Source organism: Pholis gunnellus (assembly GCF_910591455.1).
Source record: "Pholis gunnellus genome assembly, chromosome: 15".
NCBI lineage: Eukaryota > Metazoa > Chordata > Actinopteri > Perciformes > Pholidae > Pholis > Pholis gunnellus.
In genome coordinates, this window is record NC_136542.1 from 11359580 (window position 1) to 11417017 (window position 57438).

General features: G+C 40.5%; 2 protein-coding genes across 2 annotated transcripts in view; one reads left to right on the plus strand and one right to left on the minus strand.

Annotated features, from left to right (window-relative positions):
* Positions 1–2994: 2994 nt before the first annotated feature.
* Positions 2995–46064, plus strand: ltk (leukocyte receptor tyrosine kinase; the record flags this gene model as incomplete). Its single annotated transcript, XM_079174241.1, has 29 exons — positions 2995–3046; positions 19278–19364; positions 20626–20775; positions 21098–21326; positions 22961–23100; positions 23823–23960; positions 25194–25343; positions 25748–25848; positions 25966–26126; positions 26495–26589; positions 27882–27953; positions 28357–28531; positions 29671–29821; positions 29959–30087; positions 30503–30659; positions 32750–32935; positions 33358–33456; positions 36054–36218; positions 36383–36493; positions 40499–40685; positions 40818–40908; positions 41358–41422; positions 42187–42316; positions 42413–42510; positions 42888–42980; positions 43247–43348; positions 44391–44525; positions 44796–44886; positions 45024–46064. The coding sequence occupies 29 exons, from the start codon at positions 2995–2997 to the stop codon at positions 46062–46064; spliced, it is 4581 nt and encodes a 1526-aa protein (XP_079030367.1).
* Positions 46065–48888: 2824 nt separating this feature from the next.
* itpka (inositol-trisphosphate 3-kinase A) overlaps positions 48889–57438 on the minus strand; it is a 9122-nt gene continuing 572 nt past the window's right edge. The window contains exons 1-7 of the mRNA XM_079175145.1: positions 57402–57438; positions 52476–52572; positions 51967–52180; positions 50725–50929; positions 50210–50311; positions 49684–49755; positions 48889–49346 (exon numbers count right to left, since the gene is read on the minus strand). The exon at positions 57402–57438 is cut by the window's right edge and continues 572 nt beyond it. Coding sequence (XP_079031271.1) covers positions 49071–49346; positions 49684–49755; positions 50210–50311; positions 50725–50929; positions 51967–52180; positions 52476–52572; positions 57402–57438 — 1003 coding nt within the window. The 3' untranslated portion in view covers positions 48889–49070. The remainder of the gene's footprint in view (positions 49347–49683; positions 49756–50209; positions 50312–50724; positions 50930–51966; positions 52181–52475; positions 52573–57401) is intronic.

Consider the following 57438-nt stretch of genomic DNA (forward strand, 5'->3'; position numbering starts at 1 on the left):
AAAATCATGAACTGCTGCTCTCTGTCACTTGGTGGCGTATAAGTAACTGTTGTTTGTGGTGTCTGCCTCATGCCCTCTCTGCACTACTTCTACTTCAGCTTGTGATTTCCTGTGTCAGAGAAACGTATGAAGCATACAGGTGTGAAGCTTTGTGGCTGCATTGCCTTCTGGTCTATTGAGCCATGAAAAACTTGTGGTGGATATCATTTGAAATCTATTCTGTCTTTTCTTTTTCTCCTTGGAAACGTTTTTCATTCACGTCAGTGTAAATGTAACTTTCGAATGGTTGCAACTTCACTGGCAGCAGTTTGTCTTTCCCTTCTCCAAAAATAATTATCATTATTTGGCATAAGTGGACAAAAGAACTAGAAGTACAAACACTATTTTGATCTCAACTTATTTCTTTTTTTTTTTTTTAGATGCAGCCCTCTTCTGACGCCATTTTCTTGTATTCTCCTCAGAAATCTTGTGATTGATTTGTGTGTTTCTGACAGTAAAACATCGATGAGCAGAGATGGCTGTGTGTTTGTTAGTTTTGGACAGCTTTCACATTCTTGACAAGATGACGTGGAGACACTGCATGCTGAAAGGAAACCACACAGGCTGTCTTGTAATTCGAACTTGGGTAATTCTTCTTCACAACTTCAGATGTAGCAGCGGGGTAATTTGAGGTGATCCACCGGTCAGATTTGGCTGAGGTTTTGGCCGCCGGTTTAGAGACCTCTGGTGAATTTCAGACAGACGTCAAAATCATTGGTTTGCCCTTATGGAGCTCTATGAGTATTGTAGCTGACCATGCCCATCCCATTATGACTACAGTGTACCCATCTTATTAACTACTTCTGACAGGATAATGCGCCATGTCATAAAGCCTAGATCATCTCAAACTGTTTTCTTGAACATGTCAATGAGTTCACTGTACTCACATGGCTTCCACAGTCACCAGATCTCAATCCATTAGAGCAACTTTGGGATGTTTCTGGAACGGGAGATATGGGATATATCTAAAACAATCTCCCCTTCACATAAGTGGATTTCATAAAGAAAATGTCTTCACAGAAATGTCAGAGGTTATTCAAGACAGCAGCAGGAAGCTGGTTCGTGTGCACACCAACGGAAACGACATTTGCTCTGCTTGTAACTCAGCATTTTTGTTATTTGTTTGCATGTTAAATTAAGCAGTAGCTTGGTTGGAGCACTTAAGTCTGTAATGCTCTGCATAGCGTGTCTCTCTCTCTCTCTCTTTCTCTCTCTCTCTCTCTCTCTCTCTGTGTGTGTGTGTGTGTGTGTGTGTGTGTGTGTGATCACAGTGGAGACAGGTGTGCCAGAGCAGAGCCTACCAGCTATTAGCTCATTGCCTTTTTACCGCCGCCTCAAACCTGTTTCTTCTCTCCCTGCATTCCCATCTGCTCTGCTCTGGTTCTCGTGTCCGGCATCCTGTTGGACTCGTCTCCCTGCTCTGGATCCCCACCCGACTCACTCTCCTTTGGAGCGTAGCTTAGTTTTCCCCTGTGGATTTCTGGCTATGCGAGACGAATCTTTACATGAAAAGTCTTAAAACCCTTTTAATGGGCAGAACACATGGTATGACGTGCATTTGAATGAGCCTGTAGCACCTGTTTTCTCTTCTATCAGTTTTGTCCATTGCTCAACAAAATAAAACCTCCCTGCTCTGTAAAAAAAAGAGGATGAGCCTCCAAAACCAAGAATATGTGCTTTCATAACCACATGGACATAGACCTTGAAAGAAGAAGGTGCTATCCTTCACAGCCACCCTCACTTTTACTGCAAATCTGCAGTGAGAAGCGATCTGAATGATGAGTGACAAACATGTTACTCAAACTGTCACTGATTGACAGGTTCACAGATGCAGAGGTACTCTTCAGTGTGCTGAGGAAACTAGCCGTGAATAATTGAAGTTACAAAGGTTTATTTAAAGCAGCCATTGTATTAATTGAAAAACAAGACAAACACTTAGAATGTTGTATCGGCATCAATTGTAGCACAGCAATGAAGAGAATATATTCAAATATGATGTTTAGAGAGATGTGGAACAATTACCACTTGTTTTTGCACACTGGTCACTTTTTTAATACTTTACGCTTGCCTTCCTACTTTAGAACGATAAGAGACAAAGAGGCTAATTTATATCTTTTGTGAATTGTTGACAATTTGAGATGAGTTACATTTTTTTCAGAAAGTACACCTTGTCAAGATTCAGTGCTGAATGTATCTGCTCCTACTAAAAACAAAAAAAAGCATCTGAAATTCAGCTTGATGTTGATTCACACATTTGCTTATAAAACAGGAAGTCAGCATTGTACAAACGCTGCCATTTATTACACGGTTGAAAATGATTAGGAGGGCATGGTATGATTTAGTAAAATATATCTGCATCAACATAGGTTTAAACATCATAGACATCATAGACGTATATATAATACTAACTATGCTACTTTTACTTGATTGGGCTAAATTATCTTAATAATTCTTCCACTGCGGCAAATCTCTTTAATCTGTGCTCTTTGCTTTAATGATTAAAACGTGATTCTATCTTTATGGACGACACACAGGCAGCTGGAGCACAAAGAGATAAAACTATTTTTGGAAGCAAAAACTGATGAAAAAAAGTGAGAGAGAAAATAGATGTCTTAAGGACCAGGAATATTGGAGAGAGAGAGGGGGGGAGAGAGAGGGAGAGAGAGAGAGAGAGAGAGAGAGAGAGAGAGAGGGGGGGGGGGGGGGAGAGAGAGAGAGAGAGAGAGCGATGGGGGTTTGTCGTCACTGGGAGCTGCAGCAGCATCAGCATCACCGGAATGAGTAACGGTGCGCAACTTGGAGAAACAACTAGACTGTCCGGAGGAGCGCGCGTGTGTTTGTGTGTGTGTGCGTTTACTGTGTGCTTCACGAGCCTGTTTGTGAACGTATTCATGAGGACGTAAAGGAGCCATAAACTACACGGGACTCGGACTCTCTGTGGACCTCTGTGGAGCCATGGATTATATTAAAAACTACAATACTTATCTCTCCATCTTCATTTTGATTGGTAAGTAGGCTGGCTGCCGTAATTCACTTTTACCTCAATTTAACGTTTTTATAAACCCAGACGAAGTTAAACAATAAAACGTTCCGATAGTAAGTCATTTATTAGCAACTGTATTGTTTCTCAATTATTAAATGAATCGATTTTACCACAATATGCAGGTTTCTATTCAAATGTAGCGCAAATCCTCAGAAATGTATGAGCCTTTATTCCATCAGGTTTCCATCCACTACTACAACGCTTACATTAGTGAGATCGTAGAGATGCGCTAGGTGGCGCTAATTCTCCGAGTGCAACTATACAACTGCAGAAGAAGATGTAACGAGGCGATAACTCTAACTTTCCCAACTCAGCCATGTGTTAAAACATATTGGAGATTTCTTCTTTTTTTTTTTTTTTTTACAATTTGCGGGATTTCTTCTCACATTTTGTACGCGCAAATTGAAACCCGCCGCTGCTCCATAGGAGGTCGCTCCAGTTGAGAGGTGTCACCAGTTAGTAATCTGTTGACGTTTCATTTCATCTCTGAGTGCCTATGAGTATACAGCAACACTCTCTCTCTCTCTCTCTCTCTCTCTCTCTCTCTCTCTCTCTCTCTCTCTCTCTCTTTCCCTCATTTCCACGCACACATACATAAGGTGTGTTTTAGCATCAGTCCAGGTGTCATATTCTCTTGAGGCACACTTGAGGGAATTTGATTTAGATTCATTTACACTGCAGCACGACTACAAGACTTGGCAAGAAGCCGGCTCTGCAACTGCTCTTATAACAGTTAGTGCGGTTTGCAGGGGCAGAATATTGTATAGTGTTCCCTTTAGTCTTTTATAGAAACAAATAAATAGAGGAAACTATAACCGCCTCTTCAAAGGTTAAGGTAGCATGAAGCAGGTTAATGGTCAGATGTCATTTTGTTAACTTTTTCACCATAACTCATAGCCTTACTGAAAAAAACGCACACGTATAAACACTTTAAATGTATATATATATATATATATATATATATATATATATATATATATATATATATATATATATATATATATATATATATATATATATATATATATGTTTTTCAGGTTCTTTGAAATCCCCCATCAGTCTTTATTTTTGAAAAATTGTTTGTATCAAATCCAAATGACATTGTTTACCGAAAGACAGTATTTATTTGTGCTCCTTGCTTAGCAGATCCTACCACGCTTAATGTCATATGAATGAAGACAGTGTTTACGACCAGCAGAGGCATGTCATGTGGGCAAAGAAATTATTATGAGCTCATTTGGATTCACCAGATCTGTCTTATTCTTATCACTGTGACTTCGTCTTGCTGTAAATGTAAATGTTCCCATGGAGCACATAAATTCACTTCTTGCATGTCAAGGCCTGTTTTGGATCACCTGGTTATCCATTGCCCCCATGGTCTTGTATCTGCTGGATATGTACTTCATGCCAGAGGCTTTTTCCCCATAGATTTGCAGTGAATTCCTTTCCTTACTTCACAGATCTTCAGCAACATCACCTTTCATTTTGTAGAAGCCAGAGGAGGAGTGTGTATCTTGGCTTCTCCTCTCTTTGGCTTCAGCAGCCACAGGCTGCACCAGTTAAGTGGCTCTGACTGCAGTAAATCCCAGTGAAAACGTTAGGTTACTTGTGTAACCCCGGTTCTCTGAGTAGCAGGAGCGAGTGCCTCACATTGGGAAAGCCTATGGTGTGACTTCTTTAGCAGCCCCGATCGCATTTTGTCATCCAGAATTGGCTGAAAGAGTTGGGGCAGTTTGAGGCCCTCCCCTTATAAAAGGTCGTTCAAACTAGCTCAGATCTTCCCTGCTTAGAATCAAGAATATGTTGGGCTGCTGGGGGATTCTGAAAGTGGTTGGTGGGAAGTGTTTCCGGGGCGGGGGGTGAGCTTCCATCAGGGCTCCACCGGGGACATGTTACGTATTGCTCTCCATTCCCTCACAGTCAAGCAACGAGCTCCCTGCTCCAGAATGCGTCTCTCACTGGCAGGTTTCGGGGCCGAGACACATCACTCAAATCTAGTGAGTGTCCCAGCTCGATATGTTATTTCTGCAAGGGCAGGTTTGCGTTTGTGTTTTCTCATCTGCTTGAGTGGGGACATAAGCGACAGCCGTGGTCACCAGCAGGGATTATACTGTGTGTGGTATTGCTAACCCGACGTCTCTACGGTATTAGCGGGAGAAGACTGTGCGTGCGTAGTGTCAAACATTTCTATAGTCATGTTTAGGAACTTGCTGCACTTTATGGTTAATATTATGCTAAATATTGAACAGATTGACTGTGATTTGAAGCATGAGACAGATTTTTACTGTGTAAATATTAATCCAAAACCAATTTCCTGACCTTCCACATTCCTATGATTTACTGGCATTACAATAATACACGATAATGGTCAAAATGATAAATGATCACGATTATAAGATGACGATTATTACTCTCTCAACTGCAGCTACAACATTCCACTGTAGGGTCACGTAAAGTTCGTACTCTTTTTGCATGGTGAAGAGAAATACATAAATGTATGCCTGATGTTGTACAGTAGGAACACTGGAGGTATTAATGCCGTTTCAGACTCTGTTCACTGTTCCCGTTCTCTCCTCTTAACAGCTTTGGTGCAGGGGGAGCACAGCGAAATTGCAGCTATGCCATTAGTTATTAGGAGAAAGTGCTTATTTTCACACTGACTACATTTCAATCAGGAGAGACTTGTTTTATAGTTTAACAATGATTTATTACACATGCAAATATGAAAAGTGCAGTCTTTGGCGATTGGACTCCATCCCGAAGTACTATCACCGAGGGTAGGGATACTGAGGTCCAATAGGCCTAATCCCCCCTGGAGTCCAGACACTGGTGGTGGTGGTGAAGGGAGTTGCTGCAATCGGATGATGAATCAGGAGCATGATTGTGATGCTGACTGGAGGTGACTGGGGTGGAGGAGGGTCGCGTCTGCTTAGCTGAAATGACAACTGACAGCAGCAGAGAGAACACTTTTAAAGTTGACAGCAACGATATGATTGACTTAAGGAAACTGTGCCGAATCTGGTTGGTTGCTTAAAAGTGAACGCCCCCAATCAGCTGATAGAGTAATTCCAAGGAGAGGAGAGACAGAGATTACGAGTGAGTGTCTTCCTGACTGAACTTGCGCTTGAGCTTCATTTACATGCAAAATATATACCGGTTTTCACCTTTACTCAGGAAATACAATACTCCTTTTAAGCTGCTTACATAATGACACTAATATTCCTGTTTACATGTAGCCGTGCATGCTCCGATTATTGTAAACGGTGGCTGACTTGTTCGCCTGTGTGACCACAGACTCCCTCACATATCCAAAAACCTGTTGAAAATCCACGTTTTTTCATAGTGTTTATAAGTAGATGAGTTTTTCCTTCTGGACAGAAATGTGGGCTTTTCTTTTGGGCATGCATCTCTACCCCAGCCTTGCAAACTGTTGGTTTGTGTCAAGCACAGAGCTGGCTGTAAACGGGCAGGAGGCCGTGAGTTGCAAATTGTATTAAATACCCCAATTATGATGCATATTCTTAATGCGCTGTATGCTGTCCAAAGAAATGCTACATTCAGAATAAAGAGTCATTTGGAATATCTGAATGAATGCTGTTTACATGACCCGTATCACATTCAGAATATTAGTGTGCGTAATACAAACGTAATCATTGACTCGTGCCTTTCCTTTATTTCTTCCAATTAGCCCGGAAGCCAAAAAATTTCCCCAAAAATGAGGGTTGGAAATAATGCTGTTGTTCAATCCCACCATGTGATTCTGTGTGTGCTATCTACCCTTTCAGTTACCCTGTTTTCTGTTGCTAAAAATGTAAACGAATTGCACTTAGATTTCAGTTGAGGCTTTTTGACTGACTTCAGCTTTTATTGTTATTGAAGATATTGGCTGACTCCAACACAGACTTACATAAATGGATTTGGGGTTACTTCAGTACTCAACTACTAATTCATACTGAAACCAGCAAGGCTTTTAGTTAATGACTGTGGAGGTATATGACTGCAATGAAAATGTGCACTTCTTGGGCTTAGGTATAGTTACTGAAGGTGTTTTTGTTTTGATTGTTGATTGAACATCAGTGACTCTCGAACAGCATTCAGCGATGTGTGTGTGTCTGTGTGTGTGTGTGTGTGTATATGTGTATGTGTGTGTCTGTGTGTGTGTGCAGCGTTAAAGAAAACTAATCATCTGTGTTTATTTTTCACCTCTCAGACCTAGATGAATGTTAAAAAAAAGACAAGTCTGATCTGTACTTAATCAACAGAGTTTGAATCTCATTAGTGCGAGCAGTCAGAGTCTGCTCATCACTTGAGTGATTCCAGTGTAGACCTTCAGAGTTCACGCTTTGATATACATATATATATATATATTTCTATATATATATAGTATTTCTAGACAAACACAAACTCAGCTCCAACATTAACGTGCTGCTTAATGTCATTTAAGTCAGATTAATCCTGTTGGTTGAATTTAGGTAAATGTGTCCTGATATTAAGAGGCACAACTTGGTCTTTTTTCCACACAAAACGTTAAAGGTTGACCCATAAGGAGCTGGGTTAATACTTAGATTGATTAGTCTGAGTTTTCGACATGGCTGGGAATTAGGCGCTTATTCACTAGACGATGTCAGGAGTCAGAAGTCTTACTGGTCTGAAGAGGATCCCTCAGTTCAGCCTTTCCTCAGAGGTGCAAACTTTTGCATCTGTATATATTTAGTTTTGCTATCCAAAGGCTTTTAGAATGGACTCAATCTTTTGAGACAGTTTTTATTTTCTCTAAACCCCCTTTGTGTTGATTGTTTCCACCTTCTGAGCGGTAATGCAAAGAGTCAGAGAGAGTGTTTCCTCCTTGTAATAAATTTGCTGGATCAGATGTTCATGTCTGTTGCTCAAGTGTAGTTAAAGTGTAATCATCGGTATCCACATTCTGCAAAAAAAAAAAAAAAAGAGCGACAACAGATCAAAGCTGTGCTTCAGGGGCCTCACTCTGCTGCTTGAATAACACAGATGAGCAATCAGCTGTGCGTGTCTCACGTTCAGGGGCAGTGCTTAAGCTGTAAATCAGGAGGTGCCGGAACACAGGGAGACTGCTGATCCGGCGGATCGGGGAAAAAAAAAAAAAGTAACGGAAAGCATCGATACCACATTGCTGAAACTAAGAACGGCATAATAAATAATGCTATATGCAGCGCACTATGAGAAAATATTGTTGCATCTTCTGACACATTAATGGAGCCAAGTAAACACAAGAAAGGATAATTGACGATACTCATTTCACTGCACAGGACAAACACCCACTAGCTGTGGGGACTACAGTGATATTGTAGGCCTGTACTGTAGGCTATTAGGGCTGGACCTGAATATTTGACTGTAACAGAATCCTTAAAAAGAAATCAAACTGAAATCAGCCTAATCAGCCAGTCAAATAATATTTTTCTCGTGGTCAATGAGCAACACGTAGAGATAAAACATGACATCCGGCTGATCATTGGCAAGAGTGAATGGTCGGTTAGTTGAATGTCTTTTCTTGATTGTAGCTTTAAATCATGGATATTTGTGCATACCCACTCCTGTCTGCTCATTCAGCAGCAGACACAAATCCTGTTGTTGACTCTAGAAAGAGACGTTGCTGTTGAGTTTTTCAAATTAATCTTCCCCCGAAAGCACCAGATTTAATAAGCTCCAGACACAGAGAGGACCACAATTATCTGATAAAGCTGCAACTGTAACATGATGACTCGCAGTGGAATACTAAACAATACAGTTAGAATGCCGTGAAGTTTTTGGGGAGAATGTAAAATATGATAAAGCTTAGATTGTGCCAGTGTGCCAAATTAGTTCTTCAAATCTGTGTTTTCATCTGGTGAAATGAAACTGTATTGTAAACCTTTTTAAGAATAGACAAGCGATGTTTCCTCTGATTTATTCAACAACAAACGCTAAGAGAATCTGTGTCAGAGAGGAAGCAGTCAGAGAGATAATACTGGTACTTATCTTTGTTAAAAGGCAGTCATTATGTGAGAAAATGTGTGAGGAAAGTATGTCATCCTTATTACCACTCGTTTATTTATGTTAAACCGGCAGCCTAACGGTGACATTCCTCACAGTTCAGACATTGATAAACCCTTTACAGATGCTAAAGGATTATATAAACACCCTTGATCGATGTGCTGATTAAAAAAACCAAAAATATTGTTATATAGTTAATAGTATAGCAGCTATTTTGACCATCTGTTAAACATTTTGTCTTTTTTGAAGCAAAAATATTAAAAATAAGGTTTTGGACTTTTGGTCAGACGAAAAACAAGCATCACCTCAGGCCCTGAGAAATTACTTTTAATTAATAATTAGCTTTCGTTGCAACATTGTTTTGACTTTTATTACTAAATAAAACTGTAATCGGCCGATTTAACAATATTGAAAATAATTGTTGCAGTCGCTGCTAGTGATTCGTGAGTCAGGGATGTTTAATACCCTCTGACCCAGCATGAGAGCCAATCCACACGGCCCAACCTGCAAAAATACGAGTTAATCAACCACTCGAACCCGACCTGCAAACCGCCAACTTGATGCATTATAGTCGAACGATTGGACTGAGAAGGGCTAAGCGCCGCTATGGGTGTGTGTTTGAGAGACAGAGAGAAGGTGGACTGAAAGTTATTGATAACTTACCTGGAACGTTGCTTTGTAACTTTTTGACCCTCCCACCCAAACCTGTGATATTTTCTGCCTAAGCTAACCCGAACCCGCGGTGCTGCTGGTTGTGGCTTGACCCACACATTACTAGTTGCTGCCATCCTAATATCAATTTATTTGATATATCAACAAATGCTAAAATGTATGCAGCTGTCCTCCACTATGTATCTTTCTTTACAATAAACGGAGTTGATGAAGTTTGGTTTTAGAGATGGAAACGCTTCACGTTTCACAGGCCACAAACTCTCATCTGGTGAAAAAACACTTTGGAGTGACTGTAATTCGTTGAATGAAAACAGGCGGCTGTGAGAGGAAGCAGGAGAACAAACCAGAACAACAGTGTCGATGTTATGGACTCAAGGTCACATCTTAATTTATCACGAGACTCTCATGTTTTGCTGCATTGTGGTCAACTAGGTTACTAGGTTACCAATCTGAATCGAATTATGTGTCTGTGGTGGATAATAAACAGGCAACAACCAAAACTACAACAAAGTAGGCTGCTATAATTCTTTGCATCTGTCGATCAAGGAAAATATAGTCATATAGCACATTTTTGCTCAAATAGGCAAACAACAATTGTTTTTAATGTTTTTTTCCGGGAAGCGTTCATGTTTTTAATTTCCTCCATTTAGCTAGAAACACTGTGAAAAAGTTTAGGTCTTAAATGAACATCTGCTGGCCAATGATTTAAGTCCATAAGAGCACAGTGAGTGAGTCATATGGGACACTGGTTCTGGTTTAGTCACAGTGACTAAAAGACGGATTATAAGTGAAGTGTTTGCACACTTTTCATAGACACTGCTGCTGCTAGATCTCTGTGAAGGACACTTTGTGGTTAGAGATAAGGAGGACGGCTTCAGTTCCCTCGGTTTCCTATCTCCTCAGGATGTTAACCAGACAGATGGTAAAGTTAATGAAGTGCTAATTAGTACATTATAAAAGCTTTCTGTAAATAAACTTAAAACTTAAAAGTAACATTTACACTGTGTCTGGAGAATTTGAAGCCTTGGAGAACATATAACATTACAAATATTTATCATATGAGCTTTCTAGCTGCTCCACAATGTTTACCGTCTAGTTGCTAACTTTACCTGAATGCCATTTGATACTGGTCAGGTAGCCTGCTGGGATTTAAAGGGACAGTTCATCCCAAAACAAAAAAGTTCATATTTTTCCTCAAACCTGTAGTGCTTCATTTTATTTTTTAATCAATCTAGATAGTTTTGGTGTGAGTTGCCTTGTTTTGGAGACATCGGACGTAGAAATGTCACTCAATAATCAACAGAACTTGTTACGAGCAGTTTCTTGTCGTAACTAAATAGTAAAATAGTTCCTCAATAGTCCCATTATAATCAAAAGAAGGCAGACATCTCTACGGCCGATAACTGATATCATAGCCAGGCGAGCTGTTTCCAGTCTTTGTGCTAAACTTAGTTAGCCAGCTTCAGGATGTAGCTTGATATTTATCATAGAGATATGGGAGATATGCTACTTCCACTAAAGGTCCAGTCAGACAACATTCACTGTCATTCTTTGTTTTATAGGTTCCTATGAGGACAACTTTTTAAGTGGTTGAAAAATCAAAAGCAACATTTCTTTTAAGCGAGGACAGTCATTCTGTGGCTGTTCCAAGAAGATGATTTAAAACTTGCTGTGTCAAACCCAGAATTGGTCTTTATTGTTAACTGGAGAGATTTTATCTAACCTCTGTTTTACTCCAATATTAGCACGAGATTATGTTGTTGATTCATTACATAGCATCATAAAATAATGTGAACTGGTCCTTGCCTTCAATGAGCTGTCTATCAATGTGAGAGTGATGCCAGATACCAGTCCTGATTCTGTCACGGGGCATGGTGGAGGACTCAAGCGCAGACCAGGCAGAGTAGCGTGTAGAAGTTGTTTTAATGAACAATTCAAATCCAACAGCAGACTTACAGGCACAATGGGGCATCCACGGAAGAGACAAGGGAAGAGGGGAGGAAATCCAGCAGGACAGAAAACAGGGCAGGCAGACAGGGAAACCAGTAACAGGACAAGCCGAACGGGTGGGTAGACATTGCAAGAATCTGGCAAGGAGTGACTGAGGGGCAGGAGTTTATGTAGGGGGAAGAACAGGTGAGAAGAGTTGTGCTGATGAGGGGGAAGTGCTTGATTAGTGATCAGAGGCAGGTGAAGGGAATAAGCTGAGGGAGTGACTGACAGGTAGAGTGAGGAGGGTAGACAAACACAGAACACAGAGGCAAAGCCTAATCGTGACAGATTCCAGTTTGAATCTGTTTTGTTTGTCATTTTATTTGGATTGTGGTCCTGGACATTTAACTGTAGCAATAGGAGAATCTATGCATGTATGGACAGTGACCGTGTCTTGTAACTCTAGTTGAACCAGTAAAGGTTGACGCAGTAAAGGTTGACGCAGTAAAGGTTTGACCCTCCACTGCGTGACATTTACAAAGACACTGTTGTGACTCCATACAAGACTGTACCACACATGAAAAATCCATTGCAAAAACACATAACATTAATGGAATGAAAGCTTTTCACCATCAACATCAAGCTTTTAGTCTCATCAAAATCACATGTTCTGTTTCCATGTCGGCTACCGTGTCCCAAGTCACCTTGGATTAAAATGCTTATTGGCTTACGTGAATGCTGCATTTTATCTTCATATTCATAACTGTATGTCGGAGAAAACAGACATGGTGTGTCTGGGTATCTTTGTTGATAAAGGACCCTCTGAGAAGAAACTGAATACCGGTGCGATATATCGGCTAATTGAAGCCGAGATGCAACCAATTAAATTATAAATTGAGTTATGGCACTTAATTCTTTTGGAAATACCGAAAGCCTGACTCTCTGCACATGAATGTGTCTTCAGACGTGCGTCTGGATGCAGACCGAGATGGGTCTCAGTCAAGATGTGCATATTTTGTCGTGGACATAGTTCTAGTTATCATCAAATGTCTGATATAATGGAGCTTCTTCTCTCGAAGGGAATGAAGATCAGGTTACTTAGACACAGAGCTGAAGGGCTGAGTGGATATGAAGAAGTATCTTTAATTTCCTTTTGCACAAAAGAACTCCCACTCTGCTCATCGGCTCGGCGTGATAACTGAAAGGGCAGAGCGGTTTAGTGTGACTGCCTGGTGCAGTATCCATTTGTGAAACAGAGATGAAGATATTTCCATGCTGCTTATTCATTTCAAGTACCTAATAAAGGGGCCTATATCTGTGAAGATCTGTGCAATGTTGCATAAATGTGAAGAACGTATTTTGATTCCCATCTGAAAATCTATTTTTAAGTCGTACACGGCAGTGTGAGAACAGTGTTTTGAAATGTCCAGCAAGAAGACACATTTGTATTTTCCTTGAATGGTGTAACTTGCTTTTCTACTGAGTTTCTTCAGCTCCTCCATTTATCACCATCACTTCATAACCTTTTTTTGTATTTAGGAGCTGAATGAGATCCAGAGAACTGAATCGTTCACTTTGTTCAGTTTTAAAGTTGTTGCATACTTTGAGATACTGTTACAGACTTTCAAAACTTAAAAGAATATGATTAATTATAGAAATGTAACTTCATAACAGTATGTTAAGTAGTTAAAATAGCTTTACATTTGCAATATTAAAATGTGAGGTCATTTTGCAAAAGGAATACTTTTACCTTTGATAGTCTAAGTTCATTTGGCTGCTGATACTTCCTGAGTAATATTTTGGATGCAGGACTTTTACTTGTTATTGAGTAAGAATTAGGTAAGATTTCAATACCTCCTCCTCCAATGCAAAGACCTCTAGCGACTGTGAAACTTGTTATTGATGGCTGGGAGACAAAGCATGTGACTTGGGCGCGGTAGATCCACCAATCATTTACAGTTTTCTACTCTCTACCGTTTATCTACTTTTGTAATGGTCATATTTAACGGGTTGGAAGCCGCTGAAAGAAAGATGGAAAAAAAACATAAAACTTCAGCTTTTTCCATTTCACTCATTCATCGAGGACAGCGGTGGTATGGGCTCACCATCATAGTGGTTTCCTCAAGAGCCGTTCAGTTTGGAGTTCTTTTTTAATTTTATAAAGTTATGGGCTTTGCTAAACTACATAATAGAGTCAGTGAGGTAAGACATATCACATTGTACATGCAACAGAAAAGGTTTAAACACACAGGTGGTCTGAAGGTTCAATAAAAAGCCAAATGATTAAATAACTGAACATAATGCTTAAGAGTTGTGTTTGCGTCGATTGTCAGTTCTAATGAAGGCTTTCAGTAATTGTTCCAGAGTTTCCACATTTCCAAAAATGAGTGTTTGCTGCTCTTGGACCGGCCTCTGAGTGCAGACAAGAGTTCAAATGTGTGTTTGCAGTTTGGGACAGGCAGTTGAGAGATGTAATGTGGAATGCAAGACAATGTTTAAAGCCAAGGTTTGAGGCTTTGTTAAGCTTTGAATGGTTACACATAGCATTTGAAAAAATAAATCATGAACTGAATGGAATTGTGTTTTTACAGTTAAAGCTCCCTGATGTAAATTGTTTCTGACACCAGTATAAACAAGCTGTTCGCTTCAGGAAGAAAGTTTATTTGTAAAATGCAAAACTTACCGCAGATTGGATCGAGATACATCAACATGGGCTATAGGTCCGATACTGCCTCATGTAGTTGGATCGTGTATTGGGTACCATTATTTTGATAAATAACAATTCAGTATTTTTATATCTATCTATTTATTTGTTACATTTAGTTTTACAAAGTTAGGAAAGTAATGTTTAAGTCAAGCCTGATTTGAATTAATACATTTTCCTTTTTTTTGTGTGCAAACATGAGTATATTAGTTATCTTCCAGGAGCCGATCTGTTTATGTAACCCACATGGGGTCCCGACCTCAAGATTGAGAAACCCGGTTGTAAGGCCAGAGGGTGCACAGCACACGAACAAATGACTGATGTTCTATGGTTTGTAAGCCCATCATCCACCCTAACAGCATCTTTGGATAAATGCAGCGCACCACAGTGTAATTAGGAAACCAGTTATTAATATCTAAACATCATTTCAAAGGCTATACTTGACTAATTCCTCGTAATTCTAACTTATCTTCAAAGTAGTACAGTTTGTGACATAAGCAGAATAAAAATGCACAAATGGAAAAACAGCTCAAGGGTATGACTGTCTTGTTTTCTCTTGTTTTTGTCTTATTTTGTCATATTTAATCCAATAAGAACGGACTCATTAAAAACAAATGACTTGCAGTATGCATATGCAGTTTTATAATTCAATTAGATCATTTTGAACATCATTGATCCCACAGAGGAAATTTAATTTAGACCATATTATTGTTCCATCATAAAAGTAATGGATGGTTTGAGGCCAAAAAAGGGGGGCAGGGACGTACGATTGAGCTTACAAGCAGCAACTGTGAAAGATATGTTCCTGGAAATCTTTTTATTCCCCTAACTTATTTGTTAATGTAATTTGCAACAAAGCACGTTTTGAATGAAGATTGAATAAACTACTATACAGTGGGACCAGTTGTGGCTTAGCCTCATCTTTGTTGTCTGTCACATCAGCATTGTAATCCAGATGTTGCTGTACTGACTTTCACACTATTATCTTAAGAAGAGAGGACAAAGGAAAGAGATGACAGTGTTAACCATTGATCTACCATGTCTCCGGCTTTCCAGTCAAGCCAATTTAGTTATATAGCACCAAACCACAGCAGAGGTTATCTCATTACAATGGTAGAATAAAAGAGATCAAGTAATGGCAGAAACCTTTTTGTTTAATGTCCTTAAAGAGGTCATGAATAAAATATGCCCTCTAGTAACTTTGAGTGTCCTATTTAGACACAGGACACTTGGGAAACATTTGTCATAAGTCAAACTCAAATTCCAATCATTGCAGAGGTGAAACGATCAGTCAGTTAATTATATAATTATATATATATTAATTAGTCGATCGACAAAAGATAAATCAGCATTCAGGAAAGCATTTTCAAGCAAATATGTCAAATTCTCTCACATTACAGCTGCTCAAAACAAGATAATTTGATGTCATACATGACAGTGAATTGAATATCTTTGGGTTTTAGACTGTTGGTAAAACAGGCAATTTGAAGAAATTATCACTGGGAAATTATCATAGGGCATTTTTTCCCCCGATATTTATATCCAGTTTACACACAACACGATTAATGAAATCATTGAGAAAGTTTTGGCAGATTATTAGATAATAAAAATAAACGTTAGTTGCCTTCTTAAATAATAACGGAAGCAAGCGACAGAAAGGAAAGGTGAAATATCACTACATCAGGAATTTTGTGAAGAATTTCAAGGCCTTCAAACCAAAAATAGGCTACAGACTGACTGATGGCAGGTGTCTCCTCTTCAAAACAAGAGTCTGTCTCTGTATGACGTGCGTCTCAGCCCTTCGTGGTAGGTTGGTGAAGACAGTGAAAGCTGCCCTTGTTTGGATTTTCTGCTACCTTCAATACCATCTTTGTGACATTTTATCTTTCTTTCCAGAGAATTGAAACAGGATATACTCTTATACATCTTTATCTACTACTTTAGGCAGTAATACTCGTAAAACTACTTGTAATTTTGATCAAAGTAATACAACTATTGTGACAACATTTAACAAGCTCTGATGCAACAGCCAAGGCTGTTCATGTTGACTCTAACTCTCACTGATTTAATATGAAAAGTGTTGCCTGTTCTCAGTTCCCTCAGATCACTTTATGATATTTTCCAGTGGACTCCTTTCTGGTATTTTCCCGACAAGCACCAGACAAACTGCTGCATGAATCAAAGCTAATTTAATATACTGTGTGAACTTACTGTCAAAGCTACTGTAAGTATTCCATCCTGGAAAATCCACCCTACATACAATAACTGTGTAAGAATTGTTATGTCTTTTCTGTGGCCTGTTCAGCTAATGCATGTCCTCTGGCTGTGTTTTGGTAAACCTCTGTGCTACTGGTAATGTAATGGCCGGTTTTACGTCACCTCAGTGTCACTGTTGCACCATTTTTCTCCCGAGAAAACCTTGCCCTCATCCTGTGTAACCAGCTGTCTTTCAGTTAGAAGCTTAGAAGCCCCAGCGAGTTTTCAGATATCTTATTGACAAGATTTGCAAACTTCTGCTCAGGATTTGGCGTAGTGACAGACACAACATAAAGGCCCTATCCCCCTAAATCCCAAAGTCCTGATCCCTCAGGGACTTAACTGACATCAGCTGGTAAATTATTCAGTGTGAGAGGCTGCAAGGCCTTCAAATACGAATGGGACAGTACTTTGCAGCGACATATCGGACTACCTTGATGACACCAAACATGTACAATTGTGGGTTTTACGTTTTTACTCCCTGATTTGAAGATCTTACAGGTTCTTACCTTACGAGACGAGAGGTCTGTGTATGAATCTCTGTACTTGTTTTTGTCAAATCAGTTTCAATAAACTCAGTAAACAAAATTAAAATAAATGGTTGATGAATAAACCAGGCGTGTAATATAACCCATGCTTGCATTCCTCTGCTTTCATGTGTTTATACGCCCCATCTTAAATCCTTAATGTCAATGTTTATGTGTAAATTTAATATGCCAGACTGAACACATGTGCCGTCCTCTGTTAACCTTTTTATTTATTTTCCTGGCAATGTTGTGTTTAACGTCACAGCGCTTTGAATTGTGGGTAATTCCCTCAGTCAAAGTCTGCAAAGTCTGCAGAGTTCTAAGACACTCTTGAATTAGCTCATGAATGCACACTTGCAAGCAATTAGAAAGAGTCAAGCACAGACTCAAGAACACTCAATAATGTTAATACCAAAGAGTACTTTTATTATATGAGTTGAATACATGAAGCCTTACTTGTGAAGTTCCTCTCTGGAGCGTTGTGTGTAATGTACGTGTGTTCTGGTGGCGCTTCATCGCCATCACGTTTGGGTCTGTGGCCACTGGTTATCCGTCTAGTGGGCCGCCAACCAAACCTTGAATTAAATAAACTACAACCAGCAGCAAATTCATTTCAGGAAAACCGTTTGGACCTTGATACAGCCTTTTTCCTGAGAGACCACTTATCATCACGAATGCTCACACTCTGTTCAAAGCTGCAAACAGTTGCCAGCATCCTGGATTGTCATCAAAGTAACTGCTCTGCTGCCTGAAGATGAGGCAGTTCATTCATTTATCTTTAGGGCTGGGTAGCGTTTAAAAAAATGATATCAGTATAATATCAGTACCCTTAAAGTGACACCGATACCAACAGGTATCTTTTTACTGGAGAAGTTTGGATACTATTTGGATTATTTCTGACTTAACCCCCGATTCACAGCCCTACTCATCTTTCATTCCCTCTTTTTGATACAAGTGAATGCCATCATGTATTTGATTAGTTTCTTTCCTTCTTTAAAAAAAAATCTAAACTTGATCTGGTGAAAAGGGAACGAGTTAGAGGCAATTAGTGTAAGTTTGAGTTCTAGGGTGATTCCCCTAAAACACTATTTGCTATTTCTTGTTAATAATAGAATGTTAATGTTTGTTATTTGGCTGAATCCTCCTCTTAAAAGGCTATTAAAATGTTCCGCTTTCCGTATTCAGAAATCTATCCATAGCTGCTTTTATTCCATAATTAGAGATGAATAGCTAGTCCGCCATTCAAATACACGATCCCCCTCACCCTCCGTCATTAGCATATATAAACTGCCCTCTTAATATCTCAATTTGTCCCGCTTGACCCGTGTGACCTTGCCTTACAGGCCCCAGAGCACAGTAAAGTCACTGTTCAGAGGCCACGAAATGGGTTAAGTTGCGATGACCCACTCACTCTCTACTGGTCATGCTAGTTAGTATGTTCAATGTCATGTCACGTGTAAAGTGCCCCCCCTCTCAGTCATCCTCCAGAACAAGACCATGTCTGTGGGTCAGTCTGCAGTGGCCCTATTTCTGGATAAACTCTGAAGTTCATACATCCATTGCTCTATTCTCAGCTCGTCATGTTCAGGGGTTATAGGTACTGAAGTTGTTCCCAGCATGCACTGGGCTGAGGCTCACAACCAAGGGTGTAGGTTTGGTTTTAGTCATGGGGACTAAATGGATTTTTCAAATAAATAAATAGATAAGCTGTTCATTCTATTCCCTGCATTCAGTCCATAACAGGGCTGACACAGATAGATATATATCATCCACACTCACAACCACACCTGCAGCCAACTCAACTATGTGTTTTTGGACACGTCTTTTCATTTTCTCAATTTGGACGGCCAATTTCTCTATCAACTACATGCTGCGTTAATAACTTCCTCGTTTTGGACAGCGATGTGTTCCTCAGATGTATTAACATATTGGAACAGAGTTGCTTTGGCGCGCCACCCTGGCAACTATTTGTTTCCTCAACAGTTTTCCAATTTATTTTAATGAGTTAAATGCATTGTTTAGCAGTTTGTAATGCTGCGTATGACCTGCCCTCATAAGCAAAACAAGTACTGTAACCACTGTCTGTCTGTCTCTCCAGTTAGCACTACCTGCCACGCTCTTTTGGACAGATTTCTTGAGGAGAACTTCTCAGATCAGCTGTTTCCTCCAGAGGATGACAGCCAAGGTAAGAGTTATGTACCGACGTGTGACACACACAAACAGAAAACGTCATTACTTGCAATGATAACCTGTATCAGTGTAATGTAAGTAGTCATTAATCTGAGTGAAAGTTGGCTTGGCTGTAAAGCAAAGTTGAGAAAGGACATTTTGATAATGTTTAGTGCACATACAGCACCTGCAAATTTGAAATATCCTTAAAGGTCAGGAATGATTGCATTGCCAATAATCCACCTCATTCAGGATGTTGAGGTGACGCTGCTCCGTTAGATGGTGAAATTAAAAGAGCAAAGCAGCTCACAAGCAGCATGCTAACAACAGGAAAACACGTGTTAGGTCATTTGTGATTAAAGGAAGCATAATTTCAGTTTATTTGTGAGAGAAATGAAATAACGATTTAACAATGTGCCTCATATTTCCGTCCTTTATCCCCAGAGGGATTCCTATGGCTGTTTGCCATTTTAGCTGTAGTGGCAGTTTCCTCTCAAACCATCACATGATGTCTTGAACGAAGAACAAAGAGTCTGTCTGTTTGGCTTTTAAGAATATTTTTAAAAGGCAATTATATTTAGAGGAAATTTGGGCCAGGAAGTGATTAGTCCGTGGTGGAGGTCATGATCCAGGTGTGACTCCGGGACACCATCATGTAACAGTGTCAAAACAACTTTTTTAAACCACAGTATCTTCTCTAATAAAAAGCATCTGGTACATCTATCACTACACATGGAGCATACAGATGGTGTTGTTGTGTCGGTGAAGGGCATTTACTTTTGAAAGACTTCATACTCTCACAAAATCATTTTTTTATGTTGAGGTCATTGAATACATTTCTCATTATCCCAGGAAAACAAACTAAAAACATGTTTTTCATATAACAGAAAGGGGAAACAAAAATGTTTGTTGGTTAAGATTTAGTCTGTTAAATAATCATGTTTTTAGATGTAATCATTGTTAAATAATCATGTTTTTGTACATCAAAACATTTTACAACAAGCATTATTGGTCAAAATAATATTTGGAATTTGTCAAAATTAGAAAATAAAGTAAACACAAGGAGTAAATATACATTTCTGGCAACTGAAGAGGACACATGTCCTTTTTTCCCACTCTTTGAATGGAAGACAAAAAAAATCCCCTTTTATTAACCATTAACCACTGCGATGCTATTCAGATTTATTTGTAGTGTTTAGTGAATCCCCAACATCTTTGAATATTTACCCAAACAAACACTAAGTTATACGCTCCTCTCTTATCTCTCTGTTTTTCAGTTACCTCCTGTGACTTTGAGTCACTGTGCCTCTGGACTTTATCAGATCACAGTGACCACAGTGACTGGTCAGTGGTGTCGCCACAGCAACCAGAAAGCACTCAGACTGGGATGATGCCAGTGACGGATCACTCAGCAGGAAGCTCTGACGGTAAGAGTGCACAAGAGGTACATTTAAGGATACAATTAAAAGAGTGCTTCAGGATACTGCTCGTGCCTTTTTTCTTCAATGAAACATATTTAGCAGATAGATAATCAAGTGAATGGATCTTTGGACTTGCTCATTTGAATCTGTGCATCTCCCTTGACATTTATTTAGATTTTGTGCTTGATATATCCAATGGCTATTCGGAGATTTGTCCTAATGTTAAAGCATCCGTCAATTGATTTACAGGAGTGACAGTATTAGGGGGAGGCTATAAAACTGTCATGCATGAAATACTACGACTGTCTACTCTGTTTTATCACTCTAGGGCACTTCCTTCTCCTAAGCGCCTCCCCTACCGCCGAAGCCTCTGGGAGATGCAAGTACTACTTAACCAGCCCAGTCTTGCCAGGAAACGACAGGCACTGCACCTTGCAGGTGGCTCTGTTTGAGTCCGGTCCAGCGGTGGGGAACCTCACGCTCCTGATCAAGCCAGTCCACTCAGACTCCGCTGTTCTCTCTGTGGATCTCAACCACAGGAGACCTGATGAACACAGGTCAGCAAACCCACTCGCAGCAAGCTCTCCATACCTCTACAATGCCGTTTGTGCAGAATAGATATTTATTTATTATGCTGCACTGCACGTCCTTTGAATTAGTGTCAAAAAGAAAAACCCTGCATCTTTGCTGATTGAAGTGCTTGTCAAGTTGAGGTCCAGCCTATGAAATAAATACAAGGGAGCTTAGATTCACTGCAATGAAAGGTGACACAGGCCTTCAGACAGAGCAAGGGCACAGGAACCTAATTCTTTTACTTAGAGCTAAAGTTAAATAAAGAAAATGTTCCTCAGCTGTCATGTGGGACAACTGTAGAATTGTGACCGTGTGGGGCCAGCGGTCCCCTGTGTATTGTTTGGGAAATGGGGACAGGTATTTCCTATTGATCTAATGCTGAAGTACAGCCGTCTTTAGAGCAGCTAAAAGCATTCATGTGTCTCGATGCAGACTCTGGAAATGAATTTATATATAATTGGTTAGGACAGAAGAGAAATGGATGAGCATGGTCGTGCATTGGCTTTGTTAGTGTCTGTGCAATAATGGACAGAGCAATTCCATTATTAGGCACAGAGAGAGTGGTTTCATTTATTCAGCCCACTATTCATTACATGCTTAGCTATAGATGTAATTTCTAGACGCACTCTCCATTTAAAACACAGTTCCCATCTGATGTGACAAAAGCTTTACTGTGTTGCTGTGTGTACTTTGGCTGTACTGACTGTTTTAGTAATTAAGCAACAGTATTAACCTTTTTCCTGCTAAACAAAGGCTTAAATTAGATTATAAGCATTATATTTATTGTAATTAATGTTCCCGACAGTGAAACATCACCCACTCAACTAAATGTACAATTTGTTTTATTAAGCTATGATACCATGGGTCTATTTTTACAGATGGGCTCAGAGAGATGGAGGGTCGTATTATGAGATAAAAAAAAAAAAATCTTTAGTGGAACTGTGCTCTATGATGGTCGCTGTAGTCACAACGTTGCAAGTGCAGAACTGCTGTGTCCAGCTCAGCTTTGCACAAGTTTGGATTGTACTGTGTACAGGTACCCTGTGGTGCCCTAAAAGGTAACAATGTGAAAATAAAAACGGCAAAAGAAGCAGGTCGCAAACTGATATACAATGCAGCTTTCAAAAATGTTGTGCAAACTGAAAGATATTTGACATTGACTGATCTTGAAGACAGCAGAGGGTTTAAGTGGGACAAAAAATATTTCTAGAGTGTTTCATATGATATGCTGACTTTGGCCCGAAAGGTGTTAATTAGTTTCAATGGATGTGAAGGAAACAGCCCACAGTCACCACAACTTCCCTTAGTTGACCAAACGGATAGATAGAGGTTCTATTTTGTCTTTTAAAATGCATTGTAAACATGGAAAGTTTTTTCAATATTGTTTGTTACTGCTAAGGCCTGCTTCACCAAGAATGCCGTGATATTTATAACATAAACATCAATAAAGAAATATATATATATCTATATTTTATTTTATTTTTTTGCACACTTTTAATTGCTGATTGTTTTTAATGCGGTATCTTGAAAGATATCCAAACAAGCCAATGATAAAAGAAGGAAGTTGTGAATTCCTTCACTTGACTTCAAAATAAATGTCTCTGATTGGTTGCTGTAGGGCTGACTGGGAGGTCCTGGAGACTGTGATTGGTCAGGTGGACGAGCCCTTTCAGGTGATTCTGCTCTACACTTCCTGTTTGAGGGAAGATGGAGGCACCCTGGCTCTGGACTCTCTGGAGCTCATAGACTGTGAATCAGGTGAGTTCATCATGTTCTATAAAGCTATCATTTACTGCTTCCAGATGAGTGGTGCGAACGTCGGGGAGCACACTGACACACGCATGAGGCATATTACTGATCGCTGTCACACACTTAATGAAATGACAAAGTACAGAGTTGTAAACAAGCACAGCAGTTTTACCAACTTTTGCCCTATTAATCAGGGAAAATACCTGCACTGACTTGCTTATATACATGGCCTTAAAAACAGCTCAATATGGTTGTTTCCTGAACAGACTTCACGATCAACAAATGGATTTATTAGCATTCTAAATCACATGGCTGCTTTAAAAAAAAAAACCCTGTGGTTGGTTCGTTTGCTTTTAAACCACAAACGAACACTCTGAAGGGGACTGAGACCTTTTTAGGCTCAGTTTTGTACCAATTGAACTAATGAGATATGTGTTAATTGGTGAGCTTAAGAGGTGCTAGTAGTCATATTTTGTTGCCTTTGGGCAGAGTCAGGCTAGCTGTTTCCCCTTGATCCCAGTCTTTGAGCTAAGCTAAGTTAGCTGGTGTTCATCTTGATTCTTCTCATTTAACCCTCAACATAAAAGCGAATAAGCGTATTTACTCAAATATCCAACTAATCCTTTAAAGAAACAAACATTCACAACTTCAGGGTTAAATAGCTAAATATCCTTAGTTCTCCGTGATGTGTAGTATTGCTGTATAATTGTTGTGTGGTTGCTGGGATGCAGAACACCAGGTCATCGGACTGGAAGCGGCTTGTGGGGAATCTTTCTACTGTGAAAATTCGGGAGGATGCATCGACCAGAGCCAAGTGTGCAACTTCCACACGGACTGTCCTTTAGGGGAGGACGAGGGATTCATCTGTGGTGAGATTTTTGTTAAATCACAGCATGCATGAGTAGGGTGCTGTTTGGAGGGAAATCGTGGCCTTCAATTTCTATTAGTGGCACTTGAAAAGGCACTTATGCAGTTTCCCCTTGTGTGATGGCAAAACATTTTTAATTAGATTTGTATCTGCACCATTGGACTGATTGGGAGAGTGGAAATGTGAAAACAACATTCAAAAGTAAAAGATGTGTCTGTGTGAGTGCCTTCTCATCTTGCTTTTAGAAAGCAAGTAAATAAACATATTTCCCATAAGAGGCTTTGAGCTACAGCATCTCGCTGTGGCTCAAAATTCCTGCCCTTTATAGTGATGTTGGAACTTAAAATATGTTACCCAGTGACTCTTGGGTGTATTGGCAACTACTGCCAGCCAATAAACAAGAGAATTTTAGAGTTGTTTGAAGGCAGGTTTAAACTTTGAAGTTGGTTAATTTATCATGTTTAGCTTGATAAGCTTTTTTTTGTACTGGATGCAAAGAGATGAAATTGTTACCAATCGTCTTATGTGACCGTAAGATGTGTAACAGGACAGTACGGAGGACATAGCAATTAGTGGCAGCGCAGCAATCAGAAGCAGTTCTGCAGGTTTTTAATTAAACAAACTTCAAGAAACACAAACAAACCTAGCTCAGTCCAGAGCTCTATCACCAAACTAGAAAATATATACTATTTCAGCCGGGCCGCAAGCCGACTTACCGGGCTCAACTTTCTCCACCCTGGAGATCTTAGGGAGAAGCCACTCCTCCTCCTGCAGCATGTTCTCTCTGATCAGTTTCCCTGCTTGACCTTTGTTCATCTCCCTGAGGAGATCAGGATCAGATCTCAATGCTCTCCCGAAGGAGTGGGTGGAGCCTTCTGGCTGGAATGTCGATTCCAGCAACTACCCTGCCGCTCAGCCCCTTACAGATGCTAAACAAGCATATTTCATAGTCTGGGAGAGGTCAGGACACCCTTACCTGCAGATACAGTGTAACATGCATCATAGAGTACAGACACTATAAAGTGTGGAGAGTAAAAGAAACATGTCCAGTCGCGCAGACAAACACAAATTCAATCATGGAACCCCTCTTTTTGAAGTTTGAGTGCTTAGCTGGTTTCTCCAAGATGACATTCTTGCTTTGAGAAAAGAGGGATCAAGGGAAAGTATTATTATTATTTTAGCAGCTATGATCTCTGTTTATGTGAAATATGATAACGGTGTTCCTCCTCCCCAGGTGCTCTTCCATTTGGCTCTCACTGTTCATTTGAACAGGATGCATGTGGTTGGTCCGTGTCCAACCAGCACACGGCCTGGAGAAGAGTAGCTGGAGACGACCTTCTGGAGAAAGAAGACATGCAGGGTGTCACTCTGCAGAGAACACCAGGTTGGCTGAGTGTGTGTTTGCTTAGTGTAGAAACTACATTTTTATGTTCTCAAACAGGCTTTTCATTTATGTATGTATGTATGTATTTGTTGATCGTTGTCGACCCATATGGTAATAGGAATGCCTTGTTAGATTACTACCATATGAAGTTCCACCGCATGAAGAGTTCATATGGATTATTTAAAATCCAGCTGCAGAACATATTTGTGATAAGAGGGCAGAATATAAAAGCTTTTTATTTTATAGGCAGATGGTTTTCATCTTGCAACAAAACATTTGTCTGGCTTTAAAGAATAGAATAACATTCCAAACTTTTACTGTATCTCTGATGCCCATCATTTTGATATGTTTGTTTCATGAGCTGGTTAGCGTTCTGCTGTGTCACATTTATTGTGCGCCCCCAGGGCACTTCCTGTTTCTGCAGGTGAGAGAGAGCAATTCCCTCCGAGAGGCATCCATTCAGAGCTCGTCTTTTTCTCCCCCAGTCTCTACTACTGCATGTCAGGTCAGTTATTTACACTTTTTACCAGTTGTGTTGATATAATTGTGTTACCTTCTACTTGGGAGACTGCTCTTTGGCAACAAAAGATTTTGTCAATATGCTAACTGTTTTCCCATACAGATGCGTTTCTCTCTGTACCTTCATGGGGACTTTAATGGGACATTGCTGGTGGCTATAGAGGAGGATGGGACTACAACCGCTCCACTGGTCTGGGAGAGAACTGATCAGTGGACAGACGACTGGGAAGATGTTGCCCTGCAACTGACTGGCCTTCATCATGGGTGCGTGAAGTGAAATACAAAAAAAAGGGTAGAGATGCAGATGATTATGTAACTCTGTCATGCTGGAGTAAAGAATCCAGGCATGTTCTCTTGTGTATATAAAGGTTACCTTTATCATTCAACTGTACCCACCTCTTTTTCCTCGTCATTCAAAAACAGACCTTTATTGACAAAATCTGTGCTTTAGATTGAAGATGAGAAAGAGGAAAATTGCTGCTTTCGTCTAAAGAATTTATAATTTTCAAGATGTTAGTTATTATTCACTATAAACTGTTGTACATGTATTGGGATTGAATTTCCGTTGCCTTTCACACGAAGACAAAAACTGTAATCCTCTAAATGCACAAGTGGTATGTGCTTTGCTCCAGGTTCCACGTTAAGGTGACAGCTGTGTGGGCAAAAGGCTCTAATGCTGATGTTGCTCTCGATGACATTGCAATTGGAGCTTCCTGCTTCGACACAGGTAAGCTGTTGCTAACATGCCATTCAAAAATGTTACAGACCGTAACATAAATGGTACATTTAATTGTGGTACAGCATATTTGTGGCAATAACTGTAAAACCAATACCAAAAATAAAGTTATATTTAGTTTAAGACAAAGGGGAAGTAAACATTCAGTTACTGCTGGTTTCTCTTTCGTAAAGTCAGTCTGCAACATTTGTAAGAAGACATATCACTGTATTTCTCATGCTGCACCAATGGAAGGTTGAATTCATGAAAAATAAAATGCAAGTTTGGCCCTTACAGTCATACTTTGGACTGCCATATATTACCGGTGGTAACTTTTATCTCAATGTTCCTGTTCAACTGTTGTTGCTGAGTCATGTGTGACTGTCTTCCTCTAGATGTAGATCTAAAACATCACTTTTAATTATACATTTTAAAAAGCGCCGAAATTGTTGAGCCTGTTGTCGAGACTAATTGACGCTGATTGTTTTTAACGTGAGAGTAGTCGATTTGTAATGCTTTGTTGCAAATGTACTGCAATACGACAAGAAAATATTCTCACAATAATGTGAAAGGACGTTTAAACGACCTCTTTTTGCTCTATTCAAATGTTCCCAAGGTGAATTTTATTACTAAACATGGCACTAGAGTTAAAACACAGATGTGAAATTTGACTGTTTTGTGTCTGTGTGAATTAAGGGTAGGGTTGTTTAAAACCTGCGGGGAGCGACCGTGTTCGCAGCGGTATATCGGTTGTTGCTCAGCTCCAGCTGGACAAGATTGGAACGTTTCCTAACTGGTATCAATTCAGGACCCCAGAGAAACTTTAGTAAGCCATAACTTAGCTTAATGTTTCTCCCTATGTCATTTTTGACCGCTCTTTGGGATCTCGTCGTGCAAGAGAGGCTTGTATGCTTTTATAGTGTTGAAGCAAGACCAAGGAGACTGTTGTTGTAAAAGTAAAACGGGGGTTGGACAAATTGCGAACGGCGCTATCCTGTAAAAACTGTAACTTCTATTTTGTGAAAGCATGGAAATGGACAAAATTCACCATTTGGATGCTAGATAGTGGATGAAGAGGGCTGATGGAGAAATGTTTTCATGATGTTTTCCTGCTCAGGAATCATTCTCAGGAAATGGGTGCATGTTCATCCAAAATACCCATCTTTGAATTGTTCTCATATCCTCTGATCAGTGCTGCTTCCTGTCTGATTTCGATTGATGCTTCAATGAGATGCACATGTTTTACTGTGACTCATTGTCTCTCTTTCTCCCCACACCTTCTCTGGCCTCCTGCTTCTCCTCAGATCTGAACTCGCTCCTGCCATTGGCTCACTTGGAGGATTTCTTAAGCCCCCTTCCAGAGCCTTCAGCCTCAGGTACCTTGTGGATTTCCAAAGCCTCCCTCATGTGGCTTTTAATGCAGCATGCAGAATTTACATACCAAGTGGTGGATTGTACTCTCGCAATTTTCCCCTCGATGATTGCATGTTTATCTACCATATCAGCTGACCAGAAGCTTTTATTCCACAATACACACATGCCAGGTGGTTAAACCAATTTCCAGTGACTCCTATATGTTGTGTTTGTTTCTGTTCTTCAATGTTCAACTGTTTATCTTAGTCTCACATAGTTCGGTCCAATTTTTCTTGTGTTTTTGTTATTTCTTTCCAAATGAATACACAGCTCCTTAATTAATTTAACCGACTCACGCAACAATTCTCAGTTCTACCTTTCACCAGCTCATGACAGTGTGTCTTTCCTTTGTCTCCATTTTTCTAGAGGTTTCTTTGATGACATGGTGGTTTAACTCATGTGGTGCCAGTGGTCCCCACGGCCCAACCCAGGCCCAGTGTGACAGTACCTACAGGAACAAAAATGTCAATGTTACAGTGGGGAAGGAAGATCCATTGAAAGGAGTCCAAATGTGGAGGGTTCCTGCTACTAACAGATACCTGTAAGTGAGGGGATGGTTTAACGCTCGTCTACCTGAGCTTTAAGGTCGAAGATCAGTTATTTGTTCAAGTGTTAGTAGTCTGGGGATAGTCTATATTTTTCTAACTGTCAACAAATCACGTTAAAAGACCAAAGACGACAGTGACTCCTACTAACAAATATTGCTTGTGGGGTCAAAGCCTGACATGCTGTTATGCTGTAGACCTGTATTGTTGTCCACAAACACAGAAATGAGCCACACAGTTGCACTCTCTTACATTTGATTACATTACAGTGAAGCCACCCTAGTTTATCAATGTCAATCCGCACACGCTGGCTTGCTGCTGTAAATACTCGGTATAGGCACAAAACCTGCAGCTGAAAAGTTTCCAGGTAACGCACGATCTACTTCTGTTCGAGTAACGCAGTGCCCAGGTGTTATAGGGGTTTACCAAGCCTTTTTTTAAAGAATGAAAATGTGTAGTTTGTGACCCATTTAAAAGAAAAAAAATATGAATTTACAACTAATGAACTTGAGGGTGAGAGTCACAGACGGGGAAGGGAAGTCTGGAAGCATTGTCGGTTTTGATCTTTTCAGAATTGTTGAAAATAACTAAAATCTAGCCAGACTTGTCCTGTAAGAGCAGTGATGTTTACACTTATTACATTGTTAGTGTCGTTCATAGTGCATTTTAGGAGCTTGGTCATTGAAGAGACAATTTGGTGGTGTGTCTGCCTACGTGCTTGGGATCTAAATTGTTCTGGCCATGCTCAGTGTAATTGATTGTTGTCCTGCCAGATCAGAACTTCAAGCAATTTGATTGTCTGCACAGCAAGTCATGGGACCTCATCATCACACTCACGACACAAAACGAGGGAACAGAAAAGTGGCAGGATTAATCATAGGATTTAGAGGGTGTTGAATTACTTCAGTTAGACTACACACAGCTTGCTTCATGCCAATATCAACACAGTGTGTCTGTTTGTAAGAGGTAATCTTTATAAAACAACAGGTGACTGTGTCTCCTATTTTGTATGCTTTAATTGACGTGTATTGCAGTCTATCCATCTAGTGTGTGGTATACTGTGGGACCTGAGCCAGAAAGCAATTTCCTTCAGTCCCTGTATTTAAACCCCTTGTGGTTCATTGATATTCCTTAGGATCTCTGCTTACGGGGCTGCAGGAGGGAAAGGAGCCAAAAACCACAACAAACGCAACCATGGGGTCTTCATATCTGCCATATTTCCTCTGGAGAAAGGAGATATACTTTACATCTTGGTGGGCCACCAGGGAGAGGATGCGTGCCCTGGGGTAGGGTGAACTCTAGTTCACGCTGGAAGGGTTTTTTAAAGTTACCCTCTGGGATATCTTTTGCCTGCTGGATTCATACTTTTGTGAAGATAGCTTCTTCCTCTGAAACTCAAATCTCCCTTTCCCCCGTGGTGTAGAGAAATCCCCACACCCAGAGGATCTGCTTGGGAGAGTCGTCAGTGATTGAAGACAAACTCAGGGGAGAGACCGGTGCAGAGTGGGCTGGGGGAGGAGGCGGAGGAGGGGGAGCCACCTACATCTTTAAGGTGAAAGAAGATGGCTGTTTCCGTATTGTGTGTCCTTTCTGTGGGTTTGTTTGATACCTTGTGAGGATTAAGTGTACAGTTCAATGTCTGTAGGCACATTGAAACAGTTCAGCAGTGTCTCACTAATCCACAGGTTTAAATATATGTAGATTGGAAACACACTGGTGGTTGGAAAGCTGTTTTATCATAAAATTGGAACAATAACAATGTTCACTTGTTCCTTTTTATGATGATCTCCCATCTGTAATAAATTGTGGGTTTCCTGGGTGTCATGTGAAATTTGCTTTACTGCTGAGACTGATGCTTTTTCAAAACTTGCTTTTTAGCTGTAACTGTTCTCATGTGCACCACCGAGCATGCACATAGTTGTAAATGCCTGACATGAGTGAGCTTTGTGGTGATGCTGTCTTGTCAGATGGAGGGAGGTGAGCTGGTTCCCTTGCTGATTGCGGCTGGTGGAGGAGGAAATGCTTACCTGGAGGACCCAGAGTCCAGTCTGGACCAGATACCACTGGAGCAGTATGAAAACAGCACCATAGCTCCCAGCACCAACGGTCTAACTGGTGCTGCAGGTACTATATTATAGGCCTTCCTACTACCAGTGCGATATACTGTTTGTTTAAAGGGTTGACACAACTAACTCAGTTTTATTTGCTCCGGTTGTGACGTATCTGACGTTGAGATTCCTCCCTCCACCTTAATACAATGAGGCTGAGTGGAATTTGTATTTGTGGCGCTCACAACGTTGAAATAAATATCTTTCCAGAATAGGAGTTCCTGTTATGCTGGATAATCCACAGTACGAGCAGTCAACGGTAATCATAGAGGCTATTTCTTTAATCAAAACCAGTTTCAATTAAAACTTTTGACAGTGAAGTCTGTGACTAATTTGGAGTAACAACAATGTTTTGTATTCTGTACTCGAGCCATGGACGCTATCGTACTGAAAGCTGGTATTAATTTAACTTTTCAGGAAATTTTACTGAGCTTTGTGATGAAATGGGCCTTAGGATCAGCAAGAATTACACTTTTCAGAAAAAAACCCTGTATAACAAAGGTGATGACTAACTTGTCTCCTCAGAATATTTTTTAAAACCATTGTGACACGATGAAGGATCGCAGGTTGACAGAGTGCTATGAGCCTCTAAGGAATGTTTATTTCTGACAAAGACAGAGACATGTTGGTTGAAGGCCACGAGAGGATTTGTTTGTTCTCACGCACACACACTTGAAGCAGCACACATTGGCATGCATGCTCTCACACAGCAGGATGTGTTTGTTCTGTGGATAATGTGATCTATCTGGATCGTATTTTTAGTTTCCTGACAGGTTGCAGCGAGACATATATGGTAGAGAGGTCGCTCTTCGCTCTTGGAAATGTCTGCTGGAACGTTCTCGGTAAATCCTCTCTGACCGACAAAGTCTCAACACAGACCGTCCATCAGCTCATCTTATTGAAACCTCTGTGGGTTTGTTTAGATAGAGATCTGAGTGTCAGGAGAAATATGCAGCTCTTAGTAGTGTGTGGATGTGGTTGTGCATTTGTGTGTGTGTGTGTGTGTGGTGGAGCCGTGTGTTGAACTGGTGCAACGGGTCATCCTGCCGTCACACATTATCATGCATTGCATTGCAGAATTTGTTAAGGCTCCTGCTGGACATGTGACTTTTTTTTTTCCCCCCATCTGCGTAGATTAGAGGCCTTGACCAGCTGGTGGATGAGCCTGTCGACTCTTTTGATGATTATTCATCAAGGGTCTCTGTTTCTGTTCCCAAAGTTGAATATCAAAAAGTGTGTGGCTGCAAGTGGCATCACTTTGGATGGTTGTAATGTGATTTTTTTTTTTTTACTGCCTGTCAACAGAAAAATGACACACCACAACAAAGCAAAAACAGAACATGAACTTTTGCTGACTGTCTCCACGGGTTTCCATGCTGTTTGTCTCCAATGCTTCACTCAAATCCGCACCTTGTCAAACTTAATCTCAACAAGACTGAACTCTTTCCTTGGAAAATCTTGCCTTCCTTATATTTATTGTCCAAGGGCCAATACTACTTGGACTTGAAACAAATACCAGATGCTTCCAATGCCAACAGATTCTGTATTCATATGCACATATCTGTTTAAGATTACAGCTGAGTAGAGCCAATGACACTGACATGGCAACGGTCAGCCACTGTGGGCTCAGGAGGAGCGCACGTCTATATATTTTACTTAAGTGATGTCACCGGGGTATCTTAGCTTGTCTTGTTGACACATTTATAGTGTTCTGTCGCTACTTCATCGGCCAAAAAAGTGCTCAAATAACAAAGGAAGAATATTATTTATTTCACCAATATGTTTGAGCAAGGCTTTCATCGGGGTTATGTAGAGAATGTGTAAAAAAAGAAAAACACAGTTTCTATACAGTACAATCTACAAGAAGGCTGAATGGTAGCTGCACATATACATAGCCAGCCTTAAAGGATGCTGCACCTTCAGCACGAGAAAATGAAACGGGCAAAAATAATCTTACAGTCACGAAAAAACATAGTTGAGTAGTTAAAAACATTGTTCCTCTTCTCCTTAGCTCTAACCATATTTTTTTCCCCTTACAAAATATGTATGATATATATATGATAAAATACTGTATGTTGTGCTTGTTTGGGGTTTGTGTCCCTTAAGGTGGAGGTGGAGGCTGGAAAGACAGTATCAGTCCCCACCTGGAGGCGGGAAAGTCTCTGGTGGAGGGTGCTGAGGGGGGTTCCTCGTGTTCCCTCGCCCTGTCCAAGCTCAGCTGGTCAACCTTTGGGGGATTTGGAGGTGGAGGTGGGGCCTGCACAGCTGGAGGCGGTGGAGGAGGTTACAGAGGTAACATCGTCCTTTCCGCTACCCTCAAACAACATTGCATTTCTATTTCTAACTCCTGCACTTAAAACCCAAATCACGTTTATGTCTATTCTTTTGTCTCGCTGCCTCCTGACATTTCATCCCAGGCACGCCTAAACACCTTAAAGAATATTGGCATAACTTTCTCTTTAAGAGACAGTTGATGGGTGCTTCAGTCTAAAGCATAATGTCTTGCCTGTCTGGTTGCTATCAGCAGTCGACTCGTAACTGAAATTACACAACTGAACAGCTAAATCACTCCAATCGTATCTCACAATCTTTTAGCTTTCTGTCACTAAGGTACAAACTGACAAGCATGACCTGTCATAGTTGGCTCAGAATGGTTTTGACGTTATTTGTAATACTGACTGATAGGAGAGTAAACAACATACATTTTGTGACAGGAGGTGACGCTGCGCTGACAGATGAGATCACAGCCGACGGTGAGAATGGAATCTCATTCATTCATCCGATGGGAGAGATTTTCCTTCAGCCTCTGGCAGGTGAGGCTGACATCATATGATCATTTTATCGAGACAATGATGCTGATAAATTCAATCATGACTCAGCCAGAGTGGAGTAGTGAAAATAGAGGAGGAATAGAGGGAGTAGAGGAGAGAAAAGAGAGAAAATGTCATCTCCTGATGAAGACTGTGAGATGCAGTTGAAAGCATAAAAAAAGCTATCGAGTGGTCCTTGGAATTAAGATTTTTTTTTTGTCAAAGTAGAATAGAATAGAGTAGAGTTAACTAGACTAGATCAGAGTAGAACATGATTTAATAAAGTGGAGTAGAGAGCAAACTCCTTCTGCTAATAAAGACCATGAGATGCAGTAATAGAATAGAGACCAAAGACAGAACACACCATCTACAGATGAAGACAATGTGATGTGATTTAAAGCCCCCAATAAAGCTCTGCACATTCAGTTACAAATGTTTTGACAAACTGCAATAGAGAAAAGTAGAGTAGAAGTTAACATAACACTGTGAGAAAAAAGAATAAATAGATGAATAGAAAAAAGATAATAAAATGACAAGGAAGAACAGCAATAATGACAAATAAAGACAAAGTCAAGAACTTACTTTTGACATGAAGCCATCAAATTGAAAATGTATGTATTTTGTTATAATCACTCTTTTCAAAAAATAGATGCTGAAAAATGTTTTAGACGCCAGTTAATTATCCCCATGCATCTTGTTTTTGCCTTAGTAATATGAAAACTCAAGGACATCTTTGGAGTTATGTAGGACATTTGCATCATTGCTTAGAGTCACTCCAGGAACAGAGAACATTAAACATGGTAAAGACCGTGTGTGTGTGTGTGTGTGTGTGTGTGTGGCGGTGTTTTTTTTGTGAGACTACCATCTGATTCTCATTATTCAGCGGGAGCAAGCGGAAGGCAGTTGGTTAATTCACAGCCTCATGGAGCTTGTTGCCTTTGGCGCCAGCAGACAGCCGTCCATTCTCATGTGAAAGACGCTGTTGTTGTTGCTCCGTGTGCTAACAGTCGAAGCTTTCAAACACAGTGGCTGCCTCAGCAGCGTTCAAACATGAAATGTATTCAAAGCGAGATCTCAACAATGATATTAAAGATCAAATGTTAGTATTTAATTTTCTCTAATGTAATCATCTTGTCTTGAAGTGATGGATGAGGTTTAATATGACACACATATTCTCCTTGTATTCATAATTTGTATCAAGACTCAAGATTAGAGGTCAAAAGTTAGTTAACACATGTAACAGTAATTTATTATAAAACTTTTATTACAAGCACATATCAGGTTTTACACAAATACAGACATAATTGCACAACATGTACTGTGTTTAGAGATAAAAGTACAAAGTTGGTGACATTCTGTATATTTCAACAACTCTTATAAAAACACCTCATACGGGATAGTGCATTTGTTTGGGGAGCCGTTACGGCACCAAGAATAAGCTATACAGAACCAGGCTTTGGCTGCAAAAACAATACTTCAATTCATTGTTGGGTTTGGTCTTTTCATGAGATTTGCTGACAAAAAAGAAAAATATCACCTGACCTTGTTGGACTGTACTGCCCCCCTTGGTGTTTTTTCCTTTATAGTTGCATTATAACCTGGAATTTATTGATTTTTATTTGTTTTTATGTAGTGGACTCACACAAAATAGTCAAATAGTTTGTATTCACCCCCTTTTGCTATGAAGGCCCCTATAATAGATCTAGTGAAACCATTTACCTTCAAAAGTCACTTGATTTATTTAAATATTCCACCTGTGTTCAATCTGACTGTCACATGATCTAACTAACAGATCACCATTGAATCCATTGTTACTAAATGGAAAGAATATATCACCACAACAGACCTGCCAATAGAGGAACAATACTTAACTACAAAGAAACCAAAGACAAAAAATAAGAAAACATTTTTGGAGTTCGCCAAAAGGTATGTGGGAAACTCCATATGTGTTTTATTATTTTTTTTTTTTTTTTCTTTAAGCAGTGGCTTTTTTTTCTGGCAACTCCTCCATAAAGATCAGCTCAGTGGAGTGTAAGGCTTAAAGTGGTCCCATGGACAGATACTGTAATCTCTCTGTGAAGTTTCCAGTTCCTTCGGAGTTGTCTTTGGTCTCTTTGTTGCCTCTCTGATTAATGTCTCCCTTTGCATGCCATGAGTACTGTTCCTCTATTGGCAGGTCTGTTGACATATTCTTTCCATTTTTAAATAATGGATTTAATGGTGATCTGTTAGATCATGTGACACTCAGATTGCACACAGGTGGACTTTATTTAAATAATCAAGTGACTTTTGAAGGTAATTGGTATCAGATCTTATTTCCGGGCTTCGGGACATATGGGGTGAATACAGTTTTTTCATTTTGTAGATTTGTTTTGGGGCTTTGTTTTTCATTTCACTTCACCAATTTTGACTATTTTGTGTAGTACTACATAAAATCCAAATGATAATCAAGTTTAATTTGAGGTTGTGATGGGAACAAAATAGGAACAACGCCAATGGGTGTGAAATGTGTTGCAAGGCACTGTAACGATCACCCTCCCTAACAAATTGTGTCTGGTGTTTGTGTTTCTCTGCGTCCATGTGTTCACTGTTCCCTGTAGCCATGGAGAGTCATGGCGAGTGTGAGATCAAGGTGCAGCTGAACTGCAGCCACTGTCAAACACAGAGCTGCAAACGAGATGAGGATACTCACCTCATCCTCTGCCTCTGCGACGACGACGACGAAGTCCTGGCCAGTGACAACGTCACATGTGTCAGCACCATAGGTACGTAATTGCCTCTAACAAACACTAGTTTCATTTCTCGTATGAAAGCCACAATGTGTTAACAGCTGATTTTAATGGCAAACAATAAATCGTTAAAAATTCTGTCCAATCCAAACTAAAGCCGTTTTTTAATTTTTTGAATCTTTGTCCTTCTCTCCGGGCAGCTTCTCATGGCCCGGCTCTGCAGGGCCAGATGTCGACGTCTTTGATCTTGGCAGTCGTGGTCTCCACCATTGCGAGCGGCGTTGCGCTGATCTGCACTGGCGTCATCCTCAGTAAGAGACTTATCCAGTTCTGTGTGCAGTCTGTACCCTCCACCTTCCACCGGCTGTGAGCAGCCGCTGGAAATACAGATGCTTCCAGATGTTGCTGAAGCAGGAATACGTTCTTGACAAGTGTTGGTTTAAATGCCGTCCTCTGGCTGTGTGTTGGATGATCAAAGGGGCTGTGGAGAAGATAGGGCTCCGAATTACATGTGCTCAGCACTTCTGGACACATTTATTACAAGCATTATTTCAGGTGACTCACCTTTTTTGCTTTCTGTTTTTCGTGCCACAAAGTGTGAAATAAGATTGTACGGCAGATGAGAAGTGAGATTATGTATTTATTGCCCACACTACAATTTATTTCATGGAAGCACGATACGGTAGAGATGTACTGTAAACATCTCACTGTATATGACATTGATTTTGATATAAAAATACAGTATTGGCTATAAAAACAACAAGCGGAAAGGTTTGACATTAAACAAGGAAGTTTCCCAGCTGGAGATGTGTACTGATGAGTTAGAGAAGACAGCAGAAAATGTCAGGTGTTATGATTCAATGGCTGGTAAAAAAAAAACAACCTGAAGAAACAATGATTATGAGGCATAAAGAAAACATAACAAATCACGATATAATATGGTGATAAAATATTGGATTTTAGTCATTTTGGGAAGCATACAGTCTATCCTAACCCATGGGCATTGATTCTCTGCGATACGAGTATTAGGGTAGAGCAAAAAGACTTGAGCTCAGAAAAAGACTATTACACAAAGCGCTGTGATGGAGTGGTTGGTTTTCAATGAAGAGATGACTCGATTTGTTCGATTTCTGTAATCTGAGACAATCTGACAATCAGAATTCATGTAAAATGCTTTGCTCTTAAAATAGGAATAATTACGGAATTAACAATTAACCAGTTTTATTTTACTACTCAGTAGCAATAACACTCTAGGAAAGAGAAAGAGAGACAACTGAGGAATTAGAAGACAACCACAATCTAAATATTTAAGATTAATTAGTCATCTGACGTTACCTAATGCTACTAATGTTGCATTAATATTTATCTTGGTCTCAAAAGCTGCTATGCAATACAACTGTTTAATGTTGACATGTTTAGTAAAACTAGCTTTATTAACCGCAGACACTTAATAATAAATGCAGTTTTAACGACAACATATGCAGTCATTTTGCAATAATATAGGACAGTGAGGGATTTTAAAGCTAATTACATGTTTTTTGCACCTTTTGTCACCTTTTTGACAACCATCTGCTGCAGATATTAAGCAAGGGAATCCTGACATGTTGGTGCACCACTAATCCTCCACGAAAGGTGTTTAAGATGTTTGAGTACAGAAGATTCCCTCTCTCTCGTCCTCTCGATAACCTCACTGAAAGTGCTGAATAAGTAAAGCTTGACAGTGGAGGACTCGCTCTTTCTTCCTCACATTCAGTCTTGGTGAATTTAAGCTTTGTGTGTGTGGGCCTCTGGAGAAATCTGCACAGCACTGACTTCCTGTAAAATATCAATCCCATTTTCACCTCTCTGGGCTTGTACGCTGTCTGACAAGACAACCAGGCTCCATGAAAAGAGCAGTTTGGGGTTTTGACCAAACTAGTACAAGAATCCTCCTTTATTAAGGGAAGTGATCAATAAAAAGCATATCTGACTCATTAAAGGAGAAATATGGAGATTTTTTTTTTCCCCCATTCGCAGTGAGTCCAGATCACGGTAATGTTTTCCAGGTCATTCTAAATCTAAATATCTGGTGAACTTAAATCTAACACCACTGTAGGATACATCATGTTCCCTTGTACACAGGAAAGGTAAACTAATAGACCAATATGGAATTTACTGACCTCACGTTCATGCCCCTCGAGGATCGCCTTTCCTTTTTAAGACACTTCATGAGCTTTAATCTTGCTCCACTACTTTGCATAAAAGATATCACAACACTGTTGTATTGTGGAGTGACATTTCTGTTTTTTTTGCTTTTTATTTTAGATTGGGTGGATTAGGTCCACATCACTTGGTATAATACGTTCTAGTTGCAGAACCTTTTATATGTATTGTTATTAGATGCATATGTGAATGTGTGAAATGCACATTGGAAGAAAACTACAGTGTTTTTTTCACAGCAGTATACAAGAATACCAGTAATGGATGTTGAGAGTAACACCGTCCCTTCAGGAAATGTTTGTATTGCTTTAATATTTTATAAAAATGGGAAATTAATTAAAGTTGAAGTAGGGTTAAGATGAGCCAGGCCAACAAATATTAGTCATCAGATAAATGGTATTTCAGCAGAGAAGACAGAAAATAAATGTAAATGCTGGTATGTGAAACAAAATTACAATGGTTGGGTATAGATAAACATAGATGCATTCTGTGTCATGCATTCTTTGTCATCAGAGTATTTTCAGATGGATATTAATTGCAGATGAGATGGTTGTTTTGCTAATTAATAGTTATAAACAAATAGAAGTGGAGTGAAACTGCATGACTCCTGTAATAACCAGACAAAGTGCTTTTTGTAATGAAAAAAATGGATGAGCTATTAAGTGTGACTTCCTCACTAACTGCACTGAGTGTGATTGTGTGAATTTGCAAGTGAATAAATCAAATACTAAAACGAAACTTAACATTTGTGCAAATACATACATGTTGCTTTCCGTTGCAAAAAGCACACCTACGCACACGCTTTCAGGTTAACAGTGTCTCTTCACCTGAGCTCTCCCCCATGCAGGGAGGTAGTCTGTTCCCTGGGCGCCCCATCTCCTCCTCCGTTCCCTCCTCCTCCTCCTCCTCAAACCCACCCCTCATCCCAACCCCCCTGAGTCCCTAGCATCTGCACCGGGCGATGGCTCTACGACACCTCTTACCTGCACGCAACGCCCCCCCTCCCTGGCAGACTACCAACCTGCATCGGGGATGTGGGCTGCCTCCATGGCGGGTGAGTCCAAACTCACTGGCACAGACAGTCTAGGAGCAGTAACCAAGGAGAGGACATCCCACATGCATCCTGCAAATCATTGGGCCTCATGCAAGAACCACTCGTATGAACAGATTTGTTCTGAAGTGGCTACGAGTGATTCAGGAGAACTTGCCGCGCTCTCCAATTGTCTCGTATTTTGAATTTTCTCCTTGGTATGAACACAATTTGTGAGTGGGCCAGACCTGTTGAAGGAGTGTGCTGTTATCCAAACCTGTTTTTCACTAAAGGTTTCATTCTTTTGAGGCATTTTTACATTAGAAAATCCTACATAAATTACCCATCGTAGATATGTTGACATTATCTTGTTTGACTCTGCAATTTGAATTATAATATAATTCAAAATTAGCTATTGGTGCTATTGTATAACACTTCAGTATCAATATGAACATCTGAAGCTGCAAAACGACTTAAATTAGGAACCAATTGGAGGTAAATTTGTCTCTATATAATAAGGTCGTTGAGAGTAACCAGGCACCTCATGGCTAGCTTACTTATTTAGGGTGCCTTAGCGCGTCAGGCCCTATGAAGAGAGTGTGTCTTTAGACAGTGCCCTAATATTGGCAAAGACAGAAGGATGGTTCTTTACATTCATCTTAACATGTAGGTTTATATAATGGCGTTAATTATACAAATTTATGTTTCTCACAAAAGTGGTGTTCATCAGGTGTGCGCTGGTCATTTACACAGTTATCTGAAGTTAGCGGTGTGTGGGATTTGTCTTCTTAAAGGTGAACACCAATTTTCCACATCAAAGTGTCTGTCAACCAACTCTTTTACGAACAGACTCACTTTTTCCCCCGCTGGCCCTGAGGATGTTGTTTTTACATTGATAAGCATCAGTACTGAGATGCGGCTCGACCCCTCCTTGTGTTACTGCTTCTACAGTCAGCAGATGGTCAGGAAGTTGTTTCTACAACTCAAATGCAAGTATGGGGTCCAGTTAGTGTTGTGATTTAAAAAAAAAAAAAAAAAGGTTCTGAGACTTTGAAGTAAAAGAAGCTGGTTTTGTCTCCGTCTTCAGTGTGGTACCGCAGGAAGAACGACCTGCATGCAGTGAGGGGGCATCTGCAGAGTCCAGAGTACAAGCTGAGCAAGATCCGCTCCTCCACCATCATGACAGACTACAACCCCAACTACTGCTTTGCAGGGAAGGCCGCCTCACTCAATGAACTGAAAGAAGTACCACGCAAGAACATAACACTTCTCAGGTACAGCATACCCTGACACAATGTCAAATTGTCCTTTTGAGGTTCTGATGGCTCTCCGGGCCGATGCCCTTACGGAGAGTACATATATTTACTGATTGCTTCGCTTCAATTTTTCATCTTTTTTTTTGTCAGGGCTCTCGGCCATGGTGCATTCGGTGAAGTCTATGAAGGACAAGTTCTGGGGATGAGCAGCGATAACAGCCCCCTGCAGGTGGCCATAAAGGTCAGCTTGCACTTTGTAAGGCATACGAGGACAAATTGCACCCAAGTGTCAGATGATAGCATCTCAAGGGGAGTTGTGTTCATTACATATACTGTAATCAACATCCCACAGGGGTGCCTCCAACCTTTTGGATCTAAAGGTCACACACGCATGAAGGAAAATGTAATGCGATTGTTTAGAGAAGGGTTATTTGCTTTACTTACTACATCATATAAACATGTCGTAAGGTAGTTTGTGTAAAAAATCTTTATAATGCAAAACATACGGCAATGTCTGCACGGAAGGATTGGATGACCTCAGATCACTTGACTTAAAAACTACACACGGTTAAAAAAGAAACAGCTGAGTGATCTTCACATGAGTTTGCCTTTTCAATAGTCTGCTGATTAGGTCTATTGATATCTTGCCTCTTGACAATCGCAGCTTCTCTGATTCTTTCTGCTCCACAGACTCTTCCAGAAATCTGCTCGGAACAGGATGAAATGGATTTCCTGATGGAGGCCCTGATTATGAGGTGCACCATACTGCAGTTCACACATTGATTCACTCGATACATCCTTCTTACAGAACACCTGTGCGTGTGAGGCAGCAGTGTTCTCACATCATCAGCATCAGCCATCAACTGGCTGGAGAGAGAGAGAGAGAGAGAGAGAGAGAGAGAGAGAGAGAGAGAGAGAGAGAGAGAGAGAGAGAGAGAGAGAGAGAGAGAGAGAGAGAGAGAGAGAGAGAGAGAGAGAGAGAGAGAGAGAGAGAGAGAGAGAGAGAGACATATTGTTACTGTTATGGCCTATTTAATGTGCTTAGGGGTACACATGAAGTAACATAACTAGTTGTAAAAAAACCTTGGTAAAAGTTGAAACAAAATAACAGGATAAGGTAGCTGGAACACTTAAGGGGCAACAATAAGTAACATCTTTTGACAAAGTAATGATTAACAGAAATAAATGGAAGCAGGGACGTCAAGGTCTCTAGAAGGCCAAAATAAACAAAACCCCCATGCTAACTAGAAAATAAGAAGTTCAACTGGCCTACAGAAACGAACAGAAAAACAATACTGAGCTCCCTAACTAACCATAACACAGGAGATAGGTGCCACTAGAACCACTCCTACCTGGTACCACCACTGAGTTAAAACACTGCACACCACTGATCCCCTAGTGCGACACTTTTTAAAGAGTCGAACTACCAGCAATAGCAACCGATTTTTGTACATGATTAACAAACACAATTACAAGCCTGCTAACTAACCTGAGTGTTTATCACGGTTTGTCCACGCAGCAAGTTCAGCCACGACAACATTGTGCGCTGCATCGGCGTCAGTCTGAACATCCTGCCTCGTTTCATCCTGCTGGAGCTGATGACGGGAGGAGACATGAAGAGCTTCCTGAGACAGAACAGGCCACGGGCTGTACGTCTGGACTCCACCTTTTCTCTGTGTATCTGAGTTGTGTGTGTGTGTGTGTGTGTTTTTGTTGCCAACTAAATTGAGCTGTGCTGTATCCAGGGCCAGACCTCTACTCTCACCATGCGGGAGCTGCTGCAGATGGCCAGAGACATCGCCTTCGGCTGTCGCTACCTGGAGGAGAACCACTTCATACACAGGTTCAGATCTGCCCCCAGATATTACTGCTCCTTTTAAACAACCCAAAAATAAAGTGCTATGGGCTGTAAGAATGCCCCTTCTATACCATCAAAAACCCTAGAATGAGTATTTTAGCATTTAGCTTACTATTTTTTGTCAGCCACAGATTTGATAGATTGAAGTGGACCTTGTTTACTTGCAACTTTTTTTTGCAGCAGGAAACATGTCGACTTTTAGGTGAATGTAACTGGTTTATGCCCATCTTTATATCAATCCTCTTTCAATGATTTAAAAACAATAAACTACGGGTTTATCATGCAGTGCATTATTTAGGTGGGTTTGGAGAGTTAAGTGCCATCATGAAGCTACATTTAGTAACAGATCCTGTGATTTTCAGAGACATTGCTGCTAGAAATTGCCTGCTTACCTGCCCTGGACCAGACCGAGTGGCCAAAATTGGCGATTTTGGCATGGCACGAGACATATACAGGTTTGTATGCTGAATTTGCATCATCACGCACTGCATGGCAGCACAAAGCACACAGGATGACTTACGATGATGTCTCCCATTGGAGAAGGAGTCTGGGCAGCACTGGGTTGATGTGGTACATGGGGGACCAGTTGGAAAGCTATCTCATTATGCTCCACGGAGCCAGATTCAGAATTTACTTTACAGAGTTCATGGCCTTGAGGTATTTACCTTCTCTTCTGATGATAAATGGACATTCCAAATCACATTTTTCTTTTGTTTCTCAGAGCCAGCTATTACCGGAAAGGTGGCCGAGCCATGCTGCCAGTCAAATGGATGCCACCAGAGGCCTTCATGGAGGGAGTCTTCACCTGCAAGACTGATACATGGTATGCATATGAGGCACACATTATACTGTATACAGCAGTAAGTATTTATCCACAAAGAGGTTTTCAATCACTGTGTCCTTTTAACTCAGCTTGAGACCTCTTATTAAAAAGTATGTTACTTTAAACTGACACAAATGTGTAAATCTTTGAAAAATGCTGAATATCGTTTTTTAAAAATGGGGGTTTTGTTCTCATTGCTACTAATGTCAAATCCAAATTGTTCTGATAAGTATCCCAGCGCTTAATTGCCGCTAATTTAAAAAGCATCCATGCAGTCAGTACAACACCAGCTGGAGAGATTGAAGTCATTGTACTCCGAAACAAAACCACACATCTGTATGAAGTGAACAAGACGGCAACAGAATCTGTATTCAAGACACAGAGCCAACTGGAGAAAGAACGCAGTGAGGATCAGTATCCAAACCCCTTTTACAATGACAAAGGAAGTTGAACACTTAGCATGGGCCAAACAACGTCAAAATGTAACTTTTGAAGACTGGAAGAAATGTTTGTTTACAGATCATGCTCACGTCTTTTATGGTGGGATGACAGATTTATACAGTTCAGCTGTCCATAAAACTCAGAGTCAGACTGGTGGTGGGAATATGTGCAGGATACAATTTGACCACAGATAATTATCGTTAAACTCTGTTGAGGTACATTCTTCCTTCACACTTGAAGTACTTTAGAAAATAAGTTATTTTCCAGCAGAACAAATAAAAACAAACATGTGTGGCTTTCGCTCGCTCCAGTTACCACAAACTGGGAACAACTGTGGGAAAATGTAAACTGTGTTGAAGCATCACAGTTCACCATCTGGGACGTTCTAATCTATAATATAGATACATATTATAGTTAAAAAAACTTGGAGAATCAGTACCGAACAAAGTAAGAATATCTAGTAAGCATTATCATTTAAATAATAATTAGCTTTTTTTATAAATGTTATAAGCCGAGGCAGTGCTTACAGATTGATTCTGGTAAACTCTGAGAAACATGAGCAAGGATCAACTCAGTCGTTGATCTGGCTCTCCCCCTGCAGGTCATTCGGAGTGCTGCTGTGGGAGATCCTCTCTCTGGGTTTCATGCCGTATCCTTGTAAAACCAACCAAGAGGTGCTGGAGTTTGTCACCAGTGGAGGCAGAATGGATCCTCCCAAGAGCTGTCCGGGGCCTGTGTGAGTAGTACTGACAGGAAATGAGATGAGCCTGGTTGTAAAGTTGAAGCAGGGCACAGCTGGGATGATTTCAGGGATGACTTTAGAGAAAATGGCACAGATTCTGCGTTGTCTACTACCTTTAATGTTCAATTGTTGGAACCCTCTAAAGTTTTCTCTGCTTATTTTGTCTCTTTGGTATGATAATACCGTGACTTATTTATAAGATGGTTCATATAACAAAATAGCTTAAACAATAGATCTGAAATGTGTCTGTTACTATGTATGTAGCTATCGGATCATGACCCAGTGTTGGCAACACTGTCCCGAGCACCGGCCCAACTTCTCTACAATCCTGGAAAGAATTAACTACTGCTCTCAGGTATGCTCTATAGCACACCTGTCTGTACATACATAACATTGCAATTAGTGTTAAATACATGTAATATCTATTTAGCCTTCCTTCCTTCACTCTTTTTTTTTCTTTAATTAATGTTCCCCTTCACTACTCTGTACCAGGACCCAGATGTGATCAACACACCCCTGCCAGTGGAATATACCCCCACCGCAGAGGACAATGTCGGCACAATAATCCGTCCCTCTGACCACACCTCCACCAGCCTCACTCCACTCTTAGTGTCCCATTCCGTTTCCCAGGCTTTCCCCTCTCAGCTGGGTCTCTCCTCTCTGGGCCTTGGTCCAACACCTCTTCCCCCACAGCCTACCAAACCCCGTCTACTGCTCCAGAGGACCCAACCTGTCCACCACGAAGTGACATCATGCCGCGAGGCTCTGGAGCCGTGCTGGGCCGAGCCTGTTCCTGCCCCTGGTTTGTCAGCAGGAGGCCACTGGCTCCACCCTGAGCCTCCTCATCACCGACCTTGCTCCAGAAACAGCTCCTCCTCAGGGAGCCAGAGGCTGAAGAACAAGACAAAGAACCTGTGGAACCCCACATATGGCTCCTGGGTTTTGGAAAACTTCCGGGGGAAGAAAACACTCGCTCACACTCAGTCCATGCCACTCTCAAGCTCTGCTGCCACCGTCTCCAACACACAGGCTCCTCAGGCCTGCAACCCAACCTTAGAGAGCAACGAAGCTGAGTGCAACAGCACCCACCTCAGCCCCTCCAGCCTCTGCACCTCCTCAACCTCATCCCCGTCCTGCCAAGCTAAAACTGCGCCGAGCACGTCCTCCCATAAGACCCCAACAGGTGGCACCATAAAAGCTGGTATGGACCTGGCGAAGCTCCAGAGTTTCCCCTGTGGCAACGTCAACTATGCCTACGATGAGCAAAGCTACGAGGCAGAGAGCCTTCCCTTGGTCACGCCCAAAACCCCAGACGCCATCACAAACACCAGCTCTGCCCCCAGTGTCTCCTCAGGCACAAGCCTGGGACTGGGACTCCATACCTCCTCATCTTGTATGCCCAAGCTGCTGCTGAAGCGCCACGCCAGCTACGGACACGAGGACGTGAGGAGACACACCAAAGCTGAGAAGCCCACACGTGACCGAGACTCAGGCTTTTCTCTGTCTGAAGACCTCAGCGTTACCCCCATCTAAGAAACGGCTTACTGTAACTGGGATTCTGATTGATGTGAAGATTAAATGTCACAACCTGAGACTAGATTTCTGGAACAAAACGCCATGCCCATGAGGGCTTTGTTACAGTCTGATAGCCAGAACATCAACTTATTGGAGCTCCTGGAATGCTGGAAAACACAAACACTACTCTGCACTGTGATACAGAAAGACCACGCTGGGCTCTTTCCTGGGCCTCTGGTACTCTGGTAGCTGAAAACACTGGACAACATGTGGCCCTGTGATGTCCACATTAAATAACTGCTGTAGCTGGACTCCTTTTCTACCTATTTTTTTTTCATGAAGGCTTTGAAAGTAGTATATGTTGCATTATAGTAAACATTTTGTTGGTATTTGTAGTAATCACTGTACAGTAGGACTACAACAACATGAAGATATTGAGCCATTGGGAAGAGAATCTCCAAGGATGTGTTTTTATTCTCAAATCTTTTATTTCAAATGATTGAAATTCAGCAAAGGCTGTAAAGTTACTAAAACTATTTAATTTGGAGTTTTATGCATAATTCAGGAACTTGCGTTACGTGGTTCACTAACGTGACACTGATTTGCTTTCACCCTAAATAATGTGAAAACACATACACCTAATATACAGCAATAACAGGTCTGTGTATCCAACATTGAACCAGCTGATGGAGTTTTCTCAGTTGTTCATGGAGATGGACTAGTTTGTATGTATGTAAGTATGGAATTTCAGTGGCGTAAGAACAAGCGGTCGTACACATAAGGAAATCCTAAACCCTGTTTATATTTGAGGATAGTCTGAGGCTGTCAAATGTGAATCTTTCTCCGGCTGTCCACTGACTCTTGGTCAGTGACTTTGACCTCCTCCCAGTTGATGCTGCTGGTTTTGGTCTGGCGTCCACAGACAGCCAGACTCAGAGTTACCGCTGACTTCCTGGAAACCTCACACTGAGTACAAGAAAGTCACTGTTCCTGGGCAGGAAGTAGTCCCGCATTTACACCCACTTTACATTTTGTTTTGGTGCGGATTAAAATAAACAGCATATAATGTGTTTGTTGGTGAGCAAGGAGGCAGATATATTTTCCTCTAGTCAGAGCCAGACTTGCTGTTTCCAGTCGTTGTGCTAAGCTAAGCTAACCGGCTGCTGGCTGTAGCTTTAAATTGACAGAGCCAACATAAGAGTGGTGTCGATTTTCTCTAACTCTGCAAGAAAACAAATAAGCATATTTCCCAAAAACTTGTGAAAATCACTTCCTGTACGTTCTGTGCTGAGATTTCTTTGCCAAACTACATAGATCTTGATTTGGCATTGCATATTTTTGACTATTCTCTTCCCCGATGTCCCAATATTTACTAGGAGTTCTAAGGAGTTCTCATAAAAGTATAAGCGTGTAGAATTTGATGACCACGCAGCTGTGAATATATTTGCTATTTTTGTATTCTCTCCCGTACACTGGACTAACCCATTGCATTTGTAGCTGTTTTTTTTTCCGATTTATTATTATTCATGTATGTTAATGAAGGATCTGTATTTGTAGTTGATCACTGCCATTAAATACCACTGCACTGCATCTGCTGGTGTCGTGCTGGTAGTACCGATGTTTACTCAGCAGGGGGAGGTATGAGCCTTGGATCTACCAAACATGCTGCTGCAAGTATCTCAATTAATCAACTGTTAAAAGCTCTGTTCAGTATTATTGTTTTATCCTTATTTAATCGATTTGGTAGTTGTATCCAATACTTTATTCTTTTACTTTATACAATTCTTTATTTTGAGTCTTAACATGTTGATAGTTTATTTTTTAGTATGTTGAATGAATTGTTACACTTATATAAATTAGGGTTCTATAGTCTTTCTGTATGTTTTTGTGCTCAGGCCTGCTGATATTAGTGAGTGTTATTTGGGTTGTTCAACAGTCCACTTGAAATGGTGACCAACCAAAAGGCTCAAATTACTTTCCAAAGACTTCTTTTTAGTGAGAGATTTGTGCCATTTAGAAATAGTGATTACTGTGGAATTCATTTTACAGAGAAGGAAAAAAACTTGCTCACAGTGAATATATTTTATGGTCTGGTGCGTTTTTATTTCACACTTGTTTCTGTATTCGTTATGTTGGTGAGGGTGTTAATGACTCAACCAAAAATACAAAGACATTCTATGCAATATACCGTCTTTTACCCTTTCCTCTAACCTAATTGTGCCCCAATAAATCAACATATATTGATCTTATTTGTGTGACTTTGATCAGTTGTAAAGAGTGAATTTAGCTCTGGCTAACATACATATAAAGATACCACAAGTGTGTTTTGCTATTGAAAATAACAGTGAGAAAATTAACAGTATTTGCCCATTTTAATTATAGTACATTTTCATATATTTCATTTGCACAACATCTCTGAAAAAGACCCCAAAAAGGTGCTATATAACAAGTTTGATTACAGGAACAAAATCAGTGAGAGAAATATAAATTGATATACAATAAAAGAGTTTGTCAAAACAGTGACACTAATAATAATACACTAACAATTATACAGTATGCAGTACTATATTTGTGTTGTAGTTATATGACTGTGAGGTCTTTGAGCTTCATATGCACTGAATTACTTCTGTTATATTACACCTACAGATGTATTGTAAGAGCTGAGGGTTAGGTCGTAATAAAGCTCTTTCCTTGCTTTAATTCATATTCCTTCATATGGAACAGCCCGTCCCTGAAACTGAAATGCAGAGTCCTTACACTTTCACTTCTGTTCTGTTCTATTTTATAGGAAGTTGAATTAGTGTCAGTTCATTTGCTCAATCGTTCAGTAACTAGCAACAAACTCTCTGCTTCTCTGTTCAGTGTCCATTGTGTCTTTACTGTCAGTGGCTTTTTTAAAGCTGCTCTTGGGCTTTTTTTTTGTTTTACATTTATCATCCATCACCCAAAGCACATCAACATTTATTAAATTTCCCCAAGGGTCTCTCTGTGGTGTTAAAAATAGGTTGACTTCCTTTCATCCATCTACAGATGTGTTTCCAACATTTGGCGACAATCTGTTTCTTCAGGAACTGAGCAAAAGGTTTCTTCGGCTGACACTTCATTGCTTACAGACTCCAGAGTGTGGATGAGGTTTTCCAGCCCCCACAGGTAGCCATCCTCCCGGTTGCCTTCCTGCCATGGAATGTCATGTTTTAACGTCTGGCCCTCTGGTAACGCCGTGGTCTTGCCAAAGTCAATGATCCAGACCTGTGCATTGCTGGTGTGATCATGGATAAAGAGGAGAGAGCTGCCAATGACCTACGAAGAACAGGAATGGTTTCATATTAGCTTTTGCTTCTATTCATCCATTCATGCATTCATGAATACGAGTTGATAACAATAAGACCATATATTGAATCAAACTAGTTAGCAAGAAACAGAGCATTCTAAACAGTTTAGCCGGAAGTGAAGGAGTTTAAATAGTTATTGGTTAACGTCCTAAACAGTGCCCTCCACAACGTCATCAAAATCCGAGAACATGTTTTGGAGAAATGGTGTTTAGAGCCCTCAAGTAGAGCTTCAGATGAAGTTCCGGCTGCAACACTTTATTGATGCGCTTTATGTTCGTTGTTCTCATGTTTAGATCAGTCATCACCTCGTGTTGCCTGAAGAACTGTGATGTCTTCAGGGCCTGTCGGATCTCCATCAGTCTGCTCAGGTAAGACTTCTGTATTTCAAGAAAAAAACAGTGACAGGCGGATCATCAAAACATTACATGAAGCCGATGATTAATAAATTTAAAATCTATTTGAATCTGAATCAATAAAATAGAAGCCACAGTTGTTAAATAAAAGGGTGTAGACACAGTGTATATTTGGGAACCTCCCAATAGAAAACTCAAACAACATTAATCCCACTAAATATTTTCCATGTGCAGTTCAAACACTTTAAGGCTGTTTGCATTCATCATCAGACCGTCCCCAACCAATACAAACTAATTATATAATTGTCCAAACACTGAACACGGATGTGAGAGCTGTTTCTATTTGGCGTTGTCTTTCAGGTGATGCCCGTGAGAGACTGCCTTGTGTAGATGCACAGTAAAGTATGTTTTGTGTTTGTCCTTACAGGCATGAATACACGGCATATATGTGTGCAGAAGCGAATTGACTGTCACGTACTATGATGTTGACGTTCCCTCCGACAAAGTCCTTGAACACCTGGATGACGTCCATCTTTGACCTGGTTTTCTTGAAGTCAGTCCGACACGTACCGTCACATTTCTAAAAGAAATGTTTACACAATAAAATTACTTTTTGCACATACATTTGGGATTTATGTGCATTATTTTAAACCTTCCATAATCTAATTCAAATCAATTACTTTTGGCCACTTCAGGGCAGAGGAACGAGCTCTAAGCAAAACGTCACCTGATTAAGATGAGATGGTGAATGTGTTAGCAAACAGTTGCCTATTAATGCATCCAGCAGACACAAAGCAACATAAGCATTTATTTGGAGTCGTGTTTCTGGCCACCAGATTAACATAAGTCCAATATTCACTCTGCTTTTGTTAAATGCTTCTGCTTCTGTGATTTGTTAATTCTGCTCACGTGTACAATTCTACGTTCTTTAGTGCTTTGCTCAACTGAATACGTGTATTATAGAATTACCGGTGACCATATTACTCCCTCTACCTTGATTCCTTCTATCCTGAAGCCCAGGGTGTTGGTGGAGCTCATGGTCTCCCTCCACTGCATGTAGCGAGGCTTGGTGACGCCTTGTTGGGAATGCTCTTGGGGAGTTGGGCCTTCGCTGTCCACCTCCATCATTTTGTTGTACAGGTCTTCCCTCGGCTTGGGTCGTTCCCTCGCCCGATCGAGCTCCTCCTCCAAGTACGTCCTGAAACAGCAGGAGGAAAAACGCCTTCAGGTGCAGGAGCTGCATGTTTTCAGACTACTGAGAAAAGGGTTATCCGCATGTAAGTAAATAGTAACGTTTACTTTCAGGGTTTGTCTTGCAGTCACACCCTTAAGAGGCAAGTAGTTGACTTACAAAAGCTTTTTCATTACAGAGGACTCTTTTGCTGCACTAGAAGCTGGAGACATCAGCTCCTTTCAAAAACGCCATCACTGAAACGCTCAGCTGAGAGCAGCATACTCTGAAAGTATAAAGCTCTGCTGGTGAACAGTACAACAGCACATGCACAGTTGTCGTATTGATATCAGACAGTTATGTGCAAACAGATGTGTATTTCAGTTTCGGTTTGCGAGCTACACTTCCTCTGTGCTGAAGAGGGAAGCTGAGTGTAGACTCCAGCGTGCAGCGTTGAACTGTGTGAAAGTCTGAGTCTGTGTTAGTGCAACTTAGTGGTTTGCAACTTTGTGGTTGTGAGTGTTTTTGATGAAGGGGAGTCTCCAGGGAACCCTGAATGTGTGTGTGTGTGTGAGCATGTGTGTGTGTGTGTGTGTGTGTGTGTGTGTGTGTGTAGCCTCAGAAATACAGACAAACATATGCACGAGCATGTAAATGCATACATTCATATGCATTCATGCCTGCATGTGTGTGCATGTGCGTGTGTTTGTGTGTGTGTGTGTGTGAGGGTGTGTGTTTTTTGTGCCTGTGCACATGATACAGCGCGGCACCCCGCCCGCTGTGGCAGGAAGCCAAGCATATAGCCTGCAGTTACAACAGGTGTTCCCTTGAAAAGCAAAGAAAACGCTTTAGGCGGCACGTACTGTCCCCAGGCGGCACGTCAACAAAACGTGAACATTAAATATTGACATAGATATCAAATACATAAATAAACAAGGACATTATATGAAATTATTCATTTCTAACTAACAGAGACAGTTTGACACAATTACATGAATAGAAATAAGCAATGCTTAGATATCTATTATAAGTTATATTATTAAATTAATAGCTTACTTCCTTACCTCACTCCCATCTTGCAGTCCATGACATTTGGAAGGTCAAAGTTCACCAGCAGGTCAGTCATATGAAGGAAAGACTCTCCATCTTTTTCCACAGTGCCATGGTAACCGGGCACAAATGGGAGCAGCACATCATCCCTCAGCTTCTCAAAACACAGCATCTCGTTTTCGGAGAACTTCTTCAGGATGCTGCCCTCATCTGCTGCTTTGAAGTTACCTGAGATGGGATGAAGACCGATGATTTGGATTTCAGACATTCACAAACAGGAGGGATGAGAAAATGAAATTTTGTCCAGTAACATGACTGTAACTTATAGTGACATGGAACTTTTGAATTCAATGTTTGTGTCTGTTGCAAGGAGATAGTGGTAGAGGAAACCAACAGATCTAACATCCATAACAGTTGTGTTTGAATCCCTGTCAGTTTGGTGACGGTGCTTGACCTGCAACCCTTCCTTTTTTCTCATTCTATAGAGCTGCCAGAAAAGTTCAACGATCTGACCAGGTCATACCTTTATGTCCGGCTAGCTGAACCCAGTTCAGTTTTCTCCTCTGCGTAACACTGAAGGGCCACTGGACGACTGTCTTCAACTTCCACCACGGCTTGCTCTGGAGAAGACGTGCGAGAAAACAAACAGAGGTGAGTGAATCGTTGGAATGTTTTGTTGTCTATCTGTGTGCTGTTGTTCACATAAGTGATTTGAGAACGGAAGGAAGTGCTGACCATGGTCGACCCTCTGTCTGATTAGAAATCTGATAAAATGAGCAATTCTACCCAGTAAATCTGATGCCAGGCTTGTGAAACCTTCAATCTAGGTCAGTTAAATGCCATTTCTGTGGAAACTCATATCAGCACTCAACATCTCTATTCAGCATCTCCAGCTTAGTGTGTTGATGGGCTTTGAATCACAGAGAGAAATCTACTGTCCAACAGTTTATAGCTAAAGACATTTCCTGGTTGTTTTGCTTTTATATTCAAGTAGGATTCAGAATGTCACACTGAATAAAACATGCGTAATCTTTCATCTTTAATAAGCCTTTGTCAAATTAGCATTCATTAAGGGAAAATAAATCTGAAGGTTCAACACCAAATATTCAAGGGTGTCACTGCCCTTGCTGCTGGCCTCTCAACTCCCACTCCCTTGTTAGCAAATTCAGAATTGTTTTGGTGTCATATGACACTAATCAAAGTAGGCAAAAACAAAAAACGGGTGATTATCTTGTCTTGGCAGAGGTGTTCAGTTTTCCGTGAATTGTTTAAGGAATCTTCTCATACCACCCTCGCTTTCTCCTCCTTTCTTCATCTCTGTCTCTCAGTATGCACACACACACACACACACACACACACACACACAGACAGAAAAACAAAGCAACAGATTGCCTTTTTCACAGAGACACAGTAGTTCTTCACACTTGTTTAGAACTGTCTGTTTTATTCCCTCCCAGAAAACTAGACCCTATCTCAAATAACACTCGCTTTAACACTGAGGGGATTATATTTCTAGAATCTACAAATCTACAATCACCTCAAATATTATTATAAGGAAAATACACCCAATGAACAAACTCCCAGGCTTCGGAGAGGAAAACTAGTACATGTTGTTAGATCCTGTCTTTAGGCATTGGAGAGGTCATTTTATGTATTCTGCGTGTTCTGATACAAACAGGAAATGAAACAGGGACTTGTGTTAGTGAAACACAAAGCTCTGCAGCAGCCAGCCAAGTCACTGTGAAATGTCAGCTGATATGCTTCACTTACAGTAGGCTAATGCTACTGGTTTAGTGATAATATCGCATTGTGAAGGTGTCAGACTTACACAAGCAAGCATTTGTTTTATTGCTGCGAGTCATAAACTCTATTACAGTTACTTACTCGTGAAAATTGTCAGCATGGTACCGGTTGAATACATTTTGATTGAAATAAAGAGTCAAATCAAATCACGTTTATTTGTCACACAGAAGTCATACGCAGTACAATGTGTCATTATGTTGTGCATTGCTCCTGAAAGCTTTACCAACAAAAAGAAAAGAGAATAAAATAGTATAATAGAAGTCAGCAGCCATGTGGTGTTATTTCTTATCCACAGACTGAGAGGGAACGGAAACTTAGATCTGAACTCTGAGTTTTTATGTAACCGTGACGGCCCTGCAGCTCTACGGCCAGTATTTATATTTCACACACAGTCTGACATTGAAACTTCATGTTATTCACACCAAGCTGTGCCAGCCAGCCTTGATGACAGAAACCACAAGAGTTTGTACTGATAACATCTGGAAATTACTGGTTTCACACTCAAGTTAGAACTTAAAATAACATGTTTGCTTACTGTTCAAAGCATCAAAAGTATTCAAACACTTATTAGATTATTAGATAATTGGATAATTTGGGCCTTGAACCGCTAACAACTCATCTACACACTGTATTTTATGAGGCATGCCAAGCCAAAATGGGTGGGAAACACTGGTTTAATCCTTCAAATGTATGAGCTTATTTTACACGTTTGTTTATGTAAAATCCTATTTGTAATAGTAACTGGTAACCATAGCCATCAGTTAAATGTAGGAGAGTAAATGGTGCAATATTTCCCTGAAATGCAGTGAAGCAAAAAGTGGCAGAAAATAGAAATATTCAAATAAAGTACAAGTGCCACAACATTTTACTTAAGTATGGACCTTGAGTACTTTTCACCCTTAATTATTACAAAGGTTTATTATATTATGAAGTGTTATTTACTCCGACAAATTAAAGGCAACCTATTGCTCTTCTATTCTATTAGCCTAATGGTTGCATGGTTTCTTCAACACTCTGCTCTGTCAGACAGACAGGCACACCTTTTCTATGTAACACCAGGCCTGTTGTGTGTGTGTGCATGTGTGTGTGTGTGTGTGTGCCTGTGCGTGTGCGTGTGCGTGTGTGTATGTGTGTGTGAGTGTGACAAACCGACACAACACCATGTTGATCTGAACAGTCAGAGTAGTCATTAGCAACGCTGCAGACACAGAAAGCTAATTTCACATGGTTTCCAAAAATTCATATCCAAGCAGTGAGGAGAACAAATGCTGAGACGATGTGACTCACTCAGCCAACCATTGTTGTGGGCCAACTATTATAATGCATGCCTTCCATGTTACACTGGATTGTCAGCTTGAAGTGCTAATGGAATATAATGCACTGCAGGATGATCAAATGATTGCTGCTGCAAAGATGAGCCTGTTTGTCCACCCGTCTGTCTGTTTGCTCTCCACGGCTGCATGTCCATTAAAAAGCACTTTGCTGTGCACTTTAATCTCTATTATACAAGCGTGAACCAGCAAAAGTACTGATACACAGTTGTTTTTGACTTCCTGACGTGGTTCTTTTTTAAATGTCAAAGGCCAAGGCTCAAACTGGCTACTAACCACAGAAAAACATAAGTACCCAATGACATGCCAACGTTTGCTGTTCTGTGTGTGTCTGTGTGTGCATGGGCTGATGTGTGGGCTGATGTGTGGGCCGAAGGGGCAGAACCATAAAAGTGGCTATTGTCAGAGGTGACACGACCAACATGTTTTCACTTGAAGTTATGATGACCTAAAGAGACAAAAAAAAGCTAGAATGGACTTTTATTTGGGAAAGCCTTCACACTGAGCCTCACTTGATGGATCAATCTCTCTCTCTTTCATCCATGCACACAAACACAGAGGCTTAACAGGCAATGTGTATTCAGTCTGTTTAAAATAAAGTGACAGCTACAGACCTTGTATGGAGAAGGCAAAGAGAAGCGGTGGCACCATAAAAACACACACACACACGCACACACACAATGAAAGTCTGAGCCTGGGTCTAACATGGTGACAGAGTGGAGAAAAAGCAGATTCTGTGGTTGAGATGACTATCAAGTAGAAGCTGCTAAAAGAAGTATTGTTCTGTTCAAATCTAAATGTAGAATAAGAGAATTTGTGCTTCTGAAATGTATAAAACTGCTCTATTTGCATGCACACGCAAGCATCTTCAATAAGACTGAGACATGTTGACCACAGGTAAAAGCTTTATCGGGAATCAAGAATCAAGAATGTCAAACAAATTTCCACCCTCAGCGTCTAATGAAGCAAAGGGCGATCCTCCAACACTATAGCCTGTGTGCTGAAGGAGGGCCGCGCAGTGATAAAGGTCAGGAGTTCCAAAACATGAGCTGACATTTAATGAGTCAGATGCATTTCTATTATTCTTTTGGCACGTAATATGTGCAATGAGTAAACAAATACCACCACGAATACTAAGAAATTAAATTGTACCACATGGCCTTTAACAATATGTGTCGTTTTGCCACACAGCAAAGCTTTTTGCTGCTTCTCTCCGTTGTTTTCAGCGCCTGGGATCATTGAGGTGATGTGAAAGGCTCTGATGAGCCGTGAAACAGAAGGAGGGATGATGGGATTTCAATTGGGACAATCGGAAAAAAAAGCAGGGATCTCAAGGATGTTTAATCTTTCTTTTCACTATGATCTTTAGCAAGAAGAGGAAATCAGTGGGACTCTGACCGATACATCTGACAACTGACATTTCACAGATCTGGAAACAACATACGCAAGTGCAGGACAAATGTAAAAATAACTTGTGAAATGTAGAAGTGACTAATATTCCACAGAAAAAGTTTTTTGTTTCAGAACTCACTTATACAACAGGCATGATTATAGTGGGGGAAAACAACTAACTCTGAAGAAATACTAACTGTATTTGGCTCCTGTCAGAGATCAGTGGTCCTCTATGAGGAAGTAGTTTGCTGATTGCTGTGTATTAGTTGCTGTGCTTCACTGATTCTTGTTTTCAAAACATCAGCTCTGTGCTGTAACTTGGTTATTATAGGGGATGCAGATTAAAGAAGATATACACACACAAGGTCAAAGATGGCAATTTGAAATGAATTTGTCAGTATAAACATCCAGTCCTGCAGCATCAGGGGACTGATTCTCATTATAAATGTACATTTATTTACTTAACAACCTGTGTACATTACACTTTATTCATGTGTAATTACTGGACACCTGACGACCACAAATATATATATTGTTTTTTTATCCTATTCAACTCTTTATTTTTTTACTTCTATGCTATTTTATGTCTCAGATTCTCATTTTTAATTGTGTGATTTTCTTTTTTATACATATTTGTATAAGTGTGAGTATTGACTGCTTCACTGTTATTGTTGTGAATATGACAATAAAGAACTTGAACTTTTCCCAGGATGCTCCATCTAGAAAGACATTTGCCTAGTTTTAATAGTTATAACAGTGATTTATACAAGAAGACAACCGATTGTGTTGAGTTATTTTATAAACTGTAACTGGGACACACGTGACATGATTTGCTGGTAAACCATGCCAGTGACAACTCAACACGGAGCCACTTCAATGGCCCTGTTAAAGTCTTCATCGTTATCTCGTTGCAGTTTACTCACCTCTACGGTGTCCACCAGATGCTCCAAAGTGACGATG